Here is a 57,362-nt window from a genome sequence, read left to right on the forward strand (position 1 = left end):
ACGTCCTTTGGGTGGTGGATCATTCTTGACACATGGGAAACCCAGGAGCGTTGCAGTTCATGACACAAACCGGTGCGCCTGGCACCTACTACCATACCTCGTTCAAAGGCACTTCAATCTTTTGTCTTGCCCATTCAACCTCTGAATGGAACTCATACACAATCAATGTCTCAATGGTCTCCAGGCTTAAAAATCCTTCTTTAACCTGGCTCCTCCCCTTCATCTACACTGATTGAAGTGGATTTAACAAGGGATCATAACTTTCACCTGGATTCACCTGGTAAGTCTACGTCATGGAAAGAGCAGGTGTTCTCAATGTTTTGTATATGGAATGTTTCGGTAAGAATTTGGGGGACATTTTCAAGTCCCTCACTCAAGCACCTGATTCCTTTTTTGTTTTAGCTGGGCTCTTATTTTTTTATTTGGTTGATAATGGTCAATATTCATCCTTGGTGTTGGTAAAGTCATCATCAGTTTGAGAGCTAATCAGTTAATTGTAACTGACCATGTAGATACTCATTGTAATATTCATAGTGATACTCACGGCCGTGACATTGTTTGTCAGGTTTATTATTCAGACCAGTGGCGAATAAAGACGTAGTGAGGTTAACAGGACAATCAGTTTAGAATAATTGCAGCATTTTTCACTTTTGATAGATCCTGTTAAAGTCCTGCTATCCAGCCGTGCCAACAGGGAGGTTGGAATGATTATAACGTGGCTCTCTATAGCAACAGTAAGTTGCTGTAAAACATGATTGAATTTCATGGCTAATTTCAAAATATACATTCCTACAACTTAACCGTGTGCTCTCTGTGTTTCTGTGACTTTAAATGTCTTTAATAGAGAGGTTGATATAAAAGTACTCTGTACAGCGGCCCCTTCAACAGAAGACCATGGCTGCATCCCAAATGGCACCCTTATCCCTATATAGTGCACTTTGTTTGACCAGAGCCCGATGGTGTCTGTTCGCAAGTAGTGCTCTAGAAGGGGAATAGGGTGTCCATTTGATTTGGGATGCAAACTATTGATGTTACTCACAACCATTTTCCCCACAGAAGTCTTCAGATGTTACAGAAACGGTCTTTTCATTTGGCATGGCCACAGAGAACCAGACAGACAGTGATGGGGACTGTCTTGTGGCCCATTCTACTGAGGGATCTCCAGAATGGCCTACACAATAAACACCATTAACCACCCAGACACTGCCTCCATCAGATGACAGGCCAGGCATGATGAAGATGCAGGAGGGATGGGTCCAAGTGATACATTTCTGTACCAGCTTGCTTTCCCCATGGATTGACGCTCTGTGTGTGTGTGTATGTCTCTCTGATTCTCAGGGAATAGTTAGCCATCCTAGAGTAAACACATCTTTCATTAGCAGAAGCAGAATATGACTATTAATCAGGAAACCAGTAAGCAGAGCGATCTACATCACCCTGAACATCAAAGGCAGTAGACTGGGCAACAGTGCCGTAGTGCGGGCCATGCGGAACAAACTGCTGTGATGAACTTGGATGAGATGTCATTAGGCTGTAGGAAGGAGATGTGACCTGCCTGCCTGCAGATTATTATGCTCTGCAGAGCTTGGAAGGTTGCACCCACACCGAATTTGTCTCTTAGAAGAACCTCAATTTTAAATTAGAATATGATTAAATGCAAACGATGTGAACAAGCAAATAATATTTCTCATGACACTAACATAGCAGTAATAGTAGTTATGTTATGTTGCATCGCCTCTTTGTAAAAAAGGAAAGCGTTCCTATTCCATCAACCTTGAACTTGAATTGATGCCCTGAACACTACAGATGTAGAATCTTAATTTGAGCCAGTTTGTTACAGCAGGAAATGTGAATTAATTAATTATGTGCATTACAATTCATGGATATTTTTTGTAGAGGTTGATATTTACGTTAGGGAACATCAAGTGTCAAATGTTAGTGTAAATTACAAACTCTAGAAGCCTTTTAAAACCTTGATTTCACGACAAGTTTGCATTTCCTGCTGTGCAAGTAAATTCTCAAAATAGTGATCAAATTAAGATCCTACATCTGTATAACAGGTGAGGTTCGATTTAGTCTTTAATTCATTTTAATTAAAGCAGCTTATACTGTTTTTTTCCTGGTATATATCATGCTTTTCTATTTAATAACCAGGTACAGACGAGAGCATAGCCACAATATTCGGACAAATAATAATCACGCTTGTCACACCATTGATGGCATAAGAGAAGACTGCCTAAAAGGGACATGATCTAAAAGGGGTCACTTTGTGTGACAATACCTTGACAGTGAATTAAAACTACAGTAACCTTGGTAACCATCACCAATGGCAACGGTGCTGTTAGCGATGAATATTAACACTTAATCAATGCCTGGGCACAGTAATCAATTGCTGTGGCAAGTGGGCGTTGTGGAGGAAAAATGGAGGAAGAGAGAGAGAGAGTGTATTGTATGAATGATAGACTGAGTTCATGTGCATTTGAAATTGAAAGTCAATAAAAAAAATTGAGACAGAATGTGATGGGTGAGGAATAGCCCAAGCATCATCAAAGCACTGTGACAAATACAATTTGATATATTTGTCCTTTATGAAACACTCTCTGTGTGTTCATTCCAAAACCATTTGGTACAACGACAATCATGGATGTTTCGGGAACCGATCACAGAATTCTTGCTCCTTCTCCATAGTCATATAGTTAAAGATTGAAGTTCAATCAAGAGAGAGACTAAGTAATTCAATTTAAGCAGGGTTGGATAAAGTCATTCTTTATCAGTCAGCATTTGACTGTGATTCTAGCCTCTCTTCGAGACTGCCTTTCACTCCTCTATCCATTCCCTTTTAGAATGAACTCACTGGGTTGTCTGGTTCCGACTATAGAAAGGACATAGATGCTGAATACTGCTATCTATTTGAAAGAAAACATTTATAATAAATGAATGATTAATACATAGTAAGGAATTCTAATAGTTCCATCTTGTCATAGTTAAACTGAACAATTGAAAGTGTCTATAGGAGATATGACAAATCTTGTCCGTGCTTTCTTCAAATACCCATATTTGACCAGACTTGGTCAACTGAACAGGGCTTTCAAATCATTCATTTCAAAGTACAAGATCTTGGACACTCAAGTGAAAATATTCACAGATCTCGAGCCCTTTAAGCCTCAAGCCTTTGAACATCTGCAAAACTACAGCTTAGTCTAAATTACACCCAGATTAGGCTGTGAACACTAGCTTTTATGGCCAATAGGATTACAAAGACAAAAAAAATATCTAGGGACATCAAAGTAATAAAAATACTCACTAGAGAATTAACGATAAAGGCAATTATTTATATCAGGTGACTGACAATGGGCAGAAAATATGAAAGCGCCTGCGGCTGAAGAATAGCAGTCAACACAGTAGGGTAGCACTCCCATTCTCCCGAGGTAATCCTCTGAGGCACAGCCCAGCAGACAATACTAGGCATGAAGACAGGACATGGGGAGAGACGGGTGGATATGCATTTCAAATTTACACAGCCTTATTATTCAATAATTGATTTGTAATTTTCTGTAATCCAACAGCTCACAGTGAGTAGAGGACACGACAGAGAGAGGAATTCATTTTCAGCAGGATGTTCAATTAGGGAATGGTGAGAGATAAAATGTATGTTGGAGAACACACACACACACCTGTCCTGGACACACGAGACAGAATGATAATGAGACTGGTTCCATACATGGTGCCACTGTAGGCATCTTTTTCATTTGATTGTTTTAGCGCGCTGTCCTCCAGCAATGGCCCAGCAGGCTTGTCTGATGATAATGTACACTGCTCAAAAAAATAAAGGGAACACTTAAACAACGCAATGTAACTCCAAGTCAATCACACTTCTGTGAAATCAAACTGTCCACTTAGGAAGCAACACTGATTGACAATAAATTTCACATGCGGTTGTGCAAATGGAATAGACAACAGGTGGAAATTATAGGCAATTAGCAAGACACCCCCAATAAAGGAGTGGTTCTGCAGGTGGTGACCACAGACCACTTCTCAGTTCCTATGCTTCCTGGCTGATGTTTTGGTCACTTTTGAATGCTGGTGGTGCTTTCACTCTAGTGGTAGCATGAGACGGAGTCTACAACCCACACAAGTGGCTCAGGTAGTGCAGCTCATCCAGGATGGCACATCAATGCGAGCTGTGGCAAGAAGGTTTGCTGTGTCTGTCAGCGTAGTGTCCAGAGCATGGAGGCGCTACCAGGAGACAGGCCAGTACATCAGGAGACGTGGAGGAGCCCGTAGGAGGGCAACAACCCAGCAGCAGGACCGCACCTCCACCTTTGTGCAAGGAGGAGCACTGCCAGAGCCCTGCAAAATGACCTCCAGCAGGCCACAAATGTGCATGTGTCTGCTCAAACGGTCAGAAAAAGACTCCATGAGGGTGGTATGAGGGCCCGACGTCCACAGGTGGACACACCGTGCAGGACGTTTGGCATTTGCCAGAGAACACCAAGATTGGCAAATTCGCCACTGGAGCCCTGTGCTCTTCACAGATGAAAGCAGGTTCACACTGAGCACGTGACAGACGTGACAGAGTCTGGAGACGCTGTGGAGAACATTCTGCTGCCTGCAACATCCTCCAGCATGACCGGTTTGACGGTGGGTCAGTCATAGTGTGGGGTGGCATTTCTTTGGGGGGCCGCACAGCCCTCCATGTGCTCGCCAGAGGTAGCCTGACTGCCATTAGGTACCGAGATGAGATCCTCAGACCCCTTGTGAGAACATATGCTGGTGCGGTTGGCCCTGGGTTCCTCCTAATGCAAGACAATGCTAGACCTCATGTGGCTGGAGTGTGTCAGCAGTTCCTGCAAGAGGAAGGCATTGATGCTATGGACTGGCCCGCCTGTTCCCCAGACCTGAATCCAATTGAGCACATCTGGGACATAATGTCTCGCTCCATCCACCAACGCCACGTTGCACCACAGACTGTCCAGGAGTTGGCGGATGCTTTAGTCCAGGTCTGGGAGGAGATCCCTCAGGAGACCATCCGCCACCTCATCAGGAGCATGCCCAGGCGTTGTAGGGAGGTCATACAGGCATGTGGAGGCCACACACACTACTGAGCCTCATTTTGACTTGTTTTAAGGACATTACATCAAAGTTGGATCAGCCTGTAGTGTGGTTTTCCACTTTAATTGAGTATGACTCCAAATCCAGACCTCCATGGGTTGATACATTTGATTTCCATTGATCATTTTTGTGTGATTTTGTTGTCAGCACATTCAACTATGTAAAGAACAAAGTATTTAATAAGAATATTTCATTCATTCAGATCTAGGATATGTTATTTTAGTGTTCCCTTTATTTTTTTGAGCAGTATATTTCATTTGGTCACAAAGTGATAGAGATGAAGTCTCTCTGGTCTCAGAAAAAGCGTGCTACTGAGTGAAATAGAAAAGGTGAGAATCTCAATCCATTTGGCATTTTAGAAGTACTGCTTATATATTGCTGCAATAGACTCTGAACATAATTGGTCCAGATTAAACGACTGGTGATATTGGGACAATAGAATGCCTTCAGGATTCATGTTGACATTCAAACCAACCTTCTCAATTATATCAGAAAAGATTAGTAACAAAAAACAATTCGGCCAAATTGTGTAATACTCTGTAAATTGATTAGCATGGTAATAGGCTTCCAGGTAATACATTAATTGATCAATGACCATGAAAAGTATTGAATTTATGCATCAATGTATTATTTATGTAAATATCATCACATCCCCATCATCAGAGCGAGTATATATACACTGGCACAGCAAGACAGAAAAACAAAACCTACAGCCAACAATCTTTAAGAGTTAAGACTCCCTTTCAAGTCCCAATGTCACAAAAATGTTCAAAACAGCACATTCACATTCATTTAGATAAAGCAGTCCTTATCAAACAATACAAAGACATTAAAAAGCAGTCAATGTCACACATACTTAAAATGGTAAATATAAATTTAAATGTTAACAGCATGGACTATGCTTTTAGAGACCCGACCATCAAAGTGATTCAGTACCAGCAGTGTAATCAAGTGACATCAAGGCAAACAACAGATCGCTTTATATCTCAGTTTGTCTCCAAGTTCCTTCAGTCTTCAATGTTAGTATATTGCAGTTTTAATAGTTTGGTATGGACTTGTTGAGAACAGAAAGAGTGCATTACAGAAAGTGTTGAGAGACCCACAACCATATTCATATAACTGTCCACATTTTCTCCTGCTGACATAGGGACTAGACCTCCATTGGGTTAACATAGCACAACATTGGTTAACTATCTGAATACTGTTTGCCAAAATAAATCAAGCCTGCCAGAGAAGTCACAAACATTAATGCTAAAAGGCTTCCTGTAACTTATATTGCATTATACTGTATATGAGACCAGACAAAGGAAAAAAGTAACAATGACACCATTAATAAAGTACAATTTTACAATACATTATGATACAGAATAGGCTTTACTGTGTCAAGCCTTGAATTTGTACAAACTAGCAGATTTGCACTTCTTCACCACTGCAAAGAGCATGGAGACTCCCTCAGAGAGAGAAGGAAAAGGAGAGAATAGAAGGCTAATAAATAAGAGAATTCCAGTGACTTCTGAGGTCTCTCTCGCTCTGATCTCTGCGCTCGCAGCCCAAGGTGAGAGGCTGTGCGGTGTGCAGGGAGAACCCGGCTGCTGAACCTCGTCGGTGTTGATTACCCGGCGCCCGTTGCCATGGCAATGGTGTCCAGCACTCAGAGCAGGTCGGGCAGAATGAGGCCCGGTGGTTTGGGCTCCACGCAGTTAATCCAAAAATTGGCACAGCTGGCGTGGTACTGGTGGCCCCCGTACAGCAGTTTGAAGTTGTCTGTCTCTGAGTTGAAAGCCTGGCGGAAGGGTCAAATAAGGGCGAAATGGGGGTGATGGTTAGAACAAGGTTCAACTGAATAGTTAATAAACAGATGAACCTGGCAGGAGCTCTGGCTAACAAATAGAAAGCAGTGGTAGAGATAAATCAACAGGAACTAAATAATTAATCTATGAGAGTAATGCTAGAAGCAGGGATTTGTGGGCAGCTTAACCTGCATATCTCCACTGTGGCACACAAACAAGAGGTCAACAAAAACTGACCCTTTGAAAAAATATGACTCATGTTTGGCACAATGCTCGGTCTACTGATCAATAAGAGTGTTGCTCATTGCTCGATCTCCTGACAGTTAGTTGAATCTATCGAGATAGCTGAATGGCACTCCCACATAACATCTGAATATAGCCGTTGAGAAAATTGAGTGAACTGAGAGGGGCAGAGAGCTGTTATGTGAGCTTGCATTTGGTTAGCTGAGCCCAGGTTGGTGATAAGGAGGAGATGCTAATGTTGGTGTTGTGCAGTTTAAGAGTTTGCATCCCTGATGAAATATCCGAGCTAAAGCATGAAAGAGAATGTGGTGAATCATATCCTCCCACAGACAGACTGCATATACAACAACCTGGGAACACACACACACACACAATATAGTATACTCATACCTGTCCACATGCTCACAAACCATTTACAGTACATTTACTATGCTGCGCACATCTGTTGCCTTTCTCACATACTACGACACACACTCAGGTTTCACAATGTATTCTCGTTTCATCTGCCTCATCCAACTTCTTTCCTACAACCTTTATTTAGCCCGCCTGCCAAAGCCTGGTCTGTTGGAGAGGGAGTGGGGAAAAAAACAGAACACAAAGGCATAACCCCTTGTCTCCTTCTCCTCTCTCTTCTTCAATCCCATCCCCTCTCCCTCACCTCGACCTCCCCAGTCCTTGCCTGCATAACCGGGATTATGTGCAATTTACCCATCAAACATGATTGTGCCAACAGACATGTAATGTGGGAGAGACATAACAGAAGTAGAAAGTTCTGGAGAGAGGATATGCTTGGAAGAGTTAGACCATTGGATGGTAGAATAAAACCAAAATGAAAGGTCAGCATGATTAATCCTAGGTGTTAATTCTAACTGTAATGTAAAGGTTAATGACCCTCCATTAGGAAACCAAGACGACAGTGCTGCTCATGGTGCTATAGGGCTACAGACTAGAAACACCACCTGTTAATGCGAGGGGCATCATGCATAAAGGTGGGGGTTACAGTCTACTGCTGCTTAAGAGGCGAAAATAAGTGAAGCATACCCTTACCCTTAACCTCTTGTCATGGTCTTTAGCCAGTGCCTGTAAGTAGCACAAGAGGTGTCAGCATTTTTCTGGTTTCATGCATTGTCCTGAGTAAGCAAAGTGAAACTGTACAGTAACTGAGTCCGTCAGTATGAACGTAACCAAAGGAACTGAAAAAGCAACCCGTCTCCAGAACATTCCAAGAGCCCCAAAGTGAAAGAATCTAAAGTACCACCCTACGATCATCCATCTCATTTTCCAATAAACATCAAACAGGGATGGGCCCAGGTTGGTGATAAGGATTCCAGACTCTACAATAGATTTGAGAGAAATACTGTGCAGTCTGCAAACCCATTGAATTAGGCGCCCACTGCCAAGTAAACTTCATTTAATGTTATTGGCCTTTTCCAGAGAAAGTCATAACCAAATTAAACTAAAAGATCACTTCAAATCCTTGAGATATTTCAGAATCTGACATTTATGAATAATAATGCAACATGCTGCATAAATTATTATTCTGAAAAAAACGTCACTTCTACTTTTAGGAATAATTGCACTCATTAGCATTTATTATTGGGAGAAAATAGCAATACTTCATTAAACTCAAACGATCACAGAGTTTTATAGCTTGCTGCAGTCTCCAAGTTTATTTTTCATGTATTTATTTAACCTTTATTTAACTCGGCAAGTCAGTTAAGAACAAATTCTTTTCTACAACGACGGCCTATGGGACTCCCAATCGCGGCCGGATATGATAGAATCTGGATTCGAACCAGGGACTGTAGTGACGCATCTTGCACTGAGATGCAGTGCCTTAGACAGCTGTGCCACTCGGGAGCCCAAGTAACAAACTATGTTTAGATCCAGATGCTATCGGTTGCTTAGCCTGATAGCAGATACACTACATATCCAAAAGTATGTGGACACCTACTCGTCAAACATCTCATTCCAAAATCATGGGCATTAATATGAAGTTGGTCCTCCCTTTGCTGCTATAACAGTCTCTACTCTTCTGGGACGGCTTTCCACTAGATGTTGGAACATTTCTGCGGGGACTTGCTAGTGAGGTCGGGCACTGATGTTGGGTTAGGCCTGGCTCACAGTCATCCCAAAGGTGTTCGATGGGGTTGAGGTCAGGGCTCTGTGCAGGCCAGTCAAGATCTTCCACATCGATCTCGACAAACCATTTCTGTATGGACTTCGCTTTGTGCTCAGAGGCATTGTCATGATGAAACAGAAAAGGGCCTTCCCCAAACTGTTGCCACAAAGTTGGAAGCACAGAATTGTCGATAATGTCATTGTATGCTGTAGCGTTAAGATTCCCTTCACTGGAACTAAGGGGCCTAGACCGAACCATGAAAAACAGCCCCAGACCATTATTCCTCACCCACCAAACTTTACAGTTGGCACTACGCATTGGGGCAGGTAGCATTCTCCTGGCATCCGCCAAATCCAGATTAGTCCTTCGGCCAGCCAAACGGTGAAGCATGATTCATCACTCCAGAGACCGGGTTTCCACTCCTCCAGAGTCCACTCCAGCCTACGCTTTGCATTGTGCATGGTGATCTTAGGCTTGTGTGCAGCTGCTTGGCCATGGAAACCTATTTCATGATATCCTGACGAACAGTTATTGTGCTGACGTTGCTTCCAGAGGCAGTTTAGAACTTAGTAGTGAGTGTTGCAACCGAGGAGAGACTATTTTTTACACGCTACGAGCTTCAGCACTGGGGCGCTCCCATTCTATGAGCTTGTGTGGCCTACCACTTCACGGCCTAGCCGTTGTTACTCCTAGATGTTTCTACCTCACAATAACGCCACTTACAGTTGACCAGGGCAGCTCTAGCAGCACAGAAATTTGATGAACTGACAAGTTGGATAGGTGGCATCCTATGACGGTGCCATATTGAAAGTCTGAGTTCTTCAGTAAGGTCATTCAACTGCCAATGTTTGTCTATGGAGATTGCATGGATGTGTGCTCGATTTTATACACCTGTCAGCAACATGTGTGGCTGAAATAGCCAAATCCACTCATTTGAAGGGGTGTCCACATACTTTTGTATATATAGTATATTTATGTGCTTTAGCCAACCCCTTTGTCATGCCATACATGTTTGACATGACGTCAAACATGACTTAACAGATCAGTCTGGGTTTTAGCTAACTGGCTACATGTGTAGCTGTTGCCCATCCCTGACTCAACATATGAGGATGATTGGACGAAGAACATGGAGACAGGCCTCCAATGGATAAGATAAAACCCAGACCCGAGTCAGCAGTATCAAAGACCAACAACCTAGCTCCAGTCTCTCAATGGTGCCCATCATAATATTATGCCAGTGATGCCATCACCACCACATGCCTATCTCTAGTTGGTAGACAGACAGAACCTACCTGTACTCTGAAGGACAATAGTATTATCGGCTTCTGTATTAAAATGCTTTCTGTGATTTCATTATTCTCAGAGGGGATGCTATTCTGTGTTTAGCTTTTATGCTTTCTTACGAATGCTCCTCTAGACAAAAATGTAATTAAAAGGTGAGTTATTCATCTGATGTCAGGGGAATACAAAAAAACAACAACTGTTATTTATCCTGACTCACTCCACACGAGAGAGCAAGAAAAGCACAGAGTGTGTGAGAGAGATAAGATAGAGAAACAGAATGATAGAGAGAAATTGCATTAGACAGACAGACAGACAGAGACAGACAGACAGACAGGCAGGCAGAGAGAGAGAAATACCCTAACCCTCAGCAGATTTCTTAGCACCTAAGCTCCCGGCTCCTGCCTGGTCTGATGCGTGAGGCTGTGAGCCACATCTGCTGTCTAAACTCAGTCCAGACTACAGAGTCACATCCCTCTCAGCCATCCTCCCTCTGCCTCGCCTCCTCAATCTATCTGGCTAAATGATGCAGGGGAACAACGCAAGAAACAATCAAAGCAATCTTGCCCTGCAGACCGTACAGTCAAATAAATGGTCCCCAATTTGACACCTAGTTACTGATGATCAGGTTTTGACAAGTGGAAAAGAAAGTGTCATAATAAACACATTTTAAGCCATAGTAGAACTCAAATGATGAGATGAGTAGTTAGAACACACAGATATTGATGCGTATGGCATAGACTTGCTGTTAGTAGCTGGTAAGAGGTGAAGTGAAAGGTGGCCGTCAGATGAAGGCATCAGCGCTACAAGCTTGATAAAGTTGAAAAGTTGAATGCTTCACTGACCCTCCAGAAACCTGCCCACAATTCCCTCAGCCCAACCAGAGGTGCCAAAAGTACAACTTTACTCTTATCACATCCTGTCTGTCTCCTCTAACTCTATTTTTACCTCCTTCTTTTTCTCCTTCTCTCCCTTCCAGCAGTTATCATCTTAACAGTTATCATCATCTCGAATAGGACTCAGAAATGAAGATGACCTGAAATTATTGTGGAGGGGAATTTGGTGTAATAGGATAGCCTGTTCATTTCGTGAACACAGTGCTGCGTCTGTGCGTGAACACAGTGCTGCGTCTGTGCGTGAACACAGTGCTGCGTCTGTGCGTGAACACAGTGCTGCGTCTGTGCGTGAACACAGTGCTGCGTCTGTGCGTGAACACAGTGCTGCGTCTGTGCGTGAACACAGTGCTGCGTCTGTGCGTGAACACAGTGCTGCGTCTGTGCGTGAACACAGTGCTGCAGCTGCCGGCACTGGTAACGTCTCAAATGGCACTCTATTCTCTAAACAGTGCACTACATTTGACCAGGGCCCATTGGGAATAGGGTGCCATTTGGGATGCAGGCAGTGTGAAGGGAGGGAGCTGTGAGAAGAAGAATGTGCTGTCATTTTGGCACCCCATCGCCTGTCTGTCAGTGGCGAATTTGGCCCCCAGGCCCCCAGTAGGAGAGACTGAAGTGAGATTCAGTTGACAGTTCACTGCATCATACTCTTTTAAACAGACGTCCAATAGTTGTCTCTTCTTTGCTCTGCAAAATGTTCAAAGTCAAAGAAATTATCATTTAGTTATTATGCGTCAACCAATAGTTTAAAAACAACTGGCAAAATGATTCATGGTTTATTCAACTTGAGAAATGTGTTGGAACATATTTGTAATCAAATGTTTCAACAGTTGTTGGGTCCATCTGTTGAGGGATTGAGGGTGTGTTGGTTGGCAATCGTGATTGTGTGTTGACTGAGAATTAGTGTATGTTTACAGTATATGTGTTGACTTGACACAAGTGTGTGTCTGTACATAAGTGTGTGCAGACCTTGCTGCGTGAGTCCACGTTGAGCAGGCACACCCCACAGGCCAGCTCCTTGGCGTTCTTGATGCCGTGTCTCAGGATACAGGAGGAGAAGTCCAGCGAGCTCTCATCAGGCTGTACAGAGAAACACACAGATGCACACACATTTTAAATACTTTATTTGAATCCACAAATCAAATTACATTCAAGAAGGATTCAAAACATTTCAAAGGTCTTTGTATGCAGGGACACTTAAGGACAGCTGAATAACAGAGCCAATTTCTTTTGCTTTAGGCAGGCCTGCAATCTGGAGGCCATGTACTGTAAGCCTATATTTGTGATTGAGACACACACACAGGTTGGTGTCAGATTGATCACCTGATCATAGGACTCCGCTGTGGGGCACACTATGTTGCTATGCCTCACATCAAGAACCATTTGTTACTTCACAAAACACTGCATGAGATGAGGGATCTACGGTTGAAATTTGAGGAAATGTACCATATGTGCAAGGATTTTAGTCGGGTGCCAACCAATTTACATTTAAAAAACAAGTTATTTAAGCAATAAGGCCCGAGGGGGTGTGGTATATGGCCAATATGTCATGGCTAAGGGCTGTTCTTAGGCACAGCACAACGCATCAGGGCGCAACGTGTTCAGGGCGCGAACGACCCGGTTTATACCTGGATACAGACCACAGTACACATGGATTTTGTGTTGTAGATACAGTGGGGCAAAAAAGTATTTAGTCAGCCACCAATTGTGCAAGTTCTCCCACTTAAAAATATGAGAGAGGCCTGTAATTTTCATCATAGGTACACTTAAACTATGACAGACAAAATGAGAAAAAAAATCCAGAAAATCACATTGTAGGATTTTTTATGAATTTATTTGCAAATTATGGTGGAAAATAAGTATTTGGTCAATAACAAAAGTTTATCTCAATACTTTGTTATATACCCTTTGTTGGCAATGACAGAGGTCAAACGTTTTCTGTAAGTCTTCACAAGGTTTTCACACACTGTTGCTGGTATTTTGGCCAATTCCTCCATGCAGATCTCCTCTAGAGCAGTGATGTTTTGGGGCTGTTGCAGGGCAACACGGACTTTCAACTCCCTCCAAAGATGTTCTATGGGGTTGAGATCTGGAGACTGGCTAGGCCACTCCAGGACCTTGAAATGCTTCTTACGAAGCCACTCCTTCGTTGCCCGGGCGGTGTGTTTGGGATCATTGTCATGCTGAAAGAACCAGCCACGTTTCATCTTCAATGCCCTTGCTGATGGAAGTAAGTTTTCACTCAAAATCTCACAATACATGGCCCCATTCATTCATTCCTTTACACGGATCAGTCCTGGTCCCTTTGCAGGAAAACAGCCCCAAAGCATGATGTTTCCACCCCCATGCTTTACAGTAGGTATGGTGTTCTTTGGATGCAACTCAGCATTCTTTGTCCTCCAAACACGACGAGTTGAGTTTTTACCAAAAAGTTATATTTTGGTTTCATCTGACCATATGACATTCTCCCAATCTTCTTCTGGATCATCCAAATGCTCTCTAGCAAACTTCAGATGGGCCTGGACATGTACTGGCTTAAGCAGGGAGACACGTCTGGCACTGCAGGATTTGAGTCCCTGGCGGCGTAGTGTGTTACTGATGGTAGGCTTTGTTACTTTGGTCCCAGCTCTCTGCAGGTCATTCACTAGGTCCCCCCGTGTGGTTCTGGGATTTTTGCTCACCATTCTTGTGATCATTTTGACCCCACGGGGTGAGATCTTGCGTGGAGCCCCAGATCGAGGGAGATTATCAGTGGTCTTGTATGTCTTCCATTTCCTAATAATTGCTCCCACAGTTGATTTCTTCAAACCAAGCTGCTTACCTATTGCAGATTCCGTCTTCCCAGCTTGGTGCAGGTCTACAATTTTGTTTCTGGTGTCCTTTGACAGCTCTTTGGTCTTGGCCATAGTCGAGTTTGGAGTGTGACTGTTTGAGGTTGTGGACAGGTGTCTTTTATACTGATAACAAGTTCAAACAGGTGCCATTAATACAGGTAACAAGTGGAGGACAGAGGAGCCTCTTAAAGAAGAAGTTACAGGTCTGTGAGAGCCAGAAATGTTGCTTGTTTGTAGGTGACCAAATACTTATTTTCCACCATAATTTGCAAATAAATTAATTAAAAATCCTACAATGTGATTTTCTGGATTTTCTCTCTCATTTTGTCTGTCATAGTTGAAGTGTACCTATGATGAAAATTACAGGCCTCTCTCATCTTTTTAAGTGGGAGAACTTGCACAATTGGTGGCTGACTAAATACTTTTTTGCCCCACTGTATGTGGTAGTAGAGTGGTGGCCTGAGGGCACACACATCATGTGTTGTGAAATCTGTTGTGAAAGTATTATAATATTTTTTAAATTGCATAACTGCCTTCATTTTGTTGGAACCCAGGAAGAGGAGCTGCTGCCTTGGCAGAACACTGCTCTAAGGAATACACATTTCTTTTTTCATTTATTCATTAACCAGCTTAATAAACTGAAGTAGAAATGTGTCTTTAATCTGGGAAATGAAATTAAATACAGTCCATTAGTCTGTTGGCAGCAGAGCTGTGTGAACAGGTGAGTGTGCCCAGACAGCTCCTCTCTCGCTCTCTCTCTGAGGGCAGAGCCTGCAGAATCAGAAAGCAGCTGTGGGTCTACGGTCTGAGATAACTCAGATTACTACTCACTCACTCCGTCTCCCTCTACCTCCCCCTGTCCCTCTTCTTCTTTGCTTCACTAATTCACTCTCTTTCTGTACTGACATTATCTCGAGTCAGGAGATGGCCGGTCTGTTTTATCTGCTGGCATTTGAGAAGCAATGTTCTTTGTGAGGCTGACTGAGGCAGTGAACTGTCAACTGAATCTCACTGCCTCTGTTCTCCACACATCACTACAGCCTACAACAGACTGCTCTACACTCCCCATCCACACAGCTACACACACTAACAGGTACCACCATAGGGCTTGGTTTAGTACACTGTCACACAATCAAGGTTTCATTGACAATCCTACTTTGCATGAGTCAATGATAATCCACTCAACATTTCATCAGGAACATTTTCTAGACAAAGCAGTTAGTGATAATTAAGTGTCAATTTCTCAGGTCTATGTGTAGCCTAACCCACTGCATTGGAGGAAGGGAGGTCTGTGTGTGTGTGTGTGTGGGTGTGTGTGTGTTGACTGTGTTTCTTACCGCCAGGTTGGCCAGGGACATGAAGCCCATGAGGTTGTTCCAGACGCGGCTGATGTCCTTCAGCAGCTGCTGCAGCTTCTCAGAACACACGGCTGTGGCCTTGATACCCAGCTCCACACGCTTGGTCACGCGGTACACCTCCACCACACCTGCCACATAAACACACTTCGACGTTAACACACAACCTTAACACACCTGCTCCCTGTTCTTTCCCACAGCCAGCTCCAACATCAGCCAAGGTTAGACAGTGAGAAATACAACAGGGACAATAAAAAAACGTTTCCAGGAAAACAGCTAACAGGTCTACAGTCCCCTATGTTGAAACATGCTCTGAAGTTGTATCATTAGACTTTTGGCAGTGCCATGAGAAATACCTGGAGGATAACAGCAGCAAACATATTAAAATAGCCCTCTGATGCTGGATCAACCTGACATAATGTTGGCTGTAACACTATGCTCTCTCTAAGGGTTAACGTGGAACGGTGATTGACAGAGTTGTTGTTCTCCGTTGAAAGGGGGACAGCTCAGAGTTTTATAATGGTGTGTTTTTGGAAGAAGACTCACAGCAGTGGTGGTACACTGTGTTCTGTTCTCAGCCCCTCACAATGGTATGTGTGCCTGTACCAATCTCACAGCTCATTAAAAAGAGACACCGCTGTCTGTCTGTCTGTGCATACCAAATGACACCCTATTCCCTACAAAGTGCACTACCTTTGACCAGAGCCCTATGGGGCCCAGTCTAAATTAATAAGGTGCCATTTGGGATGCATCCACAGTTAGGCCGAGCACAGATAAGCCATCACTAGTACCCACAGTCTGTCAGGCCAGCAAAGATAAGCCATCACTAGTATCCACAGTCTGTCAGGCCAGCAAAGATAAGCCATCACTAGTACCCACAGTGTGTCAGGCCAGCAAAGATAAGCCATCACTAGTACCCACAGTCTGTCAGGCCAGCGAAGATAAGCCATCACTAGTACCCACAGTGTGTCAGGCCAGCGAAGATAAGCCATCACTAGTACCCACAGTCTGTCAGGCCAGCGAAGATAAGCCATCACTAGTATCCACAGTGTGTCAGGCCAGCGAAGATAAGCCATCACTAGTACCCACAGTCTGTCAGGCCAGCGAAGATAAGCCATCGCTAGTATCCACAGTGTGTCAGGCCAGCAAAGATAAGCCATCACTAGTACCCACAGTGTGTCAGGCCAGCAAAGATAAGCCATCACTAGTACCCACAGTGTGTCAGGCCAGCGAAGATAAGCCATCACTAGTACCCACAGTGTGTCAGGCCAGCGAAGATAGGCCATCACTAGTATCCACAGTCTGTCAGGCCAGCGAAGATAAGCCATCGCTAGTATCCACAGTGTGTCAGGCAAGCGAAGATAAGCCATCACTAGCACCCACAGTGTGTCAGGCCAGCGAAGATAAGCCATCACTAGTGCCCACAGTGTGTCAGGCCAGCGAAGATAAGCCATCACTAGTATCCACAGTCTGTAAGGCCAGCGAAGATAAGCCATCACTAGTATCCACAGTCTGTCAGGCCAGCGAAGATAAGCCATCACTAGTATCCACAGTCTGTCAGGCCAGCGAAGATAAGCCATCACTAGTATCCACAGTCTGTCAGGCCAGCGAAGATAAGCCCCCACAAGGATCCACAGTCAACTCTGTAGTGCTGGACAAATCTGTCAGAGGGGATCAGGCAGTGTTTGGGGTTCTAGCTGAAGACTGTTGGGCCTTTTTAAAGCTCAGGACCTCCCTGTCGGCGGGTGTCGGTGTGTGTGTCAGTGATGTATGTGTGTCAGTGTTGTGAGTTTGTCAGTGTGGTGTGTGGTGTGTGTCAGTGTGGTGTGTGTGTGTCTCACCCAGCAGGTACTCCATGCCCTGAGCAGACTGGATGACCTCAGTGCAAACAGTAGAGCTGCTGATGCTGTTCAGGGTGTTGTTGGCTTTAGTGATGACCTGGGGACAGAGACGGACAGCAGAGTGGGTTAGGGTTACACACACAAACACATGTGCGGATATAGCAAAAAAGGAGAGGGGGAACAGTCCTGTACAATATCTTACCTGTAGAGCACTCACCAGACACCTCTGCCACTCATATGCATAGCGCTCACTCTCCTGAAACAACATGCAATAGTTGTTAGAATGAGTTCAGATATATGAGAAGACATTTCCATAAAAAAATACAAAAAACAAAGTTATTAAGGCCAAAGCCTCTGTGGTTTGCTACTGAAATCAATGTCTACTGAATATGTAAACCCTCCACAGAGCATCTGGATAATTGGCAAATGTAGTTAACATGTCTGGGATAGTGTGACTGTGTGTGGGTCTCACCTCCACCTCCCCAGTCAGGTCCTTGTACTTGTCTCTGATGACGGGCAGGGCAGGCTTCTTCTCACTCAGGGTGCTGGAGCGGTCTCTGAAGGGCTGCTCCGGGGCCGGGGAGGGGGGCGAGCGCCCAATCTCCTTCTCCCCCAAACTGTGGCTACGCTTGTGGGAGCCTGAGGCAAGGACAAGAGTAGCGAGTGTCTTGATACGTACATTTTTAGTATATACAGGCAATGTCTGGCATACATACAGTACATACAAATGCCCTTTTAAATGGTCACTTATACCAACCCAGAGATGTTGGCAAATATGCACCTGTTTGTTTACTATGGCATAATTGGGACTTTTTACCCGAGCTCATATTCTGTTGTGGCTAATTACTTCCGGACAAGAACACAGACGACAAACACTTCATTTACAACAAATGATAATTATGTACAAAACAGCGCCACAGCACCCAACGCAAGTATGAATAATTAATGAGGGCTCACTCGCTCACACACACAGAAAAAATGGACAGATACATACACACAAACACGAAAATAGACAGGCACACGAAAAAAGACAAACACACAGTCACATGCTGAGCCCAAACTATTCAACACAGGCTTTGTCTGTCTGAGTGTGTGTGTGTGTGTGAGAACCAGGTAATCATCTCCTGCAGAGACATGCATCATCTTCCCCACAATATGACAGCACTAATACATTCCCCCACTACCACACACACCGATCAGATAACCATTCAATAAGGACAGGGGAATAACAACTGAAAATGAATTACATTTAACACTGGGAGAGAAATCAATGAGGCAAATGAGCTTTTATCACTTTGGAGGTAGAAAAAGCTAATGAACTATGCATGAAACATAACACTGGAAAACGACAGTAAGAAATGAACACCCAAGGAGTGAATACAGTTAATTTCGTATAGGCACGGATTTCTGGGCTGTGTTGTTAATTCATCTCATCTGCCGGTGTACCAAGGATGTGCACAGCACTGCCATCTATTGTCTGACAGTGGAACTGCACTGAGCTGCCGGAGGGGCCACAGATGCTCCAATAAGAGGTGATGAAAGTCCTGACATCCGGGCCAGCTGATCTGATTCACACCACTACATCAGAACTAGAAGGCATGTTGTAACTGGATGCAATTTACATTTTGAAACCAGCATTTACTGACTGAGGATCAGAAAATTAATGTATATCTACTTATCAGTTGACTTCCAAAAATAAAACATTGAGAGAGAGAGTACAGGTCAGATGACTCACCTTGTACAGAGAGGTCAAAGGTGGCGAGTTCGCTCTTGATCATCTCTTCACTGGACTTGACCTTGGCCTGAGAGCTGGCCTTCAGAAAGTCTGACTTCCCAAACTTGGCCTTGTCCCCATGAAAGGTCCCGAACTCATCCAAGGCCTCGTTCAGGTTCACCTCAGAGCCCGGCTCGGCCGCGGGGGAGTCTGATTTCTCCGACACAGTGCTGGCAAAGTCCCCAAAGTCATCATCTTCATCCCCACCCAAACCTACCGGCTCACAAGATCCAAAGTCAGCAAAGGCCTCAAACTTGCTGTCGGTCGACACACTATCGTCTGTTGAGAAGGTGGTGATCTTCGTCTGGCAGGTGTGTGTGATGGGGATGTTTTCTGTGCTGTCGAACGGCGTCTCCTTCCTGTGGACTACGTCTGAGGAAGGGAAAGAGGAGGAAACACCAACACCGTCCAGGACCAGATGCTTCTTGGCCTGACCCTGAGCAGACAGGCATTCCTCTCTTTCTGACCAATCATAGCTGGCCAGCCTGCTGACTGCTGACGTTCCGAAGGGGTCAAACTTCATGTCGTCTCCTTCTGTAATGACAACACAAAATACACACTGGTGGCTCTAAGTGGGAAAAGCATAGTGTGCTGAAATGATAGCAACTAGTCAGTCAGCCATGATAGAGTGACAAGGCATCTGGCGAAGCTTTGATATGTTATACGAAACATACTTACTGTGGAAGCCATATTCTGCTTCTGATGCTGAATTTGTGTTGACTTACAACAAGCAGCTTTACTTTGGTCAGAGTAACACCCCATCTCCCCTACATTGTGACAGTGAGATCATATGCACTGCATTTAATCTAGTGCTGCACTATAGTGTGTGTAAGGGTTCACTTATTAGGATGTGATCACCAGCTTAAAGGAGGGATAAAAAGCTGAAATTGATTGTGTTCTAAAAATGTCTATTTCCAATTGGTAACATAGATGACAGAAAATATAGGGGTACAACATACGTCGCTCACATACAGATACAGACTCACTTGATCTGTACAGTCGTGGGCAAAAGTTGAGAATGGCACAAATATTAATTTTCAAAGTTTGCTGCTTCAGTGTCTTTAGATATTTTTTGTCAGATGTTACTATGGAATACTGAAGTATAATTACAACAATTTCATAAGTGTCAAAGGCTTTTATTGACAATTACATGAAGTTGATGCAAAGAGTCAATATTTGCAGTGTTGACCATTCTTTTTCAAGACCTCTGCAATCCGCCCTGGCATGCTGTCAATTAACTTCTGGGCCACATCCTGACTGATGGCAGCCCATTCTTGCATAATCAATGCTTGGAGTTTGTCAGAATTTGTGGCCTCTTGAGGATTGACCACAAATTCTCAATGGGATTAAGGTCTGGGGAGTTTCCTGGCCATGGACCCAAAATATCGATGTTTTGTTCCGAGCCACTTAGTTATCACTTTTGCCTTATGGCAAGGTGCTCCATCATGCTGGAAAATGCATTGTTCGTCACCAAACTGTTCCTGGGTGGTTGGGAGAAGTTGCTCTTGGAGGATGTGTTGGTACCATTCTTTATTCATGGCTGTGTTCTTAGGCAAAATTGTGAGTGAGCCCACTCCCTCGGCTGAGAAGCAACCCCACACATGAATGGTCTCAGGATGCTTTATTGTTGGCATAACACAGGACTGATGGTAGCGCTCACCTTGTCTTCTCCGAACAAGCTTTTTTCCAGATGCCCCAAACAATTGGAAAGGGGATTCATCAGAGAAAATGACTTTACCCCAGTCCTCAGCAGTCCAATCCCTGTACCTTTTGCAGAATATCAGTCTGTCCCTGATGTTTTTCCTGGAGAGAAGTGGCTTCTTTGCTGCCCTTCTTGACACCAGGCCATCCTCCAAAAGTCTTCGCCTCACTGTGCCTGCAGATGCACTCACACCTGCCTGCTGCCATTCCTGAGCAAGCTCTGTACTGGTGGTGCCCCGATCCTGCAGCTGAATCAACTTTAGGAGACGGTCCTGGCGCTTGCTGGACTTTCTTGGACACCCTGAAGCCTTCTTCACAACAATTGAACCGCTCTCTTTGAAGTTCTTGATTAACCGATAAATGGTTTATTTAGGTGCAATCTTACTGGCAGCAATATCCTTGCCTGTGAAGCCCTTTTTGTGCAAAGCAATGATGACGGCACGTTTTTCCTTCCAGGTAACCATGGTTGACAGAGGAAGAACAATGATTCCAAGCACCGCCCTCCTTTTGAAGCTTCCAGTCTGTTATTCGAACTCAATCAGCATGACAGAATGATCTCCAGCCTTGTCCTCGTCAACACGCACACCTGTGTTAAACGAGAGAATCACTGACATGATGTCAGCTGGTCCTTTTGTGGCAGGGCTGAAATACAGTGGAAATGTTTTTTGGGGATTCAGTTCATTTGCATGGCAAAGAGGGACTTTGCAATTAATTGCAATTCATCTGATCACTCTTCATAACATTCTGGAGTATATCCAAATTGCCATCATACAAACTGAGGCAGCAGACTGAAAATTAATATTTGTGTCATTCTCAAAACTTTTGGCCACGACTGTAATTGTGACAGTGGAATATTTGTTTTGATAATACCAATAGGTTTAGGCTAAAGTGATACTTCGGTATTTTGGCAACGAGGCCCTTTATCTACTTCCCCAGAATCAGATGAACTTGTGGATACCATTTTTATGTTTCTGTGTCCAGTATGAAGGATGTTAGAGGTAGTATGGTGAGCCAATGCTAACTAGCGTTAGAACAATGACTGGAAGTCCATGGGTATCTGCTAGCATGCAGATAGCGCAATGACTGGAGGTCTATGGGTAACGCTAGTTAGCAATTGCACTAGCTAGCAACTTCCTTCAAACTGTATGCCGAGACATAAAAATGGTATCCACAAGTTCATCTGACTCTGGGGAAGTAGATAAAGGGCATCATTGCCAAACTCCCAAAGTATCCCTTTAATTGCTACTGAAAAGGAGAACATAGCATTGACCTCTATTCAATTGATGTGTCACATGTAAATTAACCAAGGGTTGAGTTAGCTGTCCTCTGATACAAATGAAATAGATGTCCTGAGAGGGTTGGCTGCTGGGGCTGAGGTAGATTGGAGATCAGACAGTTCTGAAGCAGATAAGACAGGACATGAGGCCCTGCTGTAGAAAACCTCTCCGTGGTTTTATCTAGGTGTGTGACAATACTGTAGCACAAACTATTAGGAGCAGACAGTTCTGCTAACATGACGATACAAAATGACATCCATTTCATGAGATTGCCATGGCAACATCAGTCGTGGAGTGGAGCAGTTCTGTCTGTATTGATTATCTACCCCACAAACTGTGTTGTACAAGCAGAACACTGTTCAATTCGGAACATATCAGGCAGGAATCATATAATTACTGTCAACACAAACAAGCACACATTCTTACAAGTGCTCACAGTCACACACTCAGAGATACACACACTTCTAAGATACAGTATAACCTGCAGGCACGTGTGGACCCCCGTTAGCGTAGCCTAATGCGTGACACAACCCTTGCACACAAAAAAGCAATTTGTGAAATTGACAAGGAACTAGTGTAGTAGTAAGCCGAATGTAGCTAGATCATAATCTGCCCTCAGGATAGGGAAGGGAGAAAATAAGACGGTACGCATTTCAGCAATACCAATAGCAATATTTATTACGACAACATGGGTTAAGAGAGAAAGATCACAAAATACTCTGAGAGGTCTATTGTTACAAGAGGTTTGTCAAACTAACACTTGTAAAAGTATATTTGAATCATTTAGAATACTACGGCATGCAGAGTCAGAAAAGAAGAAAAACAAACGGTAAAAGAAAGAAAAGCCCCAGAAGAATATAGATGCAGAATGAGAAGGCACAGTCACAGACTAAAATGAGTAAATCTCGGTAGAAGACGACACACTGTAGTTGTACTAACAGGGTGGAAAGCAACAGGTTGATTGATAGAAAGATAATTGAATACAGAACACTTGAAAAGCCAAGGTGATTTAAAGGACAGGTTCAAGGCAGGAGAGTGATTAACCCTTTGAGGACCTGAATGCTTCTCTACTGTTCTCGCCATGATAGTAACTCAAATGTCAACAGCAGACTTTTGAGATAAAAGGGTTTTGTCATTTTTACATCACAACTGTTTGTGTCTTACTACAATTACATAACGTCAACATCATATACATAGGATATATTTCAATGGTCTAATACATTCCATTGCTGAGAATTTGGAGGAGAGGTACGGACCTCCAAATCCATTATTTAGCACATGTAAACTTGTCAAGTGATCCAGCTACATTTCTCTCCATTTGTGTTTTTTGCATGATTCTTTATAAAACCATTCTGCTCAAGCTCTCAAAGGGTTAAATAAAACAAGTGGACTATCCTACCACAAGACCTTAGAGAGAGTATTCATCTTGTCCAATCACATGTGACAAAATAGATTTAAAGAGACAGTATCATTTTTCTCTCGCTACCTGTTAGTTCTAGGCTCCTGTGTACAAGCTCTTAATAGTAGCCACTCAATAACTAACAACAAGATGGGGTTTCTCAAGACAACAATCTGTACCAACCTAAAATATTTTCCATAACTTGCCTATCCTCATATATACATTTAATATTCAAATAGTTTACACAACACATTGTTTAAAATAATATCAGGAAGTCTATCTAGTTTGAAAATAAATATGAATTTTCCTGTAATAAAAATACACTATTAAATCTGTATACATAGTATTTTTTTATTTTCTTAATAAAAAAACAACTAGTAATACTGTTATGCATAAAAATGTCATCCTATAATATGTTCTTGTCAATTTCACAAATTGAACAGGCAGGCAAAAAAAGCAAGGCAGGGAGGGTATCACTAACTTCAGTGTGTTCTCAGAGAGCCTGTTCATGGACCCACACATAACAAAACATACCTGAATATCAAAGACAAATGAAAAGGCTTCCTTTTGAGCTGCTCTGACCCAAAGGAGCACCGGTTGGGGAAAATAGATACTGTCTCTTTAAGGTTGGTTACATTTTCTCCAGGATTGAACACAGTGCAAGCATGGTGAGGCTTTCACACTCCAAGGCCTGCTACTGTACGCTTTCTCAGCGATGAGATTTGATTGGTGCTGTCCAAGAACAACAATACTGATTGGATGAACGTGGGTCAGAATAAAAGGAAAAGCAATTAACAGGTTCTGGGAAATGTTTTCAATGCTCCACTACACTATCTTCATCATATTAATGGCAACCATTTTGCTGCAGCTCTGGGATCAGTTGCCATTGGTTATTGTCTTACTCTCTCCTTCGAGAGTAGCCTAACCATTTCAGTTAAACTGAAAGTTGATTTATTCTGATGTGCAATAAAACTGAAACAAATAAATTGGCATCATTACATCGATCATTTCCGATTTAGAATAACTCAAAGGGTCAATTCCTAGATGGAATTTGATTGAGATGCCCCTTGCCCAAACTGATAAAAACCAATGAACTGATATGTTGGCTAGTGTTGAAATATTATAGTTTATATAATAAGGACATCTCACTGCAAACTGGGTGCTAAAAGGAGTGTGCTGCTCAAACACAGAGGCTGTAAGGAGAGACCTTGTACTTGAAGGAATATATAAGACATGACATGGAAGATGAGATACTTGGTAAATTAATTATGATCATGGGAAGGGAGGGGAGAGGAGAGGGTGCTGATATGGACAATGCCTGGACATTAAGGCTAATTAGATTCCATGAGAGTGTTTCCATTTAGAGGTTCAGGGCAGGGCAGACCCTGAGAGCAGCACCTTTGACCTCTTTGTAGTGATGTGGGCTGTGTGAGACCACTTAGGTTAAGGGAGTTGGAACAAAAGCACTAAGGGAGATTGATACCCAACACTGGGAGTGCCAAGGCATACTATATGGGTACTCTCACACACTGTAGGAACAAACAACAAAAATCACTTGTACACATACAAAACACAATCAACCAATCACAATCACACATACCAACACACAATGAGAAATCAAAACCATTTACTCAATAAAATATTAAACTGTAGAGGTTGAGGTGATTTCTGCCATTCATAAATACGTTCTGCCTTTTCCTAAATACTTTCTTTTCACATAATAAGTATGTCCACTATGAGGGAACATCTTTACACATGTTTCTTGTACGCCTCGTATTATCATCATGCTTGATTTGATAACTGAGCATTAAGCGTCAACATAATATAATCAATCTGAGGAAGAATTTGGCTTGCTGTGATTAAAATGAAAGCCTATTGCAGCATACAGGAACTGGCCATTCTGAAAGTGATGAGAATATATAACATATCCTGGTACAAAGGCCCATCACCATTACATGGCCCTGTGTTCATCTGCATTCAGCTATTTTAGTCTCATCACTCAACACACACATAATCACGACTGGGGAGACAACAGGTGCATTGAGGTGATGAGCAATGTGGGCTATGACAGCACAGACAGGGAATGAAGGCCAGTGGTAGAATAGAGCAGACTGACTACATCACATCAACCTGACTGTCTCTCATCAACTCTATATGAATGGAGCTAAGAGGAGGCAGAGAGGCTTGTGCTTTGTCTGTGCTACAAACTGAAAGAGAGAGCTGCAAAATCTGGACCCCTACAAATCAGCCGGGCTAGACAATCTGGACCCTTTCTTTCTAAAATTATCTGCCGAAATTGTTGCCACCCCTATTACTAGCCTGTTCAACCTCTCTTTCGTGTCGTCTGAGATTCCCAAAGATTGGAAAGCAGCTGCGGTCATCCCCCTCTTCAAAGGGGGGGACACTCTTGACCCAAACTGCTACAGACCTATATCTATCCTACCATGCCTTTCTAAAGTCTTCGAAAGCCAAGTCAACAAACAGATTAACGACCATTTCGAATCTCACCATACCTTCTCTGCTATGCAATCTGGTTTCAGAGCTGGTCATGGGTGCACCTCAGCCACGCTCAAGGTCCTAAACGATATCTTAACCGCCATCGATAAGAAACATTACTGTGCAGCCGTATTCATTGATCTGGCCAAGGCTTTCGACTCTGTCAATCACCACATCCTCATCGGCAGACTCGACAGCCTTGGTTTCTCAAATGATTGCCTCGCCTGGTTCACCAACTACTTCTCTGATAGAGTTCAGTGTGTCAAGTCTGTTGTCCGGACCTCTGGCAGTCTCTATGGGGGTGCCACAGGGTTCAATTCTTGGACCGACTCTCTTCTCTGTATACATCAATGAGGTCGCTCTTGCTGCTGGTGAGTCTCTGATCCACCTATACGCAGACGACACCATTCTGTATACTTCCGGCCCTTCTTTGGACACTGTGTTAACAACCCTCCAGGCAAGCTTCAATGCCATACAACTCTCCTTCCGTGGCCTCCAATTGCTCTTAAATACAAGTAAAACTAAATGCATGCTCTTCAACCGATCGCTACCTGCACCTACCCGCCTGTCCAACATCACTACTCTGGACGGCTCTGACTTAGAATACGTGGACAACTACAAATACTTAGATGTCTGGTTAGACTGTAAACTCTCCTTCCAGACCCATATCAAACATCTCCAATCCAAAGTTAAATCTAGAATTGGCTTCCTATTTCGCAACAAAGCATCCTTCACTCATGCTGCCAAACATACCCTTGTAAAACTGACCATCCTACCAATCCTCGACTTTGGCGATGTCATTTACAAAATAGCCTCCAATACCCTACTCAACAAATTGGATGCAGTCTATCACAGTGCAATCCGTTTTGTCACCAAAGCCCCATATACTACCCACCATTGCGACCTGTACGCTCTCGTTGGCTGGCCCTCGCTTCAAACTCGTCGCCAAACCCACTGGCTCCATGTCATCTACAAGACCCTGCTAGGTAAAGTCCCCCCTTATCTCAGCTCGCAGGTCACCATAGCATCTCCCACCTGTAGCACACGCTCCAGCAGGTATATCTCTCTAGTCACCCCCAAAACCAATTCTTTCTTTGGCCGCCTCTCTTTCCAGTTCTCTGCTGCCAATGACTGGAACGAACTACAAAAATCTCTGAAACTGGAAACACTTATCTCCCTCACTAGCTTTAAGCACCAACTGTCAGAGCAGCTCACAGATTACTGCACCTGTACATAGCCCACCTATAATTTAGCCCAAACAACTACCTCTTTCCCAACTGTATTTAATTAATTAATTTATTTTGCTCCTTTGCACCCCATTATTTTTATTTCTACTTTGCACATTCTTCCATTGCAAAACTACCATTCCAATGTTTTACTTGCTACATTGTATTTACCTTGCCACCATGGCCCTTTTTGGCCTTTACCTCCCTTATCTCACCTCATTTGCTCACATCGTATATAGACTTGTTTATACTGTATTATTGACTGTATGTTTGTTTTACTCCATGTGTAACTCTGTGTCGTTGTATCTGTCGAACTGTTTTGCTTTATCTTGGCCAGGTCGCAATTGTAAATGAGAACTTGTTCTCAACTTGCCTACCTGGTTAAATAAAGGTAAAATAAATAAATAAATAAAAAACGCTAAACAAATTAACAATAAATTAATTAATCTAAAGTACCTTAATATGTTTAATAAATAATAAATAAATATTAAGTGAATAAATACGCTGAAATGAATACCAGGTAATGATGGGTTTGGGAATGAATGACTGGTGGGTGTGATGAGATGATATGATAATAGTGTGTGGCGTTTGACTGTCTCATCATGATTCAGCAGTGATGTGGATGAGCTAGCTCACTGCTTTGCCTTCTAGTCTAACTCCTGGTTTAGTGCGAGCTAAGGGGCATTGAGGGGGGTGGAGACAAAGGGGCCACCGCCAGGGCTACGATTGGTTCTTTATGTGTGACTGGGCGGGGTTTCACCAGAGGAGGCGCACTAGTTCCTCACCTGTGGCGGGGGGTTGGTGGGCCGAGAGGCCCGGCAGATCCAGAGAGCTGTCTGACATCACGTGCTTCAGGTCTCCACCCATGTCTGACAGCTTCATGTCCAGCTGCACTGACAGAGCGTCCTCAGAGTCCTCCTTGCCCACGCTGCTGCCCCCGATGGATGGGAGGTCTAGGGACTTGACTGAAGCCGAGTCCTCCTTGCCTCCTTGTTTGAAGGCTGCCACCTTATCCACCAGGCTCTTCTCCGAGGCCCCCAGCGCTGTGCAGAACTTGGACGACTGGAAGTCGGTGAAGTCATCTGCTTCGCTCCTGAGGGAAGAGAACGAGCCGCCGGCGCTGTGCTTGTTGTCGTCATATGCCAGGCCTCCTTCCTGAGACAGCTGCTTGAACACGTCATACTTGTCAGAGCCCTGCTGGGGGCGCTGTGGAGTGGTGGTGGTCTCTCCTCTCCCCCGTGCCCTCCCCTCTCCAGACCTCAACCCCTCACCCTTGGCCTCCCCCCCAGAGCTGCCGAAAGCCATGAAGTCTGCAAAGTCATCATGAGACGCTGCCACACCCCTTCCTACATCAGGGCCAATAGGAGCAGCCTCCGAAGAGGAGGTGGGGCCAAAAAGGGAAAAGTCACCAAAGTCCTCGGCCCCACCCCCGGGGGGCTTGGCCCTGCCTGGTGGGAGCACTAGGGAGGGGGGCACAGAGGGGAAGGGGCTGGGCTTGATCTCTGCAGGGGTGGGGGCTGTGGGAGCCATAGAGGAGAAGAGATCCAGGTCAGTCATGTTGAGAGGGTTTTTAGGCTGAGAGAGAGAGACTGCTGGTTGTTGTTGTTGATGTAGCTGGTGTTGTAGTTGCGGTAGAGACTGAGAGTTCGGGAAAGCAGGAGGGAATGCTGGATGAAACATTTTGGCCTGGTCTGAAGGTTCTAGTGGAGAGATGCTGTCGGCGGTTTTAAAGTCTGTGAAGCCATCATCCACACTGACAGACTTGAAATCGGCAAATCCTTCCCCTGCGAAACAAACAGAACAATTGAAAGGCATTGCAAAAGCATTTAACACAGCAGCCAGACAGGGAGGACATTGGCATGATACAAAGTAACATCAGTCGCCTCACTTCCAGTTTTTTTCTAATTTCACAATCCTACAAGAAAGAGAGAGGATTAGTTACGCGTCTGTCACATAGCGGAGGCTCGTGGTGAATTTCAAGCTGTGGAGAGACCTGCGCTGGGCTGTAGTCCGAGACACTGCTATGAGAGAACAGCAGCAGCAGACAGCAGTGCACAAACCAGGCTAGGCTGTCTACAGAGACAACACCACCACATGCACTTGCCATCTGTCAGTCCCTAACTGGGACAGCACATGATTAAGCTGCGACTTCAGAGGAAAGAAGTCCCTTCCTACAATCTACAAAGACTTCCTCAGTACGTTTTTAGATTTTTAGAACCACACAATCATGACAGGAGGGCTATAAGAAAACCCACAAAGGAAAAGTGGGTAGAGAGAGTTGTGGTTGTAGGGGCTGTTCACACCACTGCTGTTTTGTGGGAAAGATTGAACTAATGGGCTCACTATGGAGAGTGAGCCTGGCAGGCAACACACAGGAAAGGTCACTGCAATCAGACTCAGGCAGGACTTACTGGAGTCGTGGGAGCTGCTGTCCCCATCAGAAACTGTTCTAGTGAAACAGGGAACAGCAGGAAACAGACCAACATCAGGGATACTGCTGAATGTACTGAGTACTCTGGAAATGTGTGCAACATAAAAGCACACAGACCACTCAGATATTATACAAACAGCATTCTTCTTGGTACACAGTCTCTCTCCAACCTATTTCTGTCTACCTACAAAAACAAGTCATCCAAATTATTAGGAGGAGGGAGAGCTCTACTTACCTACTGGTTTCCTGTCACCTGGTGGCTCTAGCTGTCGGAACACACTGTATTTGTCTCCGTCAAAATCTGGGTCAAATGAGATAAACAAAACAGGTACACTTTCAACTGAATGATAAATGACAGCATATTTGGCAGGCAGGCAAATGTACTGTACTACAATACCACTCAAATACTATTAGGCAAGTATTCTACGACAAACATCAGAAATGTCTTCTATTTTCTACACATCTGTTAGTTGTGGTGGAGGATGTGTATCAGTAGTGATTAGTTGAGGTGTGTGTGTGTTGTAGGGCCAGGTGAGTGTGTACCTGAGGCAGGCTGAGTGGGCTCTGGAGGCTCCTCCACAGAGAGCTGCTTGAAGACAGCATACTTATCAGAGGATGACGAGGAGGAGCCAGAGACCGGAGTCAGAATGGCAGGAGCACTGCAGACAGACAACACACCATGCTCAGTCCACAGGGGAGTCTGGGGCTGTGTCCCAAATGGCACCCCATTCCCTACAATAGTGCACTACTTTTGACCAGGGTCCTGGTCAAAAGTACTGCACTATGTATGTAGGGAATAGGGTGCCATTGGGGACACACCCTGGGGTCAATGCTGCGCCCATCTCCTCTACCTTAATCCCCTTAAGCTGCCTGAGCTGATTGGACACATACAATGGTGAAATTCCACTGCAGTTGTACACCATACTGGACCGCAGATAAGACCCAGGAATCAAAAGCCTGGAGGGAATGAGGGATCTCTCCTGAAGCCTTCCACTGAACACCATCTTGTTAAGAGCCATTGTACTGCTGCTGTCAGAGTACACCTTTCTATCCTGACTGGCTGAAGATTCAGCATGGGGCTTCCTTTAGATTAGAAAGGGATCTGAAACCAGGGGGATTGGATATACGCAGGAGGAAACAATTAAGCTTTTGTTTTTGAGGAAGTGGAAGGGGATTGTAAGTGACTATGCCACTCAGGCGTTAGATCCTTTATTTCCACATTCTCTTTGTCTTATAAAATAACGGGCTTTGGGCTGCCTCTCCCTGAGAGACAGACTCCCCACGCAGTGATTGAAAAGTAATATTAAGCAACTCTACTGTCCATTGAAATGGATTCATTAAGAGATGGCGAGGTGCAATTGTTATGCTGGAGAAAGTACTACAAGCAACTAAGTGACCATGTACTTGTTACCCACAATACCTGTATAAGATGTAGAATTCAGCTTTACTTCCATACAGAATGTGTAATCTGATTTAAAGTAATACCAAACACTGATCCAGCCACTGAAGTCAGTCACTCCAGTCAGTCAGTCACTCAAGTCACTCCAGTCAGTCACTCACTCCAGTCACGTCAGTCAGTCACTCACTCCAGTCAGTCACTTACTCCAGTCACTCCAGTCAGTCACTCCAGTCAGTCACTCCAGTCAGTCAGTCAGTCACTCACTCCAGTCAGTCAGTCAGTCACTCCAGTCACTCACTCCAGTCAGTCCGTCACTCCAGTCACTCACTCCAGTCAGTCAGTCCGTCAGTCCAGTCAGTCAGTCCGTCCGTCACTCCAGTCAGTCAGTCAGTCCGTCACTCCAGTCAGTCAGTCAGTCCGTCACTCCAGTCAGTCAGTCAGTCCGTCACTCCAGTCAGTCAGTCCGTCACTCCAGTCAGTCAGTCAGTCCGTCACTCCAGTCAGTCAGTCAGTCCGTCACTCCAGTCAGTCAGTCCGTCACTCCAGTCAGTCAGTCAGTCCGTCACTCCAGTCAGTCAGTCAGTCCGTCACTCCAGTCACTCACTAAAGTCACTCACTCACTCCAGTCACTCACTAAAGTCACTCACTCACTACAATCAGTCAGTCAGTCCGTCACTCCAGTCAGTCAGTCCGTCACTCCAGTCAGTCAGTCCGTCACTCCAGTCAGTCAGTCCGTCACTCACTCACTCACTCCAGTCAGTCAGTCAGTCCGTCACTCCAGTCACTCACTCCAGTCAGTCACTCCAGTCAGTCAGTCAGTCCGTCCGTCACTCCAGTCAGTCAGTCAGTCCGTCACTCCAGTCAGTCAGTCCGTCACTCCAGTCAGTCAGTCCGTCACTCCAGTCAGTCAGTCCGTCACTCCAGTCAGTCAGTCCGTCACTCACTCACTCCAGTCAGTCAGTCAGTCCGTCACTCCAGTCAGTCAGTCAGTCCGTCACTCCAGTCAGTCAGTCAGTCAGTCACTCACTCACTCACTCACTCCAGTCAGTCAGTCAGTCAGTCCGTCACTTCAGTCAGTCAGTCAGTCAGTCAGTCCGTCACTCCAGTCAGTCAGTCAGTCAGTCCGTCCATCACGGACTGACTCCAGTCAGTCAGTCAGTCCGTCACTCCAGTCAGTCAGTCAGTCCGCCACTCCAGTCAGTCAGTCAGTCCGCCACTCCAGTCAGTCAGTCAGTCCGCCACTCCAGTCAGTCAGTCAGTCCGCCACTCCAGTCAGTCAGTCAGTCCGTCACTCCAGTCAGTCAGTCAGTCAGTCCGTCACTCCAGTCAGTCAGTCAGTCCGTCACTCCAGTCAGTCAGTCAGTCCGTCACTCCAGTCAGTCAGTCAGTCCGTCCGTCACTCCAGTCAGTCCGTCCGTCACTCCAGTCAGTCCGTCCGTCACTCCAGTCAGTCCGTCCGTCACTCCAGTCAGTCCGTCCGTCACTCCAGTCAGTCCGTCCGTCACTCCAGTCAGTCCGTCCATCACTCCAGTCAGTCCGTCCGTCACTCCAGTCAGTCCGTCCGTCACTCCAGTCAGTCACTCCAGTCAGTCAGTCAGTCAGTCAGTCACTCCAGTCAGTCAGTCACTCACTCCAGTCAGTCAGTCACTCACTCCAGTCAGTCAGTCACTCACTCCAGTCAGTCAGTCACTCACTCACTCCAGTCAGTCACTCCAGTCAGTCAGTCCCTCCAGTCAGTCAGTCACTCCAGTCAGTCAGTCAGTCACTCCCTCCCTCCAGTCAGTCAGTCACTCCCTCCAGTCAGTCAGTCAGTCACTCCCTCCAGTCAATCACTCCAGTCAGTCAGTCAGTCAGTCAGTCAGCACTGTACCTGTTCTGGTGCAGAGAGGATGTGGTGGTGGGGAAGGTTTCCCCTGACTCCCCCTGACTCCCCCTCCGTCACTCCAGTCACTCCCTCCAGTCAGTCAGTCACTCCAGTCAGTCAGTCAGTCAGTCACTCCCTCCAGTCAGTCAGTCCAGTCAGTCAGTCAGTCAGTCCAGTCAGTCAGTCACTCCCTCCAGTCAGTCAGTCAGTCAGTCACTCCCTCCAGTCAGTCAGTAAGTCACTCCCTCCAGTCAGTCAGTCAGTCAGTCACTCCCTCCAGTCAGTCAGTCAGTCAGTCACTCCCTCCAGTCAGTCAGTCAGTCAGTCAGTCACTCCCTCCAGTCAGTCAGTCAGTCAGTCAGTCAGTCAGTCACTCCCTCCCTCCAGTCAGTCAGTCAGTCAGTCAGTCACTCCCTCCAGTCAGTCAGTCAGTCAGTCACTCCCTCCAGTCAGTCAGTCAGTCAGTCACTCCCTCCAGTCAGTCAGTCAGCCAGTCAGTCAGTCACTCCCTCCAGTCAGTCAGTCAGTCAGTCACTCCCTCCAGTCAGTCAGTCAGTCACTCCCTTCAGTCAGTCAGTCAGTCAGTCACTCCCTCCAGTCAGTCAGTCAGTCAGTCACTCCCTCCAGTCAGTCAGTCAGTCACTCCAGTCAGTCAGTCAGCACTGTACCTGTTCTGGTGCAGAGAGGATGTGGTGGTGGGGAAGGTTTCCCCTGACTCCCCCTGGAACTCAGTGAAGGGCTGATCCCCTCCTCCTGCCCTGGGGGCCTCCTGGAAGTCCTGGAAGTCATCATCGTCTGCTTTCCCCTAAACACACCACCAAGACGATGGATACATGAGTGTCTACTAAAAGTGTCTACTAAATGGCATAAATTAAACATACTATTATAAATAATGTGAAATGAAACCACATGTATCTGTATATACTATGGAGAGGCTTGGTTGGCCCATTGGCTGGATGTGTTACCTGTACATGTGGGAAGTTGGTGATGAAGTTGGTGGGTGGTTGGGCGGAGGGTAAAGGAGCAGCAGGAGGAGCCCTGCCCATGACTGTTGGCGCAGGCATGGCCATGGACACAGGGACAGGGGGCTGAGTCATCATGGGCTGCTGGTGTTGGTGCTGGATGACAGGGGCCATAGCCATGGCCAGGGCAGGCAGGTTGGGCACCGGGGGAGAGGGGAACTGGCTCAGGATCTCCACATTCATGGCTGGAAGACCACTCTGCAGGGGAGGGATGAACAGGGATCAGTGGTCAGGTTCATATGAGGCTGCATCTCCAGAATGATGGACTGCTAGTGTGACATCACTGAAAGTCCAAGTAAAAAAAAATGTAAAAAAACTAAAACAAGAGGCTCCCACGCTGAGGTCTGTCCAACGCTGGTCCGACCAAGCTGACTCCACACTCCAAGACTGCTTCCATCACGTGGACTGGGACATGTTTCGTATTGCGTCAGATAACAATATTGACGAATACGCTGATTCGGTGTGCGAGTTCATTAGAACATGCGTTGAAGATGTCGTTCCCATAGCAACGATTAAAACATTCCCTAACCAGAAACCGTGGATTGATGGCAGCATTCGCGTGAAACTGAAAGCGCGAACCACTGCTTTTAATCAGGGCAAGGTGACTGGTAACATGACCGAATACAAACAGTGCAGCTATTCCCTCCGCAAGGCTATCAAACAAGCTAAGCGTCAGTACAGAGACAAAGTAGAATCTCAATTCAACGGCTCAGACACAAGAGGCATGTGGCAGGGTCTACAGTCAATCACGGACTACAAGAAGAAATCCAGCCCAGTCACGGACCAGGATGTCCTGCTCCCAGGCAGACTAAATAACTGTTTTGCCCGCTTTGAGGACAATACAGTGCCACTGACACGGCCTGCAACGAAAACATGCGGACTCTCCTTCACTGCAGCCGAGGTGAGTAAGACATTTAAACGTGTTAACCCTCGCAAGGCTGCAGGCCCAGACGGCATCCCCAGCCGCGCCCTCAGAGCATGCGCAGACCAGCTGGTCGGTGTGTTTACGGACATATTCAATCAATCCCTATACCAGTCTGCTGTTCCCACATGCTTCAAGAGGGCCACCATTGTTCCTGTTCCCAAGAAAGCTAAGGTAACTGAGCTAAACGACTACCGCCCCGTAGCACTCACTTCCGTCATCATGAAGTGCTTTGAGAGACTAGTCAAGGACCATATCACCTCCACCCTACCCGACACCCTAGACCCACTCCAATTTGCTTACCGCCCAAATAGGTCCACAGACGATGCAATCTCAACCACACTGCACACTGCCCTAACCCATCTGGACAAGAGGAATACCTATGTGAGAATGCTGTTCATCGACTACAGCTCGGCATTCAACACCATAGTACCCTCCAAGCTCGTCATCAAGCTCGAGACCCTGGGTCTCGACCCCGCCCTGTGCAACTGGGCACTGGACTTCATTACAGGCATCTCCACCCCGCACATCTCCACCCCGCTGATCCTCAACACTGGGGCCCCACAAGGGTGCGTTCTGAGCCCTCTCCTGTACTCCCTGTTCACCCACGACTGCGTGGCCACGCACGCCTCCAACTCAATCATCAAGTTTGCGGACGACACAACAGTGGTAGGCTTGATTACCAACAACGACGAGACGGCCTACAGGGAGGAGGTGAGTGTCAGAAAAATAACCTCACACTCAACGTCAACAAAACTAAGGAGATGATTGTGGACTTCAGGAAACAGCAGAGGGAACACCCCCCTATCCACATCGATGGAACAGTAGTGGAGAGGGTAGCAAGTTTTAAGTTCCTCGGCATACACATCACAGACAAACTGAATTGGTCCACTCACACAGACAGCATCGTGAAGAAGGCGCAGCAGCGCCTCTTCAACCTCAGGAGGCTGAAGAAATTCGGTTTGTCACCAAAAGCACTCACAAACTTCTACAGATGCACAATCGAGAGCATCCTGGCGGGCTGTATCACCGCCTGGTACGGCAACTGTTCCGCCCACAACCGTAAGGCTCTCCAGAGGGTAGTGAGGTCTACACAACGCATCACCGGGGACAAACTACATGCCCTCCAGGACACCTACACCACCCGATGTTACAGGAAGGCCATAAAGATCATCAAGGACATCAACCACCCGAGCCACTGCCTGTTCACCCCGCTATCATCCAGAAGGCGAGGTCAGTACAGGTGCATCAAAGCTGGGACCGAGAGACTGAAAAACAGCTTCTATCTCAAGGCCATCAGACTGTTAAACAGCCACCACTAACATTGAGTGGCTGCTGCCAACACACTGACACTGACTCAACCCCAGCCACTTTAATAATGGGAATTGATGGGAAATGATGTAAATATATCACTAGCCACTTTAAACAATGCTACCTTATATAATGTTACTTACCCTACATTATTAATCTCATATGCATACGTATATACTGTACTCTATATCATCGACTGCATCCTTATGTAATACATGTATCACTAGCCACTTTAACTATGCCACTTTGTTTACATACTCACCTCATGTATATACTGTACTCGATACCATCTACTGTATCCTGCCTATGCTGCTCTGTACCATCACTCATTCATATATCCTTATGTACATATTCTTTATCCCCTTACACTGTATAAGACAGTAGTTTTGGAATTGTTAGTTAGATTACTTGTTGGTTATTACTGCATTGTCGGAACTAGAAGCACAAGCATTTCGCTACACTCGCATTAACATCTGCTAACCATGTGTATGTGACAAATAAAATTTGATTTGATGATTTGATTTGATAATGTGCTTAATGCGTTAATGTGGATTTTCATATGTTAGACATTTACAAAGTTACTTTATATTATACAGACAATACTGTCAGTATGAGTGCATCGTTATTGTAAAGCAGTGATGCTGGAAAATTGTGATTTTTCTTTCATCCAACTCAATCATCTATTAACATTCTATTCCATCCAGCAGGAGATGGAAAAACAGATGTTTTGCTGAAATAAATAATTCATTAAAGTCAAGTTCCATTTTAACAGCCTCCACTGGCGCGGCTTCCCAAACCTTTTCATCACTCTACAAAGGATGCAGCTCATGGCGGCACTACCTCAAGGCTCTTACATTTACATAACTAAATAAGTGTTATTATTCTCGCTGTGGCAGGTGGCAGTGGAGTGCAGATTGAGTTGTGAGGTGCCTGGGATTGTCAGTCTCCCAGGGGTGCTGGTGAGCGGCAGAGCAGATAAGAGGTCTGCTGTCACACTAGGCTGAGAGGAGATCCAGTCACCTTCACCTGGCTGCCTGAGCTCAGTCACACCACCACCACCACCCTCCCAGAGCAGAGATTCAGCACAGTCACTCACTATCAGTCTCAACTGCACACGTCATAGCATGTCTCAACTGCACACGTCATAGCATGTCTTAACTGCACAAGTCATAGCATGTCTCAACTGCACACGTCATAGCATGTCTCAACTGCACACGTCATAGCATGCAGTAGGCCTAACTACTGAAGTAAGGTGCAATGAAACATAATATTAGAGACTGTCCTTTACTTCACATGAAGAAAATATCACAGTGAAGGATGGTCTTAAGTCCCCACTGACAGAAAAACCCCTCAAATCTTTCTGTTGTTAATAACTCCGACCCTTTAAAAAACACAAGGTGATGCAAATGCCTACCTGTGCCACACCAATCAGAGCAAGGACTGTGTAGAGCTCCTCCTTGGTCAGCATGCCAGGCGTGGTGCGATTGGCTGAGGCCCAGATCTGGCCCAGTGCTTCCCTGGGCAGGCCTGAGGACATCAGGATGGGGTAGAGCTTGGCTGTGTCGATGCCCCCCGGAGTCATGGTGAACTGCAGGACCTTTTTGAACATCTCTGGAAAGGAGAAAGAGAAGGCATAGCAACAGATCAAACATATTACAGAAAGACTGGGTAGAACTAGGAAGTTCTCTGATTGACTTGTTGGAAAGGATCCGAGTAGACACAATAGACCAATTTCTATACATAAGTGGTAGAAATCTGTTCAAAAACGTAGGCATTTACCTGGGATGAGGCTGTCGTTGTAGAGCCAGCCTGGTACCATGGGCTGGATGTGCTCTTGTTGAGGGTAACCACCAACACCTGCTGTCAGCAACACAGGGACAGTTAGGTTAGGAGCTGAAGCAGAGACTTAGGGCTGGGTGTACTACCTGCGCTGCATCTCACCAGACCAGAGCCTGCCTGTATAGTATTCTCCACCTGTCTGGAGATCTAAGTAGAAGTGTAATGCTGCTCTGCACTGATTCACTAAGGATGCATCCCAAATGGCACCCTAGTGCATTACCTTTGACCAGGGCCCATATGGATCTGGTCAAAAGTAGTGCACTATAACGGGAATCAGGTGCCATTTGGGATGCCACATCCTAAGCTTCCTGGTGCTTCATACAACTATTCATCTGTCCTTGGACCAGAACCAACTACTCCAACAGCTCCTGAGAGGGAAGAGAGGGTTGGATTTGGGTTGTCAAACAAAATAAATGAGCCTGTCTCTTCAATTCATACTAACATTGATCTAAATCTTCTGTGCAACCATGAGGTCAGTTTTTCATTAGTGTACTAGGGTGGAGTGAGTGTAAAAGCAGGTGTAAAAGCAGCTCCTAAAATACACTTAACAATGTGCATTTGGAGAGGAAGATGCCTCAATGGAAGCCTCAGACTAGTACGTCGAAATGTCAAATGTTGACTCAAGCAGCAAATCCTCTCATCAGACCTCTATGATGAGGAACCTCCACATTTCCCTGGGACAGACAGCGAGCGACTGAGGAGAAAGACAAACAAACGAGAGAAAATAGATAGTAGCAGAGTGTCAGAACGGCTGAGCGGCAGAAAGGCAGGGCGGCAGAAAGGCTGAGCGGCAGAAAGGCTGAGCGGCAGAAAGGCAGGGCGGCAGAAAGGCAGGGCGGCAGAAAGGCAGGGCGGCTGAGTGGCAGAAAGGGTGAGCAGCAGAGGGGCTGAGTGGCAGAGCAGCAGAAACGCAGAGTAGCTGAGTGGCAGAGCAGCAGAAACGCAGAGCGGCAGAGCATCAGAAAAGCAGAGTGGCTGAGTGGCAGAGCATCAGAAAAGCAGGGCGGCTGAGTGGCAGAGCAGCAGAAACGCAGAGCGGCTGAGTGGCAGAGCAGCAGAAACGCAGAGCGGCAGAGCATCAGAAAAGCAGGGCGGCTGAGTGGCAGAGCAGCAGAAAGGCAGGGCGGCTGAGTGGCAGAGCAGCAGAATCCGACTGAGGCACCAGCTCTAGACCCACGGGACTCCAGTAGGTATGGGTCAATCCAAGCGTAGCATCTCATCCATGTTAAACCCAAGCAGTCAGCAGCACGCGTCAGTCTCTCTCTGACGACGTCAAATGACACTGATTCCCTACAGAGCTCTATTTAGGGAATAGGGGCCAAACAGAAAGATTCCTCAGCTATATAGGAGAGTCCCGGAGCACTTACTCAACTAAACAGGATGAATGACATCAAGAGCTTTTAGGGTTGGTTAGTATGATTTCCATTACAGATAGGACAATCAAGAGAAGCATCAGGGGTAGAGAAGGTAAAATCACATTGTCTCAAGTCTTATTAGTCAACGTTGAAGTGTTTGCTGCAAAATAAGAGAGAGGAATCAGGGGCATTCAACCATTCGCTTGAAAAAACAGGCCCCATGCTCCGCGCTGATTGTGTGTTAATTCTGCAGTGATCGAAGGCAGAGAAAGAGACTGTTAATAAATGGTTTCTTTTCTCACCACCATCACTACTGGTTTGGGGAGGAGGGGGGTCGGCTGCTGGTGAGGGGGCTGTGGGCCCCAGTGCTGGTGCCTCTGGTTGTGGTGTTTCTATAGTGAAAGCAGAAATCAGGTCCCCAGGAGCCTCAGCCCAGTTCCGGGCCTTGGTGCTGGAATGAAACTGGGCCGAGACTGTAGCTCGGTTAGGGGCCAGGGTCCTCTGGGACTTAAAGCTAACCTGGGCCTTCTTTTCAGCCGTTAAATCACACGAGGAGAACAGTTTCTCTTCCAGGGACGGGCCTAGAGAGGTGGGTGAGGAGGAACACAGCTGATTGATATCACAACCATTCATAATGCCTGTTTCTTAGTTCTATTGGCCCCTGCTCAGTAATGAGGGTAGAGCGAATTTGGATTCAACAGAACTGACCATCATTACTTTACAGCTGTCAGTCAGTGTGCAAATCTCAACTCAGGGACACTTTAAGAGTGTAGAAATGTAGTGCTTCAGCAGCTTCACACATTACATGACAAATATGTTCAACTTCTGCACCTAGGTGGAGCTACTGGCTACTTATTGAATGCTACTGATTGATAGCCTAGCCTAGCCTCTTTCCAAATCGGTGGCACTGGCAGCATATCAAAGAGCTAGAGCAGTGGTGTCAAACACATTTTGCCCCAGAGGCCGCATTAGGCCTTCAGCGAGGTCCGGAGGGCCGCACTAAAAATTGGTTGGAATTTTTGATGGTCCATGTCTGTTTAGCTTTCATTTCGGTGATTATAAGCGCGCTGGAAACAGTCAAGAAACTGTAGGAATATAGGTCCATTATAATTTCTACAGTTTCTACCTGGTTTTAGTCATTTAAAAATGACCAACCGCGGACAGGATTGGACACCCTCGCAGGCCGGATCCAGCCGTATGTTTGACACCCCTGTGCTAGAGCAGGTTTGCGCCATCTAATTGTCTCATGACAGACGGGAGACAAGTACCAGCTCTGTCTCCTGTCCTCCTGATGTGTTTACTGTCTGTCAGAGTCTTCCATCTCTTCCTCACTAGAACTGGCTTATCAGGGCCTCTGCCAGCCAGAGTGAGCAGTGACAGGCACGTGTTACTGGGAGTATTCTACTAAATGTCAGTACTGATTTTAATGGAGGCAGAACTGGTTGTTGGGTACAGCACTCACACGGTTTACTTTGTAGTGTGCGTTAACTTAAAGGCTGAAGCGATCTGACCATCTGCCGTGCCGTCTGTATGCTTACACACAGTAAACTGACTACAAACCGAGTCTGACGCTAGAGAGCCTTCAACACCACAATGCGGTACAGCTTATTGTCTCATCAGCAGCACTGGTCACAATTTCCAAACTGTGTTATTGGTTGATTATGAACACTAAACACTGACTTAAGAGGTTGATGTGAACAAAAAACAGTTACCTTGAAATGCAGATGGGGAGCTGGAGTTGACAGTAGAGTGTTGGGTGGCAGTAAGAATGGACATAGAGGCAGGGAGGGACTGGGGGAAGGGGGCAGAGGAGGGTCTCTGACCAGGACCTGGGTCTAAAGAATGGGGATGGGCCTGGGAGGAGGGGGGGAAGGAGGAAGAAGCATCTAAGGGACCCTGCATAAAGTCACTAAACTCGTCATCGGGGAAAGCAGGGGGGAGGGAGTGAGAGGTGACAGAAGAGTGGGATGGCGATGAGTCTGTAAAAATTGAGAAATAATGATAATGGCAGAACAAGGCAACACAGGCTACGATGACGGGAGGTGGACACGGTGCACAGTGCTATAGTAGTGAAACAAAGGCTAGTTTGTGCAGGATCAGAAAATGTATCACACATTTTTAAGATTATTTAAAAAAATATATGTTTATCATATGAAATAATAAATATGATAATGTCCATAGTTAGTATGAACTAAGGATGTCAGATCAGTTAATACTAAATAAATAAGGTGGTTAGTTTGATGTTTGCTAATAGACAACATTCTGTAATGCACAAGGTAATGACAGTGAGAGACACAGTAGGTCAAGTTAAAGATTTTTTAAAAAGTGAAACGTGACAGAAAAACAGAAGATTATGTTGGTCTCCTACTAAGTATGATATAATCTTTGTGAGAGACAGAGGCAGATACAGACTGCTCTGTCCATTGCAACAGCTGCTGTCACATAGGCTGGCAGTCACCAGCCTGTCTGTCTCGTCTGTCTGTCTGTGTGTGTGCCTACACCCCAGAGGCAGCCTTATCATTCTCAGGGGAGGCTGTTCAGTCAGGCAGTAGGGGAGTGGAGCTGTGTCCTGACTCCTGGAAGACAGATAAGGAGGAAACACAGAGTGAAGGACAATGACTGTACTGATGAGTGTACCTGGCTTCTTGGGGTGTGAGGATGGCGTGGGGTGCATCTTGGCGTCTCTGCTGAACCCGTCCAGGTTGCCTTTGATGGCCTCCAGCGCATCGTCCCGACTCGCCCCCATCTGTCCCTGTGGATGGGACAAAGCAGGGCTCAGGAGGGGAATGTGTCTAGACTGACAGCATGGATGCATTCTACATTGCAACCCATGTGTCTTTATCACACTGTGGGAACTAGGACAGAACGAGGGCAGGACTGAGGCAGAAGCCAGGCATGATGATGATGTGGCTCACCTTGGGTTTGACGCTGCTCAGCAGCCTCAGCTTCTGTTTCTGCTCCTCAAACTGCCTCCTCTTTCTGTCCTCCTCCAGCATCCGCTGCTGCTGCTCCAGACGCTTCCTACACAACATAACACATTTAGAGCATACAACTAACACACACTGACCACATAGACAGACAGAACAACATGTAGAGAGAAAAACAGAGGGGGGAGAGAGGGAGGGAGGGAGAGTAAGGGAGTAAGGGAGAGCAAGACAGACAGAGAGAGAGAATGGCCCTTACTGGTGTTCCTCGGCCATCTGTTTCTGCATGTCGGCAGTGTACTGGGGCCCGGGGCCCCTCATGCTCATGAACTGTGGCTGGCCCATGAACTGCATCCCAGGGGCCTGCATTCCCATGGCCATCCCACCCTGCACAGAATGAACGCACACACACACACAAAGCGGAGGTCTCGTTAGCAATCATAGCATTCAATATTATCACAGCAGTAGCAGGAAACCAATGCATTTCTAAAGTGGTTGTCATACAGCAGTCACTGCATAACTACAACCACTTAGACTGGGAAAAATGTGTGCTATTAACACTATGCAATGCAGAGATGTCCTAACATGACAGCAGTGAATGGAGGAAAAGTTGTCATTTGATAAAAGAAAGAGCAAAGAGACCGAGATAAAGGCAGAGGATTTGGTAAGGATGAGGCAATACCCTGCAAAGGGCTCCTTCTTCTAAATGTCTAGCCTGAATGAGAGAGGTAGCTTGAGGCAGTCTGCTCTCTTATAAAGAGCAGCATTACAGGAGAGATGGTCTTGCCCTTCTTCTTTTGGCTTATTTAAAACCTCAGAGGACCACATTGCCAGTAATGTAAAACAGAGTACCTTCACTCTAGAGTAGGGGTGTCAAACTCATTCCACGGAGGGCCGAGTGTCTGCAGGTTTTTGTTTTTTCCTTTCAATTAAGACCTAGACAACCAGGTGAGGGGAGTTCTTTAATAATTAGTTAACTTAATTAATCAATCAAGTACAAGGGAGGAGTGAAAACCCGCAGGCCCTCAGTTGAATGAGTTTGACACGTGCTCTAGAGTAATGAGAGGAATATGTTGTGGCCATTGCCTTCAAATACACTCGTACACGCACACACAAACCACCTGCATAGGCATGGCACCAGGAGGCATCTGGCCTCCGAAGTTCATTCCCATCATTCCTTGCATGTTGGGCTGCATTTGGACTTGAACCATACCAGGGAATCCCTGTTGTTGCTGCTGCTGCTGCATGGGCATCATACCTGGAAGAAAACACACAACAAATGTCCAGTCAATCATAAGCTCTGCAAATGGCTATACTGACAAAGGGTTGTTGCAAACCGTAAAGATAACATGTAGTCATTAAAGCGTGAACATGTACTATATAAGTAGAGTTGGCCTAACTGGACTGGAGTGTGCTATTGGAACTCCCCCAGACATAGGCTAGATGAGCATTGTGCCAGTGAATTATTATTGCTAACACATTTCCTGGACAGCGAAGAGTAAACAGAGGCTTGGAAACAACCCAATCTGTTTTGCCTGTGTGAGTGGAGTGCTGTGACAGCTCAGAGTAAAACAGAGGAGTACTAGGGAATAGAACTAGAGAGTGCGTTTGTTTGCACAGATGCTCTGGCTGACAGTCCTCCTGGAGCCTCCACATGATGTACCATATAATGCCCCAACCGGGCTGAATAATGGGTTATGGCTCATCCAAACAAAGTGCTGCATGCATTCTGATGCGTATTGAAACATCTAACGACCCCCAACACAGCCACAAGGGTGTGTGTGTGTTTGTTTACCTAATAAACTATCAGGAACAGATAGGACATAAGCCTAGGCCCTATGTATTGTATTTGACTGATGGTGTTGTTGATAGTGCACAATGCACATCTGAACTGACTTCACTCTGATAGATAAACATCCTTATGAGTTATTGGTTAGGTCTATTTACTGAATTCAAAAATGTCTCAAGAAACCAGGGCACATAGGAGAGTGAAGTGCCTGGGGAGATTTGGAAAAGTAGTGCCGACTGACAGGACACGTCACAAATGGCACACTATTCCCTATATAGTGCACACCTGGTCAAAAGTACTCCACTAAATAGGGAGCCATTTGGGTTGTAGAGTGTAGGATGACTCACCTTGTGGCGGTCCCAGGCCCCCTCCAACAGGATAAATAAAACTGCAGGAGAGAAGGAAAAACACAGGTCAATAACACAGCTAGAGACAAGCCTAAAGGGAAGACTAATGGAGAACATCTAGGCTGAAATCATTCAACTGTCAATCATATAGGTTCAGAGATGTTAGAAATCAAACTGGATGGACAACAAAAATAGAGGATGGACTGAAAACAAACTAAATATAAGTATTGTAAAAATGGATTGTGTCTGTAAAATGTGTATAAAATGAAGGTAGTGTTATTGTTTATTCGTTTACTCCAATTGGGGGAGGGGTGGTAAGGTTTGGGGAATAATAAAGGAATATTTAAAAAAAAAATGTGTGTGTATGAATGTTTATGTGTATATATATAGTTGAAGTCGGAAGTTTACATACAGGTTGGAGTCATTAAAACTCGTTTTTCAACCACTCTACAAATTTCTAGTTAACAAATTATAGTTTTGGCATGTCGGTTAGGACATCTACTTAGTGCATGACACAAGTAATTTTTCCAACAATTGTTTAGACAGATGATTTCATTTATAATTCACTGTATCACAATTCCAGTGGGTCAGAAGTTTACATACACCAAGTTGACTGTGCCTTTAAACAGTTTGGACAATTACAGAAAATTATGTCATGGCTTTAGAAGCTTCTGATAGGCTAATTGACATCATTTGAGTCAATTGGAGGTGTACCTGTGGATGTATTTCAAGGCCCACCTTCAAACTCAGTGCCTCTTTGCTTGACATCATGGGAAAATCAAAAGAAATCAGCCAAGACCTCAGAAACAAAATGGTAGACCTCCACAAATCTGGTTCATCCTTGGGAGACATTTCCAAACGCCTGAAGGTACCACGTTCATCTGTACAAACACTGACTCAGTTACACCAGCTCTGTCAGGAGGAATGAGCCAAAATTCACCCAACTTATTGTGGGAAGCTTGAGGAAGGCTACCCGAAACGTTTGACCAAAGTTAAACAATTTATAAGGCAATGCTACCAATACTAATTGAGTGTATGTAAACTTCTGACCCACTGGGAATGTGATGAAAGAAATCAAATCTGAAATAAATCATGCCCTCTACTATTATTCTGACATTTCACAATCTTAAAATAAAGTAGTGATTCTAACTGACCTAAGACAGGGAATTTTTACTAGGATTAAATGTCAGGAATTGTGAAAAACTGAGTTTAAATGTATTTGGCTACGATGTATGCAAACGCCCGACTTCAATTGTATGTATGTATATATATATATATATATATATATATGTATATATGGGTATATATATATATATGTATATATGGGTATGTGTATATGGGTATATATATATATATATATGTATATATGGGTATGTATATATATATATATATATATATGGGTATATATATATATATGGGTATATATATGTATGTATGTATATGGATATATATATATGGGTATGTATATATATATATATATATATATGGGTATATATATATATATATGGGTATATATATGGGTATGTATGTATATGGATATATATATATGGATATATATATATATGGGTATATATATGGGTATGTATGTATATGGATATATATATATTTACCCCAAAAATATATAAATAAACAAAAACTGTCTCTCATAATAAGCTATGGCACGGACACCATTGTAAGGAAGTAAAATAATAAACATGCAACTGTATGGTGATGTGGCAGCACCTAGCCTCCCTTTCTCTGTTCCGTCTTTTTATTTCGGGCACTTTTCTGTTCGGCTAGGCAGCCTGGACTTCAGTGTGGCCCTTACTGTTCTAGCTCACCGCTTTCCAGGGAATGCATGAATGAATATTGCATTGATCGCGAGGACTAAACTTGACAGGCAGGAAGAAAAAATTATCAAATAACACTTGGCTGTTGCTCAGAACAACATTTATCGATCAGGGAATGAGCTCCTCTGACAACAGCCATTACGGAATTATTCTCCTAGTGTATCCGTGCTCTAATTTGCCATAATGGTTAAGTAAAAACAGCCAGACATATGGTTTTAATGGGATGCACATCAGTGCACATCAGTGGTTGTTTCATGTGCTGTAATTGATGGAGACTATGTCTAGATCAAATTCAGACAGACAGGAATCTATAGAAACTTTATCTATAGAAACACAAAATGTAGGCTAAATTCTAAGAGCAGACAGTCAGAGAATGAGGTAAGAGACAAGAGGGATAAAGAGTGAACAAGGCCAGCTTGGCACTATGACGCAGTCTGCTTCTTCTCTGACGCCTCCTCTCATTGGTTCTGTGGTCACACTGATGCTGGAGGAGAAAAGAGATGGATGAGGATACAAGAAGACAGCACTAGCCTACCTGAGCCCATCATAACACCTGAGACTACCAATACCCAGCTAAGCCCACTAGCCCAGTCCACCCTACAGAGCAGTACACTGGACAATGAGGCTTCACTTCACAACTGCCATTTCAGGCAAATCTGAGTTCGCGCCCAGGCTCTGTCGCAGCCAGCCACGACCGGGAGGTCCGTGGGGCGACGCACAATTGGCCTAGCGTCGTCCGGGTTAGGGAGGCCGGTAGGGATATCCTTGTCTCATCGCGCACCAGCGACTCCTGTGGCGGGCAGTGCGCGCTAACCAAGGTCGCCAGGTGCACGGTGTTTCCTCCGACACATTGGTGCGGAGGATGCGGAGGATCCGGGTTGGATGCGCACTGTGTTAAGAAGCAGTGCGGCTTGGATGGGATGTGTTTCGGAGGACGCATGGCTTTCGACCTTCGTCTCTCCCGAGCCCGTACGGGAGTTGTAGCGATGAGACAAGTAAGTAATAACTAACAATTGGATACCATGAAATGGGGGTAAAATGTAAAAAATAATAATAATAATTTTAAATAAATAAAAAATTATCCTTTCCCAATGGTACCAAAGTGTCATGTGACAGAAAACTTCTGTTTTTCTATTTTAGAATTCCCAGAATCATAAAATGATCATTTGAAAAAACGTAATATTCCTTTGTTTACAAATGCAATAACAATACCCAGGACGCTTTCCCTTGACCTGGGCTTGATGTGGAGTGAGAGATTCTGGCTCACATCTGTTCTCCCTCAGATTTAGCCTGTAGCTTTACAGAGCTTTAATAGCAGCGCTATGCTACGCAACCACAGCAAATGAAACCCCCTGGAATAACAGTGCAGATTAACCCAGAGTGAGATCAGCAGTGCCAGTGATGCGAGCTGTGGGCTCTGTATAGGCCATCGTAGGACTAATTTAAGGCTTGAGCCATGCCAGGTTTTCCCACAAGCTCAACAGAACTCCAAAAGTGATCTAGTACCTGTTGCTATAGTACAGCTCTCCTATCGCAACTCCCTATAGGCCTAGTGGTGTGCTAGTCAAATCATTCTTTATTTGCCACATGCGCCGAATACAACAAGTGTCAATGGGTCAATGTAGGGTCAATGGAAATTGTCCGGTGGCGATTTTTATGAGTTGTTCAGCAGTCTAATGGCTTGGGGGTAGAAGCTGTTGAGGAGTCTTTTGGTCCTAGACTTGGCTGACAATTTTATGGGCTTTCCTCTGACACTGCCTATTATATAGGTCCTGGATGGCAGGAAGCTTGGCCCCAGTGATGCACTGGGTTGTTCGCACTACCCTCTAGCGCCTTACAGTCAGATGCCGAGCAGTTTCCATATCTGGCGGTGATGCAACCGGTCAGGATGTTCTCGATGGTGCAGCTGTAGTACCTTTTGAGGATCTGGGGGCCGATGACAAATCTTTTCAGTCTCCTGAGGGGGAAATGGTTTTGTTGTGCCCTCTTCACGACTGTCTTGACTATGTTTGGACCATTAAGATGTGGACACCACGGACCTTGAAACTCTCGACCTGCTCCACTACAGCCCCTTCGATGTTAATGGGGGCCTGTTCGGCCCGCCTTTTCCTGTAGTCCACGATCAGCTCCATTGTCTTGCTCACATTGAGGGAGAGGTTGTTGTCCTGGCACCATACTGCCAGTTCTCTGACCTCCTCCCTATAGGCCGTCTCATCGTTGTCGGTGATCAGGCCTACCACTGTTGCGTCGTCAGCAAACCTAATGATGGTGTTGGAGTCGTGTTTGGCCACGCAGTCGTGGGTGAACAGGGAATACAGGACGGGACTAAGTACACACCCCTGAGAGGCCCCAGTGTTAAGGATCAGCGTGTGACAGAGTCTTGTTGCCTACTCTTACCACCTGGGGGCAGCCCATCAGGAAGTCCAGGATCCAGAGGGAGGTATTCAGTTCCAGTGTCCTTAGCGTAGTGATGAGCTTCGTGGGTACTATGGTGTTGAACGCTGAGCTGTAGTCGATGACCAGCATTCTCACATAGCTGTTCCTTTTGTCCAGGTGAGAAAAGGCAGTGTTGAATGCCATTGCGATTGTGTCATCTGTGGATCTGTTGGGACGGTATGTGAATTGGAGTGGGTCTAGGGTGTCCGGGAGGATGCTGTTGATGTGAGCCATGACCAGCCTTTCAAAGTACTTCATGGCTACCGACGTGAGTGCCACAGGGCGGTAATCATTTAGGCAGGTTACCTTCACTTCCTTGGGCACAGGGACTATGGTGGTCTGCTTGAACCATGTAAGTATTACAGACTCAGTCAGGGAGAGGTTGAAAATGTCAGTGAAGACACTTGACAGTTGGTCCACGCATGCTTTGAGTATACGTCCTGGTAATCCGTCTGGCCCAATGGCTTTGTGAATGTTGACCTGTTTAAAGGTTTTGTTCACATCGGCTACCGAGAGCATTATCACACAGTCATCCAGAACAGATGGTGCTTTCGTGCATGCTTCAGTGTTGCTTGCCTCGAAGTGAGCATAAAAGGCATTTAGCCTGTCTGGTAGGCTCACATCACTGGGCAGCTCACATCTGGGTTTCCCTTTGTAGTCTGTAATAGTTTTCAAGCCCTGTCACATCCAACGAGCGTCAGAGCTGGTGAAGTAGGATTCAATCTTAATCCTGTATTGACACTTTGCTTGTTTGATGGTTCGTCTGAGGGCATAGCGGGATTCCTTATAAGCGTCCGGATGAGTCTCCCGCTACTTGAAAGCGGCAGCTCTAGACTTTAGCTTGATGCGGATGTTGCCTGTAATCCATGGCTTCTGGTTGGAATATGTATTGATGTCATTGATGCACTTATTGATGAAGCCGATGACTGAGGTGGTGTATTCTTCAATGCCATTGGAGGAATCCCGGAACATATTCCAGTCTGTTTTCTAACAATTGCTAGTAAAACAGTCCTGTAGCTACGAATAATACAGATGAGAACTCTCTTGGTAGATATTGTGGTCGACAACTTAACATAAGGTACTCTACCTCAGGCGAGCAATACCTCGAGACTTCCTTAATATTAGACATCACGCACCAGCTGTTATTGACAAAAAGACACACCCTCCTACCCCTCGTCTTACCAGAAGTAGCGTCTCTGTTCTGCCGGTGCATGGAAAATCCTGCCAGTTCTATATTGTCTGCTTCTTCGTTCAGCCACGTCTCCATGAAACATAAGATGTTACAGTTTGAATGTCCCGTTGGTAGGATAATCTTAATAGTAGGTCATCAATTTTTATTTTATAACGATTGAGCGTTAGCAAGGAGAATGGAAGGCATTGGGAGCTTATTCGCTTGCCTCCAGCTTCTCAGAAGGTTCCCCTATCTGCATCTCCTTTCCCGGCGTCTTTTCTTCACACAAAAGGCGTGGATCTGGGCCCGTTCCAGTGAAAGCAGGATATCCTCCTCGTCGGACTCGTTAAAGGAAAATGTTCTTCCAGTCCGCGGTGAGAAATCGCTTTTCTGATGTCCAGAAGCTATTTTCGGTCATAAGAGACGGTAGCATCAACATTATGTACACAATACGATAAAAAATAAGTTACACAAAATGCTAAAAAAATTGCAAAATTGCACAATTGGTTGGGAGAATGTAAAACGTCAGCCATGTTCTTCGGCGCCATCTTTTATTTTCTTAGACCCATGATATGTCAGACTTTCTGGTCAAAAGTAGTGCACTGCATAGATGATAGGGTGCCATTTGGGACATAACATCAGTGCTATGCCAGGCAGCAGGGCCAATGAAGAGTAGATTCATGCCTCTGGCTCCTGTTGACAGCCTGGTATCAGGATGGGTTTCATTATTTCCAGGCTTGCTGCCAGCACATCGCCTACCTGCTCCTCTTCCCTGGCTCAGTGTGCCACATTCTGTCATCAAGTACACCACACACTATCAGTCATACACAACACAGCAAAGCTATACACAGCTAGCCCCGGTCACGTTCGCTGATCTGAGACCACTCTTCTTGAACTGCACTGTTGATTAAGGGCCTGTAAGTAAGAATTTCATGGTAAAGTCAACACTTGTTGTATTCGGCGCATGTGACAAATAAAGTTTGATTTGATTTTATAGACTCCTCACTAATAGGGAAGGGGGAGAGGCCTGGATAATACCTATAGAACCAGAGAAAGTCTTCTCTACAGATCTTAGATTTCAATATGGATGAGTTCAGCTGCTCAGCACTATAAATCAGCACTTCACCTATATCTGACCCCCACCAATGGTCTTAATGTACACCAATGTCAGGACAAGAAATGTCTCCAGAACATTTGTTAGCCAGAGACAAACATCACCTGTTATTTTCTATGAGACCATATGTCAGATAGGCTACTCTGGCCAGCCTAATCTGTAAACCTAATCTTAAACTATTTGGTTTCCTCAGCTGTAGTATCTGTATCACCTGGCTGGTCGGGTTCAGAGGCATGTAGCAGGCAGACATTCATTATTCACACTGCTCAGCTCAGGCCCAAGCTGGTGATGAAAAAGTAATGGGGCTAGCCTTTTCATCTCCACTGTAGGACGAGCTACTGCTTCACCAATATCAACAGGCTCATGCAGGAGTCAACAGGACTCAAGATTTAACTAAATATTTACCATTTATCATAGACCTCTACACCAATCACTAATAACTGAGAGGAGATTTAAAACCAAGGCCTTATTTCACTACAACAGCTCAGGTTTAACACTTGAACTGCCTGGCCTTCAGCCTAGAAGTACGCTGGTGATTCACTGATCCACCTCTACGCAGAAAACACCATTCTGTATACATCTGGCCCTTCTTTGGACACTCTGTTAACAAACCTCCAAACGAGCTTCAATGCCATGCAACATTCCTTCCGTGGCCTCCAACTGCTCTTAAATGCTAGTAACCAATTGCTCTTCAACCAATTGCTGCCCGCCCGACTAGCATCACTACTCTGGACGGTTCTGACTTAAAATATGTGGACAACTACAAATACAGTGCCTTGCGAAAGTATTCGGCCCCCTTGAACTTTGCGACCTTTTGCCACATTTCAGGCTTCAAACATAAAGATATAAAACTGTATTTTTTTGTGAAGAATCAACAACAAGTGGGACACAATCATGAAGTGGAACGACATTTATTGGATATTTCAAAGTTTTTTAACAAATCAAAAACTGAAAAATTGGGCGTGCAAATTATTCAGCCCCTTTACTTTCAGTGCAGCAAACTCTCTCCAGAAGTTCAGTGAGGATCTCTGAATGATCCAATGTTGACCTAAATGACTAATGATGATAAATACAATCCACCTGTGTGTAATCAAGTCTCCGTATAAATGCACCTGCACTGTGATAGTCTCAGAGGTCCGTTAAAAGCGCAGAGAGCATCATGAAGAACAAGGAACACACCAGGCAGGTCCGAGATACTGTTGTGAAGAAGTTTAAAGCCGGATTTGGATACAAAAAGATTTCCCAAGCTTTAAACATCCCAAGGAGCACTGTGCAAGCGATAATATTGAAATGGAAGGAGTATCAGACCACTGCAAATCTACCAAGACCTGGCCGTCCCTCTAAACTTTCAGCTCATACATGGAGAAGACTGATCAGAGATGCAGCCAAGAGGCCCATGATCACTCTGGATGAACTGCAGAGATCTACAGCTGAGGTGGGAGACTCTGTCCATAGGACAACAATCAGTCGTATATTGCACAAATCTGGCCTTTATGGAAGAGTGGCAAGAAGAAAGCCATTTCTTAAAGATATCCATAAAAAGTGTTGTTTAAAGTTTGCCACAAGCCACCTGGGAGACACACCAAACATGTGGAAGAAGGTGCTCTGGTCAGATGAAACCAAAATTGAACTTTTTGGCACAATGCAAAACGTTATGTTTGGCGTAAAAGCAACACAGCTGAACACACCATCCCCACTGTCAAACATGGTGGTGGCAGCATCATGGTTTGGGCCTGCTTTTCTTCAGCAGGGACAGGGAAGATGGTTAAAATTGATGGGAAGATGGATGGAGCCAAATACAGGACCATTCTGGAAGAAAACCTGATGGAGTCTGCAAAAGACCTGAGACTGGGACGGAGATTTGTCTTCCAACAAGACAATGATCCAAAACATAAAGCAAAATCTACAATGGAATGGTTCAAAAATAAACATATCCAGGTGTTAGAATGGCCAAGTCAAAGTCCAGACCTGAATCCAATCGAGAATCTGTGGAAAGAACTGAAAACTGCTGTTCACAAATGCTCTCCATCCAACCTCACTGAGCTCGAGCTGTTTTGCAAGGAGGAATGGGAAAAAATTTCAGTCTCTCGATGTGCAAAACTGATAGAGACATACCCCAAGCGACTTACAGCTGTAATCGCAGCAAAAGGTGGCGCTACAAAGTATTAACTTAAGGGGGCTGAATAATTTTGCACGCCCAATTTTTCAGTTTTTGATTTGTTAAAAAAGTTTGAAATATCCAATAAATGTCGTTCCACTTCATGATTGTGTCCCACTTGTTGTTGATTCTTCACAAAAAAATACAGTTTTATAACTTTATGTTTGAAGCCTGAAATGTGGCAAAAGGTTGCAAAGTTCAAGGGGGCCGAATACTTTCGCAAGGCACTGTACCTAGGTTAGACTGTAAACTCTTCTTCCAGACTCACATTAAGCATCTCCAATTCAAAATTAAATCTAGAATCGGCTTCCTTTTTCGCAACAAAGCCTCCTTCACTCATGCGGCCAAACATACCCTCATAAAACTGACTATCCTACCGATCCTTGACTTTGCGATGTCATTTACAAAATAGCCCCCCACACTCTACTCAGGAAACTGGATGTAGTCTATCACAGTGCCATCCGTTTTGTCACCAAAGCACCATATACTACCCACCACTGCGACCTGTATGCTCTCGTTGGCTGGTCCTCACTACATATTTGTCTATAAGTCTTTGCTAGGTAAAGCCACACCTTCTCTCAGCTCACTGGTCACCATAGCAACACCCACCCGTAGCACACGCTCCAGTAGGTATATTTCACTGGTCATCCCCAAAGCCAACACTCCCTTTGGCCGCCTTTCCTTCCAGTTCTCTGCTGCCAATGACTGAAACGAATTGCAAAAATCACTGAAGCTGGAGTCTTATATCTCCCTCTCTAACTTTAAGAATCAGCTGTAAGAGCAGCTAACCGATCACTGTACTTGTACACAGCCAATCTGTAAATAGCACACCCAACTACCTCATCCCCATATTGTTATTTATCCTCTTGCTCTTTTGCACCCCAGAATCTCTACTTGCACATCGTCATCTGCACATCACTCCAGTGTTAATGCTAAATTGTCATTATTTCACCTCTATGTCCTATTTATTGCCTTACCTCCCTACTCTTCTATATTTGCACACACCGTACATAGATTTTTCTACTGTGTTATTGACTGTACGTTTGTTTATGTGTAACTCTGTGTTGTTGTCTTTGTCGCACTGCTTTGCTTTATCTTGGCCAGGTCGCAGTTGTAAATGAGAACTTGTTCTCAACTGACCTACCTGGTTAAATAAAGGTGAAATATATATATTTTTTAAACACACTAGAGAACGTTGAGAACTTAACTGGGCATCCCTTTTAGGATATTCATCAGATTCATATCAAGCACCTAGACTTGAATAATCGCGCATAAACAATTGTAAAGCATGAATTGCATGAAGAAATATTGGTGAAAATATATGACTAAATATAACAATAAAAAAACGTAGGCCTAAAGTAAATTCGACACTTCCAGCCAATGCCACATTAACATTTTAAAAGTCTAATAAATACATTTCATATATGCTTTCGGAAGAATAATCATATGGTTGTGCTTTTAAAGGTCTTAGGTAACATTAGAAAACTAAATAACTATTATTTCAAAAAACATAATAGCATTTTCATTAGTTTGTTATTTTAGGCTATAAGTAAGTCCATCACAAAGAAGTCTATTATAATTTTGTTTTGGTAGGTCTATAGAAACATTGCAGAAATAAGAAAAAGTATTTAAAAGAAAATAGAATAGCATATTTTACATTTATTATGTTACTAGTCTTTGCTTAGTTGCCAGAGCAATGTTGAACGCATGGACAACACAAATATTCTTGGAAAAAGTGACATTCGAAAATAGAGCTGCACCTCTTGAATTGAGAGTTATTTGACAAAGGTGTCATAGAAACTGCAGAATATGTCTTTCTGATACTATATAGAAAGCAAAAAAATGTACACACATGTGACTGAAGATGCACCCACCCATCTCTTCATTGTACAATTTGACAACTTATAATATTATCACTCAGACTATTGTCAATTTAATCTTGTCTATAGGCTATGTCTATAGGCTATGTCTACAGGCTAACTCTTATTGTGCGTGAAATTAGTTTTGGTATAGTTTAGGTGTAGCTTCGATGGGCCGGCTACGCAGGCTGACTGGCATCGTTTGTTTCTCCTTGCTCGTCTTGGATAGCCACGGACAAGTTTTGCATTATTCTCAAGGACTAGTGCAGCACATAGCATGTTTTCGTTTCCCTTACAATAAATGTGATTAATAATATAGTTAAATAAATAAATCAGTACTGTAACAGTTTATTTTTAGCAAAGAAAAACATCAAAAGAAAATTAAATTAACCTACTGTGCCCGCTCAAATTATTTGCCATAAACATGAGCGCCAACGCTGATAAATAGGCGTAACACAAACTTATCATTACAATATTGTCTTTCTAAATTAAATCAACCTCTTCACCCTCCTTATCGTTCAGTTAGGCCTAATTTTTAATTAAATTGTGAAGTAATGTGCACAATTATCACCCATTCATCCAGTAAGGAGAGATACGCATTAGCGCCTGGGTGGGTACCAACAGCAAAAAAAAATGAATACAAAATCAAACCTCAGTGTTTGTCGGCCTATGGTGGTTCTAGTGTTAAGACATGAATGATAGAGCTGACTGACTGAACTACAATAGATGTATTATAATATCAGACCAGAAGCAAATATCAGAAAAGCAACGTTTTTAGTCTGAGCATGGATTTATCTTTCATGGGGGAGATCTAGGCTATAAGCAGGTGAGAGAAGATCATGATAAAGCCTAGATTTGGCCACTAAAAGTATAAGGCCATGGCAGCTTGCACGTCATGTCATCCCACATCTGATCAAACATCAACTTTGTCCAGGAAGATTCACCATGGCAGCACAGGTTAGCTGCTTTCGATTTGACCTCGGTTTTTTACGAGTTCCCAGTTGTCTTGAAAGCACCATCACCATTGAAGGAGGTTGGAGAGAATGTGTGGCTGCTCTGATGTAACGTTAGTTGCTACCTTATTAGCTCGGGCTATATGTTATCTCACCACCTTGTCAGCTCAATCCAACAATCTGAAAATCACTGTGTTTAGGTATCGAATCATCTTAGCACAGGTATGGACTGGCAGGCTGTTTGCACAAGCTAGTTAGCGTTACAGTAACGTTAGCTAGCAAAGAACATCTGACAACTCAGCTGACCTGGCTACTAGCTAACGTTAGCTGGATGGCTAGTTAGAAAACGACATTCCCGTGCTGCAAATACGCCTTATATCAGCTATAACATATTGTTCATGTTGTTATTGGCTATTATTATTCGACAGCCAGCAAAGATGTGACACAGTACAGCTACCGTTAGCACTTCACCAAAGCTACATTCCTATGATAGTTAGCTAATTTAGGTAAGGTAACATTATTAGCTGTCTGGCTAGCCTGTCTCGCCTACCAGAAACGCTCATTCTTCACTCGCTATTCCGTGTGTAAATATAATTTTCGAACAATTTAAACCACAGCGGTCAAGTGCAGAATACCGTCAGACAAATAATTGACTCGTTTCTTTTTTTTTTACACACATAAAATAAGTACCTGCCACCTCCCCCAGATCCTGGCCGTAACGCCATCTTGATAACAGTGGTCTGTGACAACAAAAAAATCGTCGTCAGTGACGGATCTTCCGGGTCACAGTTTTTTCTTCTTCACAAGATGTCGCTGTTGTGCTTCTGTCAAACTCAAAATGTTTAGCCTTGCATCCATGGAACATGATGCCAAGACTCTTGGCAGGTTTACCGTAAGTATGTCAATTGTGTACCTGTCTTCATTATATGGAGAAGATGCTTCTCATATCATGAAGGGTCTAGTAGAAATAATTAAAATCACAAGACTAACCTTATCAAATAGTCCCACATTTCTCAGTTGTTTTAGATTTGAGATAAATTAATTTCACTAAGTCACTGTTGATGATTAGTTGTCCTAGGTCTGTTCCGTATCACTGACATTATAACCCTCTCCTGGGCTGGATTGGATTAAACCTGCCTATGCAAGGTTTGCAATATGTGTGTTTTACATAAATACTGTCAGTTCAACACATGCATCAATCATGGTGTTTTTTCAGTCGCTCAAACACTGATTTTATTTGATTACATGGGAAAAGTTATCTTCATGGGTAGGCCTACTGCAACATGAGTTCA

At 44.7% G+C, this 57,362-nt stretch overlaps 1 protein-coding gene across 12 annotated transcripts; it reads right to left on the reverse strand.

Annotated features, from left to right (window-relative positions):
• Positions 1-5,718: 5,718 nt before the first annotated feature.
• Positions 5,719-56,832, reverse strand: LOC139385476 (synergin gamma-like). Of its 12 annotated transcripts, XM_071130537.1 has the most exons (25): positions 56,761-56,832; positions 44,551-44,591; positions 43,536-43,672; positions 42,674-42,801; positions 42,406-42,511; positions 42,128-42,242; positions 41,203-41,469; positions 39,793-40,071; positions 38,076-38,156; positions 37,711-37,907; positions 34,007-34,261; positions 33,710-33,846; positions 30,322-30,437; positions 30,014-30,079; positions 29,759-29,791; positions 28,133-29,131; positions 19,210-19,782; positions 17,947-18,113; positions 17,677-17,730; positions 17,475-17,571; positions 15,616-15,764; positions 12,414-12,524; positions 12,093-12,131; positions 8,193-8,225; positions 5,719-6,895 (listed from the first exon to the last, which is right to left on the reverse strand). In XM_071130537.1, the coding sequence occupies exons 1-25, from the start codon at positions 56,793-56,795 to the stop codon at positions 6,764-6,766; spliced, it is 4,347 nt and encodes a 1,448-aa protein (XP_070986638.1). In that variant the 5' UTR covers positions 56,796-56,832; the 3' UTR covers positions 5,719-6,763. The 12 variants fall into 12 exon arrangements, with proteins under 12 accessions (XP_070986638.1, XP_070986640.1, XP_070986639.1 ...); XM_071130539.1 differs by lacking the exon at positions 29,759-29,791 and having other exon boundaries at positions 38,076-38,153; XM_071130538.1 differs by lacking the exon at positions 29,759-29,791.
• Between the last annotated feature and the right edge of the window lie 530 nt (positions 56,833-57,362).

Source organism: Oncorhynchus clarkii, chromosome 27, assembly GCF_045791955.1.
Source record: "Oncorhynchus clarkii lewisi isolate Uvic-CL-2024 chromosome 27, UVic_Ocla_1.0, whole genome shotgun sequence".
Lineage (NCBI taxonomy): Eukaryota > Metazoa > Chordata > Actinopteri > Salmoniformes > Salmonidae > Oncorhynchus > Oncorhynchus clarkii.

Bases quoted from the DNA above. Each gene is read 5' to 3' on its own strand.
- LOC139385476 (XM_071130537.1), bottom strand. From the start codon at position 56,795: ATGGCGTTACGGCCAGGATCTGGGGGAGGTGGCAG. The intron at 42,512-42,673 runs GTAAGGGCCATT...TATGTTGTGTAG, and splicing joins CAGATGGCCGAGGAACACCA to GAAGCGTCTGGAGCAGCAGC. The intron at 19,783-28,132 runs GTGAGGAACTAG...TTGTCATTACAG, and splicing joins CCACCAACCCCCCGCCACAG to AAGGAGACGACATGAAGTTT.